The sequence below is a fragment of the Muntiacus reevesi genome, chromosome 7 (genome assembly GCF_963930625.1).
Source record: "Muntiacus reevesi chromosome 7, mMunRee1.1, whole genome shotgun sequence".
Classification (NCBI taxonomy): domain Eukaryota; kingdom Metazoa; phylum Chordata; class Mammalia; order Artiodactyla; family Cervidae; genus Muntiacus; species Muntiacus reevesi.
The window spans coordinates 35,600,194-35,671,715 of record NC_089255.1 but is presented as its reverse complement, the minus strand read 5'-3'; the positions used below and the strand labels follow the sequence as shown (position 1 = coordinate 35,671,715).

The window sequence follows — 71,522 nt, the reverse complement described above, 5'->3', positions numbered from 1 at the left end:
CCCTCTGCTTATTTAGCTCATGTATAGAGTACATCATGGGAAAATCAGGCTGGATGAAACCCAAGCTGGAATCAAGATTGCTGGGAGAAATATCAATAATCTCAGATATGCAGATGACACCAGCCTTATGGCAGAAAGTGAAGAGCAACTAAAGTGTCTCAATGAAAGTGAAAGAGGAGAAAGAAAAATCTGGTTTAAAACTCGACATTCAAAAAACCAAGATTGTGGCATCCAGTCCATCACTTCATGGCAGATAGATGAGGAATCAATGGAAACAGTGACAGACTTTATTTTCTTGGGCTCCAAAATCACTGAAGATGATGACTGCAGCCATGAAATTAAAAGGACACTTGCTGCTTGAAAGAAAAGCTGTGATAAACCTAGACATTACTTTGTCGACAAAGGTCTTTCTCGTCAAAACTATGGCTTTTCCAGTCATCATGTATGGATGTGAGAGTTAGACTATGAAGAATGCTTTGGGCCGAAGAATTGTTGCTTTTGAACTGTGGTGTTGGAGAAGACTCTTGAGAGTCCCTTGGACTGCAAGGATATCAAACCAGTCAATCCTAAAGGAAATCAGACCTGAATACTCATTGGAAGGACTGATGCTGAAATTGAAATTCCGATACTTTGGCCACCTGATGCAAAGAACTAACTCAATGGAAAAGACCCTGATGCTGGGAAGGATTGAAGGCAGGAGGAGAAGGGGATGACAGAGGATGAGATGGTTGGATGGCATCGCCGACTCGATGGACATGAGTTTGAGCAAGCTCCAGGAGTTGGTGATGTACAGGGAAGCCTGGTGTGCTGCAGTCCATGGGGTTGCAAAGAGTCAGACCTGACTGAGCGACTGAACTGAACTGGATCCAATATTACAATCTGGTGCCCTGATCAAGCATCCTCGGCTCCAGTCCCTTGCCTCTCTCCCAGTCCTGCCATTACATGCTTGGTTAGTTCTTGCAGCTCCTTTGGAGTATAGTCCCTTCTTTATCAGACCAAATATGTCCTGTACTGGATTATATATGGTGTTTCAACCATATTTATCAGCCTAGTATCCAGGAGGGAGATAGAGGCAGATTTTGAGGAGGGTACATGCAGTGTTTCAGGATACTGACTTCTGCACTGTCTACAAGCAAGAGGTGAGGGATGGTGGACCAGTTCTGTAGGTTCAGGGGGGTCAGAAGACTCTGGCAATTCAAGATCTTCAGGAACATCAATCAGATACCCTCATTCCATGTGTTGTGATCCCATTATTTCCTAACCAGGACCCTTAGCTCACCTGCATTGCTTGGAAGTTTAACCTTATTGAAGCTTAAACTAGTCTGATGATAATCCTGGACCTCACCTTTCCCTGCTGACCCACTGCAGGTATTTAAGCCCTTATTATGTACTATTAAGGAAGCCCTCTGGATTTCATAGACTTCCTGGTGTCTCTGTGGTAAAGAATACACCTGCAATGAGGAGATGCAGGTTCAATCCCTGGGCTGGGAAGAGCCCCTGGAGAAGGAAATGGCAACCCACTCCAGTATTCTTGCCTGGGAAATTCCATGGACAGATAAGCCTGGTGTGCTATAGTCCATGGGGTCACAAAAGAATCAGGAAGGGTTTAGTGACTAAGCAACAACTGGATTTCACATTTAGCTTTCAGTAACAGAACCCAATTTGAATATCCTTGTAGTTATTATGCCTCCAGTATATATTTTTTGAAATATCATTGATTGACAATGTTGTGTTAGTTTTTGATATACAGCAAAGTTACTGAGGTATTCTTTCCATTATGGTTTATTTATTACAAGATGTTGAATATAGTTCCCTGTGATATACATTTGTGTCTGCAGAATGTAAACTCCTAATTTATCCTTCCCCCATCCCCTTTCCTCTTTGATAACCATAAATTTGTCTCCTATGTCTGTGAGTCTGTTTCTGTTTTGTAAATAAGCTCAATTGTATCATATTTTAGATTGCACATATAAGTGTTATCATATGGTATTTGTCTTTCTCTTTCTGACTTACTCTACTTAGTGTGATAATCTCTAGGTCCATCCATGTTGCTGTGGCATTATTTCATTCTTTTTTCGTGGCCGAGTAGTATTCCATTGTGTGTACGTGTGTGTGTATATATATGTATACATATATATGTGTATATAAATACATATATGTGTGTATATATATGTGTATATATATACATATATATGTGTATATATGTATATATATACATATACATCATCTTTATCCATTTATCTGTCAATGGATGTTGCTTCTGTGTCTTGGCTATTGTAAATAGTGCTGCTATGAACATTGGGAGTGCATGTATCTTTTTTCTTTTTTCAAATGCTTATTTTATTTTTGGTTGCACCGTGAGGCATGTAGGATCTTAGTTCCCAGATCCGGGAGCACAGAGTCTTAACCACTGGACCACCAGGGAAGTCTTATCTTTTTAAAAATTTTTACTGAAATATAGTTGGTTTACAATGTTGTATTACTTTCAGATGTATAGCAAAGAGATTCATTTATATGTATATATAAATATATATTCTTTTTTTACATTCTCTTCCATTATAGATTATTACAAGATATTGAGTATAGTTTCCTATGCTATGCAGTAGGTCCTTGTTGATGATCTATTTTATATATAGTGCTGTGTATGTTTTAATCCCAAATTCCTAATTTATTCCTCCTCTCCTTTCCCCTTTGGTAACCCTAAGTTTGTTTTCTATATCTCTGAGTCTATTTCTACTTTGTAAGTAAGTTCCTTTATGTCATTTTTTTAATTCCACATATAAGCAATATCATATGGTATATGTCTTTCTCTTTCTGACTTACTTTGCTGAGTATGATAATCTCTGGATCCATCCATGCTGCTGCAAATGGCATTCTTTCCTTTTTTATGGCTGAGTAATATTCCATTGTATGCATAAACCACATTTTCGTTATCCACTCATCTCTTGTTGGACATTTAGGTTGTTTCCATGTCTTGGATACTGTGAATAGTGCTGCTATGAACAGAAAGGTGCATGTATCTTTTCAAATTAGAGTTTTGTCTGGAGGTATGCTTAGGAGTAGGATTGCTAGAGTATGTGGCAATATTTTTAGTTTGTTGAGAAACCTCCGTACTGTTCTCTATAGTGATTGCACCAACTTACAGTCTCACTAACAGTGTAGAAGGGTACCCTTTTCTCCATACCCTCTCTAGCATTTGTTATTTGTTATTTTATTTCATTATTATTATTTTGGTTGCACCCTGAGGCTTGTGGGATCTTAGTTCCCTGACCAGGGGTCAAACCTGGGGCCTGGCAGTGAGAGTGCCAAGTCCCAACCACTGGATCGTCAGGGAATTCCCTGGTATTTGTAGACTTTTGAATGATGGCCATTTTGAATGGTGGGTCTTTCTGGGTGTCTCATTGATAAAGAATCTGCCTGCTGATACTGGAGACACGGGTTCAGTCCCTACATTGGGAAGATCCCCTGGAGGAGGAAATGACAACCCATTCTAGTATTACTGCCTGGAGAATCCCATGGACAGAGAAACCTGGCAGAATACAGTCCATGGGGTCACGAAAGAGTCAGACACGACTGAGTGAGTGAGCATGTATGCACACAGGATTCTAACTGGTGTGAGGTGATAGCTTGATTTGCATTTCTGTAACGATTAGCAGTGGTGAGCATCTTTTCATGTGCCTATTGGCCATCTATATGTCTTCTTTGGAAAAATGTCTGTTGAGGTCTTCTGCCCATTTTTTGATTGGGTCATTTGGTTTTTGTTATCAAGTTTATGTGAGCTGTTTATATATTTTGGAAATTAAGCCCTTGTCAGTTGCATAATTTGCCAATATTTTCTCCCAGTCTGTAGGTTGTTTTTCACTTTGTCCGTGTTTCCTTTGCTCTACAATAGATTGTAAATTTGGGTCCTGTTTGTTTATTTATTTTTTTTGTTTGTTTCTGTTGCCTTGGGAGGCTGATCTAAGAAGACTTTGGTTAGATTTATTTCAGAGAATGTTTTGCCTATGTTCTCTTCTGGGAGTCTTAGGGTTTCATGTCTTATAGTTAAGTCTTTAAGCCATTTTGAGTTAATTTTTCCATATGGTATGAGGGAGTGTTATAACTTCACTGATTTTCATGAGGCTGTCCAGCTTCCCCAACACCACTTGCTGAAGAAACTCTTTTCTCTATTGTTGATTCTTGCCTCCTTTGTCAGAGATTAAATGACTATAGGTGTAACTAAGCTGTACGTGCTATACATGTTGAATGCTTATTAATGGGAAACCTGGGCTTCCTTGTATTTAATTGTTCCTTTCTGGTGAGTGAGAAATGGTCTTAGGATGCTAAAAATCAGCCCTCTCTCTGGCCTTGCTCAGTATAGCTGCATGGTTCATAACTTTTTCCTACCTCAGCATACATAACAGATGCTGTCTATGGTTGATACATACATACCCTGAACTGTCCTCTATACTCAAAAAAGCACTCAAGAAAAGCATGTCAAAATGCCAGGCAGTGAAAAAGATGTGACCATCAGGATAACTTTTGTCTTTAAAATTATTTTTAGAAGGGGCTTCCCTGGTGGTTCAGTGGTTGGGACTCCGAGCTTCCACTGCAGGGGGTGTGGGTTCAATGCCTTTCGGCACAGCCAGAAAAGTTATTTTTATAAGTTGATTTATTTGTCAACATTGACTTTTAGTATAATTAACTACTTGTTACTTGAGACCCCTATGACAGTGGATATAACACACAATGGAACCACTAATATAAGTAAATCTTATAGCTTAAAATATTTATCAAAAGTAAAACCTGTGGCTTATTTAGTAGCACAGGATTCCAAGATTTACACATTCACGTGTCACACTTTCAATTGAGGGACTTCCCGGGCATTTCAGTGGTTAGGACTGTGGGATTTCACTGCCAAAAGCTGGGGTTCAATCCCTTGTCAGGGAACTAAGACCCACAAGCCACCAAAAACAACATCAACAACGAAAACATTCAATTGAGCACATGAACCAGGTACTGAGGAAACAAAGGTGAACACGACGCCATCCCTGCTCCAATCTAGTATAGCAGTTCTTGAGTTAACTGAGAATCAACTAGAAGCTTATTAAAATGCAGAGTCTGATTCAGTAGGTGAGACCAAGGAATTTGCATTTTTAACACATCCTTGGGTGATTTCCTCAAGAGTATGGGATGGTCTCATTTTGAAAAACACTGGTCTCAACACAGAGAAGTCCTAAAATTACATCAGAGATTCAAGATCAGGGACTCTTTTCTATCCCTGATATTTCCTAAAATAAGTAGCACATGTATATTATCATGTACTAAAGTTAAGAGTGACCCTCTGACAGTGACTCAGAAAGACTGAAATGGAGAAGAATGAAGACTTCTTTAAACAATTTGTCTGTCAATATGTAGGAGTTTTCAGAAGATTTCAAATCATCACCCCCCCGTCACTTGATACATATTGAGTGCCTACTCTGTCCCAGGTATTGGTGGGCATTCCCTTCTGTCTAAATCTCCTCTTAAGGGGACTACCCTAGCGATCCAATGGCTAAGACTCCACCTTCCAGTGCAGGAGGCACAGGTTTGAACCCTGGTCAGGAAACCAAGACCCCACATGTCATGGGGTGTAGCCAAAAAGTAAAAAACAAAAATCATAAAAAACCAACCCCCCCACCACCACCAAAAAACAAACAAATGAAAAACCCTCCTCCGATGCTCTACATGCTGCTACTTCTATTTCTCTGAACCATTATTCTATTGATTATTGCCCTTTTCTGTGTCTTCAAGCTCTCTTTTTCTGCTGGATCCTTCCTTTTAACACATCTTTTTGTCTGAAAAGTAAAAAGTCTTTGACCTTGTGTCTCCTCTCTAATTTCTTCCTCACAACCTCATCAGTTAGGATGCTTTGGCTGCAAGTGACAGAAAACTCAACACACATTGGCCCTAGGCTTGACTCTGTGAATTTAATCCATGGAAATCGTCACCATTCAGCCAAGCAGAACTCTTCAGATATGTGATCTCTTTCATAATTCTGTGCTTTGGGACATTCATACTGCATCACTGGATTGTCTTTTCCCCTTTCATGTGTTAAATGCTTTATCCTTTAGTCTCATCTCAGTTTCCTCTAGGAGCTACTCCCTGACCCAGGTGAGCAGATAAGATACAGAGTAGTAGATAATGAGCTTGTAGCCTGGAGAAAGGCAACAGACATAGTTTGAATCCCAGATCCACCTCTTTACCAGCTATGACAAGCCTGTGACTAGCAAGTTACTTAACATCTGTAAAATTCAGTTTCCTTACCTGTGAAATAGGCATATTAGTACCTACTTCATAGGTACTTCATAGGTTGCAAAGATTAAAAGAAAATGCTGCAAAAGTGTTATGTTCAATGCCTGGCCCATCACACCTTTGGGCCACCCTGGACCTTGTATCTCCCTCTGTTATCATTCATTCCTCTCACACTGTGCTGGCATTTTTTATTTGGTGCCATGTCCTGCACTGGACTGTGGATTTGTTGAGCACTGTCCCAGAGTTCAACAATAATAGCTAGCTATTTTTGTGAAGACAAAAATTCCAAAAATTATGCTAACACTTTGCATATATTATCCCACTTAATGTTAACTGAAAACGACAGAAAGGCCATGCTGCCTGCTAAGGTTGGCCAGGACTGGACAATGTTTCTGTCTCTCTTTTCTCTTCATCGCAGGGGACTGCAGGGATCGCCTGGTTCAGGTCCCTTGCTCAGTGGCTTTAATGTCCTCTGGTCTCAGGCTTCCAAATGATGCTTCTAGTATTCAATTCATTTTGAGCAACAGGGCATTTCTTTGCAGTGGCCTGCTCTTAATCTGTCTCATTTTGTTCCTTTCATTGTTTTATCATTTCAGGACATTTGGCTGTCCAGTATCCACAAATGGACATACTGTCTCCATTTCTAATTTGGATGGGTTTCAGTTTTGTTATGAAGGATACAGTTAAGCTGTGGTGAAGCCTATTACCTGGGAACTCCTGAGAGGCCAAGGGAGAAGAAGATACAAAACTAACTGGATTAACCTAAATCCAGGGTCTTTTCCCCCACCCTTTGTTTTTATTTCCCCCACATACTGCTCCCACTCTCCTCTTCCTTCCTTTCCAAGCCCTTCCTTCTTTTTTAAAAACTATTTTTTCCGCCATGCCACACAGCATATGAGATCTTAGTTCCCCGCCCAGGGATGGAACCTTTGCTCCCTGCATTGAAGGCTCAGAGTCTTTAAATACTGGATGGCCAGGGAAGTCCCTCATGCCCTTCCTTCTTGATTTAAACAATTTCCCTCCTTTCAGCTTCCCTTTTTCCACTGCTAATAAATACACATAGGTTTTCCTTTTTTTTTTTTAATTTTTGCTGCATCACACAGCCTGTAATATCTCAGTTCCCCAACCAGAGATCAAACCCAAGCCACAGCAGTGAGAGCACCAAATTCTAACCACTAGACCACCAGGAAACTCCTGGGATTTCTCATACTTAAAAAAAGTCAAACAACTAATATATGAGAAAACACAAATCAAAACCATAATGAGATCTGCAGTAACTGATGGATCTAGAGATTATCATACTAAGTGAACCAAGTCAGAAATAGAAAGACAAATGCCATATGATATTATTTATATGTAGAATCTAAACTATTACACAGATTTCCCTGGTGGTGCAGTGGTGAATACTCTGTGCTTCCAATGCAGGGGGTGTGGGTTCAATCTCTGGACAGTGAACTAAGATCCTGCATGCTGTACAGGGTGGCCAAAAACCCCCCCACAAAATGACAAAAATGAACTTATTTACAAATAGAAATAGATTCACAGACATAGAAAACAAATTTATGGTTACCAAAATGGAAAGGAGGTAAGGGAGATATAAATATGAGTTTGGGATTAGCAGATACAAACTATTATGTATAAAGCAGATAAACAATAATATCCTACTGCATAACACAGGAAACTATATTCAATACTCTATAATAAACCATAACAGAAAATGAATACAAGAAGAATATATATGTATTTTTGCTGTATGTCAGAAACTAACAATGTAAATCAACTATACCTCCATTAAAACAAAATATAACTCAATAAGATATCAGTTCACAAAAAAAATATATCAGTTCACATGCATTGGGATGGGTGTTTTTAAAAAATAACACAGAAAATAACAAATGTTTATAAAAATGTGGAGAAATTGGAACTCTTGTGAGTTGCTTGTGGGAATATAAAATGGTGCAGCCACTATAGAAGATACAATGGTGCTTCCTCAAACTATTAACATAGAAGTACCATATGACCTAGCCAGTTGACTTTTGGGTTTTAATCCAAATAAGTGAAAGCAGAGACTTGAACAGATATTTGAATATCCATGTTAATAGTAGCATTTATGAATCATAGTCAAAAGGTGAAAATAACCCTAAGTATCCATAGATAATGAGTGGATAAACAAAATGTGATACATACATACAATGGACTATTTTTAAAAAAATTTTTATTGAAGGATAGTTGATTTGTAATGATTCAGGTGTACAGTGAATTGATTCTTTTACATAAACAATGGGCTAGTCAACCTTAAAAGGGAGGAAATTCTAACATGCTACAACATGGATAAATCTTGAAATTTTCATGAAAAGTGAAATCAGTCATACACAGAAGGGCAAATATTGTATGAGTCTTCATGAATGAAGTATCTAGATTAGTCAAATTTATAAAGACAGAAAATATTGAACAGAATGGTGGTTGCCTGGGGATTCAGGAGAGTGATGAATAGGAAGTTAGTGCTTAGTAGGTACAGAGTTTCAGTTTGGGAAGATGGAAAAGTTTTGGAAATAGATTGTGGTGAGGGTTATATAACAATGTGAATGCACTCAGTGCCACTGAACTGTATACTTTAAAAATGATTAAAATGATCCATTTTATGTTGTATGTGTTTTTATCGCAATAAAAAAAGCAAGCAAACAAACATTAGTGTAACCTGATTACTAATCTCCTTTTGAATAGTATGATTTTATGACTGATCAATCCTCCCAGTTCCAATCAGTTCTATTTCTGGAGCTTTTCTGAGCCTCAGTTCCCTCATCTGTTTAATGATCATGGCAGCTGCCTTGTGGCTTGTTTTGAATATTAGATGGGTTAGCACCTGTGCAACACTTAGAAAAGTGACCAGCACAAAGTATATGCTTAATAAATGTTAATTGGTATCACTCTCTTCTAATAAAATATTCAATGTTCTGTCTAAACTTGCAATTAAAAAAATCCCCCTATTTGCTCCTCACTGCTCTAAAATCAAGAGTCTTACTATGAATACAATAGATAGGGCTTTTCTGGTGGTCCAGTAGTTAAGAATCCGCTTTCCAATGCAGGGGACACTGTTCGATCCCTGCTTCAGGAAGATCCCACATGCCTGTGGCAACTAAGCCTGTGTACCACAAGTACTGAGCTCATATGTACCAACTACCGAAGCTCCTGCTCCCTAGAGCCTATGCTCCATAAGAAGAGAAGCTACTGCAATGAAAAGCCTGCCCACCCCATCTAGAGAGGAACCCCTGTTTGATGCAACTAGAGAAAGCCTGAGTGTAGCAATAAAGACCCAGGGAAGCCAATAAATAAATAAATAAATAAATATTTTAAATAGATGATCAGCAAGACCTACTGTAGGGCAGAGGGAAACTACTCAGTATTCTGTAATAACCCATAAGGGAAAAGAATCTGAAAAAGAATGGATAAATATATATATATAAATGAATCATTTTGCTGTACATGGGAAACTAGCACAACTTTGTAAGTAAACTATAATATAAATTTTTTTTAAAATGAAAAAAAAAAAGATTCTGTGCAAGCTGCTTATACTGGCCTCATAGAGACTATGACCAACATCAATGTATGGCCACATTTAACCTTTTTAAAAAAATTTATTTTATGTTTATTTGTTTGGCTATGCTTGGTCTTAGTTGCAGCAGCACATGGGATCTTTCGTTGTGGTCTATGGGAGCTAGATTCCGACCAGGGATTGAACCTGGACTCCCTGTACTGAGAGCACAGAATCCCAGCCACTGGACCACCAGGGAAGTCCCTAGCCTTTTTAATATTATGATCTTTGGACATTATTGTGCTGTATTTTATCTTGTACTGAATATACTCTTCTTATTCATTCATTAGTTGCATGAGGGGATATCTAAAAAGAATGCAGCAGGGTATACACTCTCATGACACAACCGAAGCAACTTAGCATGCATGCATGCATAGACTCCCATGGAGGCCTTTCTCAGGCCAGAGCCTTTTTTAACAGACCTTTAGAAATTTTTCTTCTTGCCCTGGGAACTGGTGTTCTACCCCCAAAGCCCTCCTCACTCAGCCTTTTCAAGACTCAGGGTTATGCTCCTTGGATGGAATACATTCTCATGTTCCAGTAGGTAACTGAATTCTGATGAGGGAAATTTGCTATTCTAATTTCAAGTCCTGCACACTGGGTGACCCTTATCATAACAGGTGATCCTCAGCATACTTGTGCTGCTTGGAAACAATTCCCTCCAGGTACTCTTACACAGGCCTGTGCACCCAGAAAGTCACCTCTCACATCGTTAGGAGGCAGGTGATGCTAAAACAGGTGGCTTTATTTAAAAATGAAAGAAGTAATCCTGTGTGGGAATATACAGCAAATTGTTTCATAAGGCTACAGTAAAGTAGTAGAAGTGGATGAGACCTCAAAGGGGGATAAAAGCTTTAAAACCTAAATCTTGAGGAAGGCCACATTTAGGGGATGAGGGAGAAAAAATGCAGAATAATGCTCTATTGGTTGAAACCATCTGAGTCAGTATTACCTGACTCTTCCGATGATTTTAATCTGTGGCAAAATCTATACTTAGTTATTTTCCATTTCATGCTTGTTAACCTCTGGCTTTCACATGCTGACAGATTCAGGAATGATTCAGAGTTCTTACACCATTATCTAGGACTATACGGTTCACTATGGTAGCCACTAGCCACGTGCGACTATTTAAGCTTAATTCAAAGAAATAAAACTAAAAATTAAATCCCTCATTTCAAGTGTTTAACAGCCACATCTGGTTAGGCTCTACCATATTGGAGAGTGCTGATAGAGGTCATTTCCAACATTGCAGAAGGTTCACTGAGTTTAGGAAGTTTCTTCCTATTTGTCTGTTTTTCCTGTTGGATATACCAGGATATGTATGTGTGTTTAAAAATTTTTATTGGGGTTTAATTGATTTACATTTTTCATTAGTTTCAGGTATACAGCAAAGTGAATCTGTTATACAAAAACACATGTCTACTCTTTTTTAGATTCTTTTCCCATTATAGGCCATTATAGAGTATTGAGTAGAGTTCCCCATGCTATACAGTAGGTCCTTATTAGTTATCTAGATTTTTACTAAGAAGGAAACGTGACCCAAAGCTGGTCAAGCTATACACTTAGAGATAGGGGTAAAAAATGGAATAGATTATTTAGGATTAGAATCACCTTGGGTGATAAGCTCTAAATAGCAGTTAAATAAGTGGGGGTAGGGGAAGCTTATTTTTCATGTTACAGTTCAAGTATAGGCAGTTCGAGGCTGTTTTGGCTACTCTGATTCACAAAGTCCTCGAGGTCCCAGGCTACTTCTGACTTCTGCAGGAGGTGGCCCTCACCCTCACGGTCCAGGGTAGGGTTCTGTCATGACAAGTTCTAAGCAGTAATATGAAAGCAAAGGGGAAGGAGGGAGAAGACACCTGTCTCACTTGTCAACTGTTTTATAAGGAAAGCTCTCAGCTGCTGTAACAACATTTTTACTTCCACTGGTAGCTGCAGAGGAGACTGGGAAATGTAAACTTTAACGAAATAGAGGAAGAACAAATATCAGGAAACAATGAGTAGTTTCCCCCTTAGGGCTCACCGCCAGGAAAGAGGACTAGTTAGGAAATGCCAGTCAGAAACGAAAGTTATTAAGTCTGTCCAAGTCTTACACCCTGGCAAGTGAAAAAAATCTGTTTTCTCCTCAGGTTGAGAAGATATATAATATTGTGGCCTGACAGAGCTGGTATTTCTCAAATCCAAATCAGGGAGGGACTGTGATAGAGCCACTTGAATTGTGAGTGCAATTGTAAAGGAGGATGAAATCACCTCAGTCTGAAGGGATTGTTGTTGCTTATATATTGGTGGAGGGTGGATTGGGGTTTACCTACCTGGAGTCAACTAAGACAAGAAACACAGTAAGAATTTGCCTTTCAACATAGGGGACAAAAGTTCTATCCCCAGTTGGGGAACTAAGATCCCACTTGCCATGGGGCAACTAAGCCTGTGTGCTGCAACTAAAGAGCCTGTGCTCCACAACAAGAGAAGCTCAAGTGCCACAACTAGAGAAAGCCCGTGGGTTGCAGTGAAGACCCAACACAGCAAAAAACAAAATTATAAAATTTTGAAAAGACAAGAGCTACTGAAAAAGAACTTGTCTGTGTTCATCTATTTATTAAAGTGGCATCATAAAAACATCTGGTCTTAGCACAGCAGATACAAATATCTCCAAAAGAAGATTAGACAATACATGTTTATTGAACAATCTGCTTGGACACTGCCTGTTCGTTCTAATTATGTGACCCTCCTCATGGCCTGGAAGTGGGCTTTCCCACTAGAAGGGAATCGCTTGGGTAGGTGATCTTGGGTTTCAAATCACGCCCATTTTCTGTTGTCAATTAACAGTCTGGTTTGTCATTTCTTCTTCCATGAAGTTGCTTCTCATGAAACAGATAAAATCAAGTTCCTGAATTAGCAAAGCCAAGAATGAACCCTGGATCTGTAGTAACACCATGACCTCAAACTCCCACAAGATAATCTTTTCTGAAATCATTATGTCCTGGATCCTCCTTAAACTCTGAAGGGACTCGCTCAAGAGGTGAAATTGCTGAATCATATTTGCCACTTGCTCTATTACAATATCCTTCTGCCTGTGTCATTATAACCCTTCTTAAAGGTTTTCATGAAATTTGTCTTTTGGCCTCTTAAGGCAGTGCCAGCTTAATCTAAATTTGTGCAGGTTACTGTAAAATATTTATATTTTAAAGTATGTGACAAAAGTCATTACCTTCCAGGGTTTTATCCTCTGTTGAAAAGTCTTGTATATATAAAACAATGAAAAAGCAGTTTAGTCATGTTTGTAATCTAAGTTTCACTTGAACACAAGTAAGTGCCAGTGTTACAGCAAAAAGAATAAATATTATAGGGTGTCAGAAGGAAAACAGTCATGAGATGGAGGCATTAGGGCAAATTTTTAAGGAGAAAATGGAATTTAAAGTGTGTTTTTTTAAGGTGTGTTCTTAGTAGGTAGATTCTATGTATCAATTAAGAGCTATTGGTTGCAAGAAATCCAACTCAGATAAATTTAGGTAAAAGAGTTTATACTTGGAAGTCAAGGAAAATCCATGCAGCCCAGCCTCAGCAACTAGAACTATCAGTATAAACGCTGACTGGATCTTCTTTTATCCTTCCATTTCTGTCTCTCTTAGCACCTTGATATTATTTTCTGTTTCCATAAACCAGTTTTCTTCACAGTACTGGAAGGTCACTCAGGAGCTCCTGCTGCAGCATCACCTGGGTTAGGTCTCTTTTCCAACGTTAGTTCAGAAAGTCCCTAGGACTAACTGATTGACCCAGTACTGGCCAGCCTTCTACCACTAGACCAGTCAGCTGAACTCAGGGGGTTGGGGGGAGGTGGGAATGGGGAAGTTGTGTGAATACTTGTGACCAAATGAATGGGATGCGGAAGAGAGGAATATCAAGCTGAGAAAATATGAACTCTCTTATGAGGAGAAATGAGTGTGGTTTAGGTAGATACCACCTGGGATGGTGTTGGGCCACATCCCACAGGCCCAACCTCCAAATGGATGAAAGAACCTGGAAATAGGGACAGAAACATCAAGGATTTATTGGCTAGGAGATCTGAAGCAAAAGGTCCTGGAACAACACCCTGCCGAGGGCCGCAGACAGAACATAGCAATCTTCCATAGTTGGTGGCGGGGAGGAAAAGGCTACCATTTATAAAACAGGGAGTTGATGTCAGGTGGCCTCCTCAGTTCTGAGGGACTAATTAATCTTATACTTTAGAGACTGGATAATCAAGTCAGTGAATCAAGGACTTGTGACCCATGGGGCTGTACAGAAAGCAAAACAGCCATCTTGAATATCCTGACCATACAGATAAGAAATTGAGGATAAGTATAAGTAGTATAGATGGAGTAGGAGATTATGGAGGGTTTAGGATTGATGAGTGGCGTGTTTGGAGGCCAAAGGAATTTTGTGTTTATCTCTGGGTGATTTTTAAATGAAATTAGACAAACCATTGTGTTCAGAATAAGGCAATCAGCATATTGAATGTAAATTTCATAGCGCAATAACTATTGGGGTTTCACTGGATTTGGAAAACAAGAGTGAAAGATCAAAAGAGAGCAACAAAATAAAGAGGTTTTAGGGTCAGTGAGAGGAGGTTTCAAGGAGAGAAGCCAAGGATAACCAAGAATTTCAGCTTAGAAGGATGTGGGCATTTACAGAAACAGGATGAGAGGAGGAGTTAAATGGGTAAGTGTGATATTTTCTGTTTTAAACAAATCACATTTGAGATGCTAGTGGTATATCCTACAGCTGAAACTGTTGTCAAGAAATTGGAACTATATGTTGGCGTTCAGGGGAAGAAATTATCCGATTGTCTGTAGATATATCTAAGCTAGAAAAGAGGAAGGAGAGAAAGAAAAAAAAAAGAAGAAAAAAAAAAGAGGAAGGCCGAAGGATAGGTTTTGGAGACAACCTGCATTTAAGGTTGTGGGAGGAGAAAGAAGAGTCAGTAAAGTAGGGTTCAAGAAGGTTGGCAAACCAGAATCAGGCAAGTGTAGAGGCTAGAGAAGACAAAGCAGAATTTAAAGAAGGAAGAGGTGATTGTGTGAGAAAAGAGATGGAGGAAACTTCAAAAAGGCAGTTGTACTTGGCGAGGTCTTGGCCCCCGGAGTATGTGTTTAAGCGCCCTACTTTTCATTCAAATTCTGGCAAGCTGAGTGCTTAATTCCTGCTAGCGTTTTGCTAGGTGCTGCGAACAGGAAGACCATCTTCTGGACCCGAGAGTTCACAGCGTGGCAGAGGAAGTGAGAAGTGAATGAATAATTATAATTAAGATACAGTGTTGGAAGTGCACAGGATACAATCGAAACTCTGCGGAGTGAGCGACCCCACGGGGCCAGATTGGGGAAGGGCGGGTAGGATGGTTTGCTGTCCAAGTTTGTGGTGGGTCTCCAAAGATTCCGCGGGGGCAATTCACAGAACCAGTCCTCGGAGGCCGTGGATCTTTCTTGGGCGGCTGTGGGGATGGAGCGCGAGTGAACCCGGGATCCTTAGTGCGAAGGATGTTGGCAATATTTGGGTCCCATTTTAAAGATACGGGATGGAGTTTGCAGCCTGAAGGTGGGACGCCGGAAGGAGAGGTGAATAGCTTCCCTAAATTCTCCCCACTTTCTCACACAGGGCAGAAAAAATCTGGCGGTTGGGGATCGGGGTGGGGAAGCCTTTGGGAATCTAGCCGACCAAAACCCTCAGTTCATAGAGCTCTGAGATTCTTGTTACTCTTCCCTCCCATTTGCACCCAACCGGAACTCTAGAGTCATAAGGCCTAGTTTTACTCCGGACTGGAAAAACAGATGGCCCCACACAGGAAAAGTGGAGTACCCGGTCTGGAAAAGCGGGGAGTCGAGCGGAAGTCACTCTGAGGCGCAGTCGGGGGAGGCAAGTGAGCGCCTTCCTGGAGTTGGCGTCTAGTAGGTGAAGGGTAAGGCTGTCGCACGGTCCCGATCGCTCCCCGACTTAAACACTCGGGTTAGTTTTGCCACTTACTCGTTGTATGACCTCCGGTGATTTAATTTTGGAACCTCCATGTGTTTATCTCTGTAATTGGAATAATAATAGTACCTTTCTCATCGTTGTTGTGAAAATATCAATGCACTCAGAACGGTTTCTGGCACATCGTAAGCTCTGGCTATACAAACTTCACTAATACTGCTCTCTTTTAGCCGCTTAGGTTACATTGCCAAGAAAACTCAGCAACCTCGGCTGGAGATCATCCAGTTAATGATTTTGATTTGATGTTTATCGGTAATAGAATGAAACAAAACACTTACAATTGAAGTTATATTATTAGAGAAGTAGTAACACTATTGATGAGTTGGAAAATAGTGAATAATATTACTTATAGTCACACTGTCCTACACACTATTTTAAGTCTTCTTCTACTTTTTTACCCCGAAACCTTTTTTGTCCATACTTGTAATGTTAATGTGTATGCATTTTTTGTATATACTTCTCATTTGCCACTCACTAGTGTTACCTAAGCATGGTATTCATGAGAATTCGTGTTTATGATTGTACAGATTCCATTTTAAAGGCTTATCATTTATTTACCAAATGTCTGTGTATGTAGAGGTAAAAAATCATGTAAAGAAGTCAGGGAAATTTAGATATTGCCTATGATTCCAGGACGTGAGATCAACTGTTGTTATTTCTCCTGGTTCCCTTCTATTTTTTGTCCATGTGAAAACATACCATTTACAAGTTGTTCATTTATTTTAGCAGACATTTGAGCATCAGTTATGTTCAAGCCATAGTCCAAGATTAAAGTCAGGCTACTTAGGTAGACAGATAAAAGCAAGATTCTAATAGTATGTAAGGGCTGTGAGATGTATGCACAGGTTTTCATGAGAATACGGAGGAAGAGCAATGTCAGTGCCCTCCATTCAGAAGCCACCAGGAACATGTTTATAGCTGAACAAGTTGGGCTTACTGTAGTGGAAGAGAATACATGCCCTGGAAAGCCATGGGGCATCTCATTTAAAGGGTGTTAGAAGGGATTTCCTGTTGGACTTAGGTTTCTGTTACATGATTTGGGGGAAAATAGTTGAGAGATGGAAGTAATTCTATGATTAGGAAAGAAGCTTATGTATCTAGAGTGAGGCTAATGCTATGACTGGTCAGGTATGGCAGTCACTTGTGTTAGCCAGGATAATAGAATGTTTGATCACTTTTGTCATTTTTGAGTGATGTGTTTTTTGTGTATCAGACATGATTGTAGTTAGGAGCTGAGGGTATTCCCCATGAAAGTGAGAAGTGAGACCAAGGAATTGGGTGCATTTTGAAGGGCCTTGTGTACCATTTTAGGAATTTTAATTTCTGGACAGAATTGCTGAATAAGGGGAGTGCCGTCACATTTAGAAAAATCCCCTTCGTTGCCAGTCAAAGGTTGGATTGGGAGAGAAGGAGGAGGTCAGAGTCAGAGAGATGAGTTAGGACTTTACTAAATCCTAAAGGGCATTCTCTGCACCAGCAATCACCTGGGGACTTGTTAGAAATACAGAATATCAGGCCCCATCCTGTGCCCACTAAATTAGGATCTGCATTTTAACAAAATTCTCATATGATTCAAGGCACTTTAAAGTTTGAGAAGCCTCTCCCCTCTTTTTCTGTGTTTTGGCTGTGGTGGGTCTTCATTGCTGTGTGTGGGCTTTCTCTAGTTGTGGCGAGCCAGGGCTACTCTTTGTTGTGGTGTGTGGGCTTCTCATTGTTGTGGCTTCTCTTGTTACAGAGTATGAGCTCCAGGCAAGGGGGCTTCAGTAGTTGCAGTACGTGGGCTCAGTAGTTGTGGCGTAGGGGCTTAGCTGCCTTGCTGCATGTGGGATCTTCCCGGACCAGGTATAGAACTGGTGTCCTTTGCATTGCAAGGCGAGTTCCTAACCACTGGAACACCAGGGAAGCCCAAGAAACCCTTTGTTAGGGGAATTAAAATAGTTTTGGGAAGAATCACTAAAACCATGAACCAAGACACTAGTGGTGGTGTTGGTGGATAAATATAGAGATATCATTTATTTGACAAATATTAGAACCCTCCCGCATGTCTGGCACCATCCTGGGAGTTGAAAGTACCGCAGTGAAGATGGTCTCTCCCTTTAAGACACTTCCAGTCTGGCAGGGAGACTGACAAGGGAACTGGCAATAAATGGTAGCAGGGAAAGCTTAAGCCTAGTATGCAGTGAGACCACATCAAAAGGCCTTGGAGGAGTTGAGTAATTAAGGGTTCTTTGAGGAGGTAATGGATGTCTGAGCTGAGTCTCAAGGGATAAATTAGTCAGCAGAAATCAGTAGAGGGCATTTCTGGCCTCGGAGCAGCAATCTGCTAAGACGTGATGCCCAGACAGGGAGTTCTCGGGGGCAGTTTCTGGAACACTGTGTTCTCTGTGATTAGAGCAGAGCAGGGTGTGATTGGAGGGAAGATTGGAGAGATGAGCGGAGGCTAGATCTGGAGGAGTCTCACAGACCCTGTGGAGAAAGTTGAGTTTTATTCTGAAGACCATGAGAGCCTCTGAAGAGTTTTAGTCCGAGAAGATAAAGAATCAGTTTTGTGTGTTAGGCCCTCTATAGATGCTGAGAGTAGTGGGGCAGATTGGAGGTAGAGGTGCACGTCTGAAATGCAGTGACTTAGGAGAGATGAGGTCATGAGCCAACTGATGTAGGGAGTGAGGGAGGAGGGAGGAGGGGCAGTCCAGAAAGATGACCAGTCCTGTGTAGTAGATAGAGTGGTCTGGGTGCCATTTTGATGTACTCTTAAGCAACTGAGGCAGGTGAGCTGAATTGTTGGATCTGGGGCATTTTTGAAGCGTTTAAAGTTCTCAGCATTCCATATTGTTTCTTAGTACTGTATTCTTACCAGTGGGTGATTTTTTGTTTTTGTTTCTTCTCTCTTCTCTCTGGTGAGAGAAAGATGGCGAAATTAGCATTGCATATTTTATTTCATTTTCATGGTAGCTGGAATAAGTAGGAGAGGGGATTGTTAGCCTTCCTAGTTCTTGCAGCACTCCTGCAAGAGTTAATGTTTTTGCATTAACTTAAGTTATTTTACATTAACTTAAGAGTTAAATGTTTTTGCAAGAGCAAAATTGTTACTTCAATAGAGACATAGAAGTTATATTACTAATGTTTTACATACAGAGAGCCAGCAGTGTCAAACGGGAACATTTAAGGCCGGGGTTCTTGTGCTTGCTTCCATACTGATTAGCATTGTAATCTTGGGCAGGTTACTTCTCCTTGTTGGTGTCTTATTTCCTTCTGAAAGGAAATATCTACCTGGCTGTTTTACAGGAGGCTTATGTGGATTAAATGAGATAATATTTGCCAGGGTGGTTTGAAAATATTAAGAATGGCATTTAAATGTAATGGTATTATTGCTACTATGGTTTAGGTTCTATCTTTGAGGACCTCAAATAGTGACTGATAGTTAAAACCTTGTTACTCAAAATATGGGCCTTGGACTAGTAGCTTATTAGACGTGAAGAATCTTGGGGATCTTGTCAGACTTAACTGGATCAGAGAACCCTTTTATAGCCATCAATCCATCTGATCAACAGAAGAATCCCTTAAGGTAGGTAGGGGAGGTGTTATCACAGCCTTTCCCCCAAGGAAATAAAGGCCTCAAAAGATCAACTGTTTTTGCTGTGAGGGTAAACAGTTCCAGCTGTGCGGTCTTCTGATTCCACATACAGACTGTAATCTGTTCTTTTTATAGAAGAAGTGCTAAAATGTCAAGTTAGCTCAATCCTGGAGTGAATTAGTTGAATATTTTATTTTAGGAACCAATTATTTCTTTTAAAATGTAGCATAAAAATTTGCTTTAAAGTTGATACTACCTTTTGAAGCTCATTCTTGAATTATTTTGGGGCTGATCATCAACTCCATGAAGGAGGTTGTGTTTCTGTTCATCTTGGCCTATTTTCACAAAGCAGTGGGATGTATTATATACAGTGTAAACTTTTTTCTCCTCATAGTAAATATTTATAGAATTAGAAAATAATGAATTTCACAGTACATGATCCATGTTGAATTTGAAATTATGATGTATTCGTTGGTACGGTAGTAACTCTTCACTGTCTCTTTTATTATAGGTGGATTGGACTATTTGCTGAAGCTTCTTTCCCTGGTAGCCCAGGGAAAAATTTACATTTTGATTTTTTTTTTGTCATGGCTTTGGTTCATAAATTGTTGAATGGCACTTATATTCTCAGAAAATGCCCAAAGCCAAGAGTTGTCTTCTGTCCATTTTGGCGTACTCACTTTGCAGACTATTGTTCCAGTAGTTTTCAGAAACCAGTGGCTGCTCCTGGCAAAGCCTCTTCTCAGAGGAAAACTAAAGGGAATTTGGAAGAACATCACCAGAGAGAAGTTGCTTTGGAAATAACTTCTCCTGAGGACAAGCCTGAAATTAGTTTTGATAAAGCAATTAAAGAAGAAATGAAGGGCCATTTTAGGCATTTGAAGGATGATATTGTGAATTATTGGATAGGGCCTGAAGGCCGCCCTCTGCATGAGGTCTTGATGGAACAAGCCAAGGTTGTCTGGCAATTCCGTAGCAAAGAAGATTTGGATAAGTGGACAGTAACTTCTGATAAAACGATTGGTGGCAGAAGTGAAGTGTTCCTGAAAATGGGCAGGAATAACCGAAGTGCACTGCTGTATGGAACTCTGAGCTCTGAGGCGCCCCAGGATGGGGAAAGTGGCCGAAGTGGGTACTGTGCAATGGTATCCAAGATTCTAAGGGTACGTGAAATTCAGGAGCTGCAATTTTCTGGTGAACTGAGGTGGACTTCATTGTAGCATGAGCTGTAGCAGACAGCTTTTATTTCTATAAATGAAAACATCTGGCATCTCATCTTGTGTATGGTTAAATAACTACTGGGCACAAGTGTAAAGTTTCATAAACACAAGGGGGAAGTGGTTCCTGAAGAGAGGCTACATGTTTCTGGACATCATTATCGGCCAGGATGAGGCATACTTATGTTTGAGGAGCCCTGAGGAGGGTAGACATTTAAATAATAATCTAGGGAGATTTGTATCTCCTCTGACATAGCCCACAGACCCTCTCATGGCTTGGTGTTCCTTAGAGTGGGAAGTAGGGCCAGCCTGTGGATTTTTTTTTCAAGTAAAGTATTTCTGTGACAGTTTCTTAGTCTTTCATTATTTTTCTTGAGGATTTGAGAAATACTGGTCAGGTATTTTGTAGAATGATCTTTAATTAGGGATATTCTGATTTTTTTTCCTCCTGGTTACACTGAGTTTCTAGGCTTTAGGAAGAATAGCATAGAGTTGAAGTACACTTCCCATCATATCAGGAGGATATGCTAGCAACCTGACTCATCACTGATGTGTTAATGTTGGTCACCTGGTCGGGGTAGTGTTTGCTAGATTACACCATTGTTAAGTATTTACCACCACCACCCCTCCCCCTTTTCATATTCTGTTCTTTGGAAACAAGTCACTGAGTGTACCCTGCGTTCAAGGCGTGGGGTAGGGTATGGGATTAAGTTCTATATCCTGGAAGGGGTTGTATTTTCATAAATTATTTGAGATTTCAATTCTTCACAAAGGGAGATTTTTTTCTTCTCCCACATTTATTTATTTATTCAGTCATTTAGAATGGACTTACACTTTGGGTTATGATCCAATACCATGTTATTTATTTTGTTGTTCAAATTGTTCCAGCTTTGGCCACTGGGAGCTCTTTCAGATTATACCTGTCCCTTTGACTTGCCATCATCCTTTTGTTTTTTGAGCACTTTTTGGCACTACAAGGTACCATAGCTCATTTTGTGTTTTTCTCTGTTCCAACCCTAGAATTAGCCGTTTCTCAAAGAAGCTCTCATTTTTGTTTTGTTTTTTTTTAAATGGTATTAGAACCAAGATCTGTATTGACACTATATTTAGGACCTCTCAGTGGACACAACTAGGAAATACATGTATGCATATCAACTTGTGGAAACATGTCTGTAATTATTTATATATAGTAAGCTAAGTATGAGTTCATACTGATGCTTTGACTCTAATCCAGTACCACATGATTTACCCTTGCCTCCTCCCTCTTTTGTGTTGATAACGTCAGTCTGTAATGGTGTGAAACCTGTCTCCCACCATTTATTAATTTAACCCTACATGAAAAGCCATTTCAAAATTTATAACCCAGATCCCTATGAGAATCATCTTTACCAACTAGCATACAATGCTTATGTATAGTTTTCTTTGTCTAGCCTTCTGGTTTCCAGTCAGAACTCCATTTTCCAAAGCTGCTTAGGTCAGCTCCTTTGTCTTGCCACCAGTCTGTTGCTTTTTGCAAATTTGCTGATCAGCTGTTGTTTCAGGGCTGCTCTGGACAGGCTCCTGTGCCTGGTAGTGGCCACAACCATTGTGTGTTTGCTTGGTTATGGTGCTTTAAGGAGAAAAGCAAATGGTGGGAATAGTATTAGGCCCCCTCTCTCAAGATAATCATGAAAAAGAAAGGAGAGCGTTCTTTCAGCAGTAACAAACTTGCACAGAAGATTTTATTTCAGGCCTTGAAAATCCACAGAATGGATTTGGTCAGTCCACAGTAGAAAATAATTCTGTGATAACCTGTGGAATAATGAAAATAGTTGATAACATTGATAAGTATACCCTGCCAGTTCTTGTGCTAATTACTTGATATACATTATCCCTTTTATTCCCCACATCAATTTTGTAAGGTATAACCATCTCACTTTTACAGATGAGGAAACAGGCTTGGGGAGATTCTGTAGTTTGTCCAGAATTGTATGACTAGTAAGTAAGAGTTCATATCTAAGCACTGGTATTCTTGAAATCAGATGAGCTCTGAAGTAACAGACACCTTTGGAAACTAATACTACATTCTGCTTTCAAAGAGAGACCATTTAGGCAGTGTTTAAGAACATAGATTTTGAAGTTAAACAGCACTGGACCTACCAGTTATGAGTTGAGTGCTCAGTTTCTTCATCTATAAGATGGAAAACAATGATATTACCTATCTCATAGGGCTATTGTGAAGATTAAATTATGCATGCCTAGTGATTAATGTATATTTTCAATGGATGATAGCTGTTAAAATAATATTGGTTTTAAAAATTGAGGTCTAGAATTCCCTGGCAATCCAGTGATAAGGACTCTGTGCTTCTACTGCAGGGGGCACAGGTTTGATCCCTAGTCAGTGAACTGATCCCTCATGCTACGTGGCCAAAAACAAAAACACAACTTGAGGTGTTTCGTAGTTTTCTGATTTAAGGGAAGGCAGTTTCAGTAAAATGGCCCACTCAGAAGCCATTGCTCTCTAGGCCCAGGGAAAGAAAATACATGGAATAGTTCATTTCTGTTCAGTGACACAAGTGTCTATCTCATGTAAACATTGTCCTGTGCAAATCATGCTTTGAACATTAACTTAGAAACATTTAACTAGGTCAGTATTTTGTGCTAAAATAAGAATCACCAGATTTATCTGCCTTCTTAAAGTGGTAGAAAGCAGAAAAAGGCAGAAAAATGGCTTATTGATCCGTTTGATGCTGTAAAAGGTGATGGTGACTCACGTTTTGCTAGTAGTGGGAAATGAGGTGAAATTAACATTCTTTTCTGTGCCTTAGGGCCCTTTTGAGATGAAGAGATCTTATGATTGGTCCCACTTCAACACTCTGTATCTCCGTGTCCGTGGAGATGGTCGACCTTGGATGGTGAATATCAGGGAGGACACGGATATAGTCCAGAGGAAGGATCAGATGTACAGTTACTTCATGTTCACCCGTGGGGGGCCCTACTGGCAGGAGGTCAAGGTAACAACAGCACCAGTCTTTTCTTGTATGAAAATGAGGTCTTTTGGTCATGGTTACACTGTAGTTTTCTTATTAATTCCTCTTGGGCTGTGAGAAGGGAAAGAAGGAAGAGGACCTAAAGGCAATATTTACATAATTGATTTTTTTCTTTCATTAATATAAATGTTAGCTTACTAATCAGTAAATACTTTAAAAAAAATTTATTTATTTTTGATTGCACTGGGTCTTCGTTGCTGTGTGGGCTTTCCCTAGCTGTGGTGAGCAAGGACTACTTTTCATTGTAGTGCATGGACTTCTCATTGCAGTGGCTTCTCTTGTTGTGGAACATATGCCTTAGAGTGTGCGGGTTCAGTACTTGGAGCTCTTGGGTTTAGTAGTTGTGATGCATGGGCTTAGTTGTTCCACAGCATGTGGAATCTTCCCAGACCAGGGATCAAACCCACGTCTCCTGCATTGGCAGATGATTCCTATCCACCATACCACCAGGGAAGTCCTCCAGTAAATACTTTTGATAAGGGTATGGCCAGGTCCATGCAGAGTCAGAAGTACATCTCTGCCCTGTGCACAAGTACTGTAGGTGATTCTTTTTAAGTTCCTGCCATATCATCTCTTCCAGGCAACTGTACCTAGCTAGTGTCCCTAGTTGAGTAGAAAGGCTCCCTTAAGAGGAATAAATACTTCATACTTTATGTTACCAACATTTTTATTCTATTTGTTTCTTGGTACTATAATGCAGTCATATTTTGTAGGGAGAAGAAACTTTTAGAAGGTAAAAAATGTTAACCCGAAGGAAAATAAATGGAGATTCAGGGAATGAGGGCAAAACCAAGTGTGCATTCATTTCTTCTGTCTATTGAAGGTTTTTAATCTATAAATTTAAATAAAAGTCTCCATTTTGCTCATACTTAAACCTAAGAGTCATCCTGGATTCCTTTCACCCCAACCCACATCTAGTCTGTTAATGAATTCTTTCACGTCTCCTTCCAAAATACTTGTCTATCTATTTCTAGCTATCTCTTCGACTCTTACCCTAGCTCAGTCCTTGGGATTACTGCAAGAGCTTCTTTTGTCCTCTTACCTCCTAAAGTTCACTGTGCACACAACAGCCAGAGTGATCTTTCTAAAGCATAGTTCCGATTACATCACTCACATGCTTAAAACCCTCCAGCGATCTCTCCTTATTAGAATACAGTCCAAAAAGAAAAAAAAAAGAAAAAAAATAGAATACAGTCCAAACTCTTTAACATGACCATGGGGCCTGTAGTAGCAGACCCCGTCTTCGTCTTCGTCTTCAGTCTCTCCTCCTTCTCCTGCTCTCTTCCATATGGCCTCTTTTTTGTGTGTCAAACTCAGATTTACTTCTGTCAAAACCTTTGTGTTTCATGCTGTATCCTATGGGCATTCTTTTCATGTGCTTTCTCTTTCTTATTCACTTCTCAGCTCAAAAGTCACCTCAGAGAGGCCCTTCCTGATCCCTCTAGCTCGAGTTGCATCCTCTCACACAATAATAATATCCTGTTTAATTTTTTTCTTAGAGCTTACCATTAAGTACAAGTATTTGTTCATTCAGTTGTCTGTTTATTGTCACTGTCTACTCTGCTCCTCTGGAACATAAATTCTGAGAGCAGGGACTTTGAGTTGTTCGTAGCTGTTTCCCTTGTACCTAGAGCAGCGCAGTGCCTAGCATATAATAGGCATTAGATACATATCTGAGCTTCGCAGGGCTCAGTGGTAAAGAATCCACCTGCCATTGCAGGAGACGCAGGAGACGGGTTTGATCCTGGGTTGCGAGGATCCCCTGGAGGAAGTGGCAATCTACTCCAGTATTCCTGCCTGGGAAAACCCATGGACAGAGGAGCCTGGTGGGCTACAGTCCATGGGATCAAAAAGAGTTGGAGGCTGACTGAGCAACTGAGTATGCATACACATAGATATGTATAATATAGATATGTAACTGAAAATTACTACATATGTAACACTTGTATGCAAGTAATGCATATAACAAGTTATTAAATAAAACAAGTATTTCATTATAGAAATTCTAGAAAATGCAGAAAAGGAAAATAATCTTGTGTTACTATTACCTAGAAATAAAATACTATTTTTATTTTAGTATGTACCTTCAGACTTTTCTATTTACACTTTTTTTTACAAAAATAATATTGTGCCAATGCTATTTTATAACATACATTTTTCACTGAACTGAATTTTATGAACAACTTTCTGTTGAAATATATTTCTACATCAGTTTTAATATCTGCATAAATATAAATAGACACAATTTATTTAATCCATCCTCTATTGTTGTGCATTTAGATTGTGTTCAGCATTTTTCACTGTTACATCAAACCCTGAGGTAACATCCTGAGTTATTTTCTTAGATGTTTTCCTGGAAATAAAATACCTAGAAAAAAATGATGCATACATTTTTAAGAGCTTTGATGCACATCGTCAAATTATTCTCTAGTATCATTACCATTTAATCATTAGCAATTACTTATTACTTTCTTTCCTGAAGTTACATGTTCTGATCTTTGGCTGGAAATAATAGTTGTTTGCAACACCTTTCTTTAATTTATTAAGGGAAGTATTGGGGAAGATATTTTTTAAAATTAAATGTCATTAATTGCTGTTTACTTCTTCATGTATAATTCTCCCTTAGTAAATAGAAGCGAGATGCTCAAATATTTACACTGATTATAGAAAGAAAACAGAGGAAAGTAATGGAAAAATTATGCATGCTAGTGTCATTTGTAGAGAGAAAACAATTCTTTATCCTTTTCTCTTTTTTCCTTTTCTTTTTTTTAAGCAAATCGTACAGATTTAATTCTTCTTAGCTTCATTTTTTTCCAGGCTAAAAAATTCCCTTGGTGTGGACAGTGATCTTATCAAATTATGTGACAAAAAGACAAAAGGTTGGGGGAGGGGGGTGGGTGACACATACTCCTTGAATACATTTTGAATAATGAGGTAGTTGAAGTGCCAAACCAGGATGCAAAATGAGAAACTGGGGTGGGGATGGGGGTGTCCCTTCCAGGTTTGTTTAACAGAAATGAAGGGAGCAGGTGAAATGAGGATGTGACTGCACTTGAATTTGCTTTCTGAATAACATGATCTTAGGCAATGGTGGTTTATTAAATGAACTTTGAATTGAGTTTGTTTGCTTCCCTCATAGCTCAGTTGGTAAAGAATCCGCCTGCAATGCAGGAGACTCTGGTTTGATTCCTGGGTCAGGAAGATCTGCTGGAGAAGGGATAGGCTACCCACTCCAGTATTCTTGGGCTTCCCTTGTAGCTCAGCTGGTAAAGAATCCACCTGCAACGTGGGAGACCTGGGTTCAATCCCTGGGTTGGGAAGATCTGGAGAAGGGAAAAGCTACCCACTCCAGCATTTTGGCCTGGAGAATTCCATGGACTGTAATAGTCCATGGGGTCACAAAGAGTTGGACGCGACTGAGCGACCTTCGCTTTCACTTTATGTCAACAAGTGTTTCGAGTGATAAATAATCTGAACGTTTTGTTTTTTAATTCACTTCTTTTGGTTAAAAAATCAAAATAATATAGATATATGTACAAAGAATTCTCACTCCCATTCAGTTGCCTTCTACCCTTCCCCCTTACCCTCTATAGGTAACCATGTTTATTAGTTTCTTGCATAGGTTTACAGTTTTTTTAAATAAGCAAATATATATGCACATATACTTCTTCTTCTTTTTTTTTTTTTTTTACTAAAAATAGTAGTATGCTTTATGCACCTTCTGTACAGGTTTATATTTTTAAAATTTAGATCCTGGAAAGATTCCATATCACTATATATAATTATTCTTCATTTTTTGTTATTTTGTTTGGTATTTCCTATTATGTGGGTACCCAATAGTTGATTGAAATAGTCCTTTATTGATAGACACTAGGGTTGTTCCCAGTTGCTACAGTAAATTTATTAGTTTTTTGGAGGCATTTCAAAAATTTCTTTTTAGGGAAACTCTCTGGCAGTGCAGTAACTTTCACTACCAGGGCTCGGGTTCAGTCCCTGTTCAGAGAGCTAAGATCCGACAAGTTGCACGGCATAGCCAAAAAAAATTTTGTTTTTTATAATACAGATGATGTTTACACTGTAGATTTGGTCTATATCTTCCTTCTTACTAATAATATATTGCAGACATCTTCCCACAGCATCAGGTATAGATCTGTTAATACTGCATTTTTTATATTAGCTGTATAGTATTTAGTTATATGATTGCACCATAATTTATTCAACTATTCCTCTCTTTTTCCTTTTTCTGTCGTCGTTATTAGAAAAAGCAGCATCTTTATGTGTTTGTCAGAGTTTATCTATAATATAAATTTCTAAAAGTGAAATTGACAGGTCAGATTAAAGCATTTCAAATTTTGTGAGGTATTGCTTTAGTTTCCTATTGCTGTATTAAAAATACCACAGACTTCTCAGCTTCAAACAACATATTTGTTAGCTCACATTCTGTAAGTCACAGATTAGATAGCCTATGGCTGGGTTCAGTGCTCAGGGCCTTCTAAGGATGATATCACAAGGTGTCAGCTGAGCTGTATTCTTTTTGGAGGCTCTGGGGAAGAATCCATTTCCAAGCTCATTCTGATTATTGGCCTGATTGAGTTCCTGTGGTTGTAATGATATCCTTGTTTCTTTACTGGTTGTCAGCCGGAAGCCACTCTCAGGTCCTGTAAGCAGCCCACACTCTTTGCCATTGAGCTCCTCCATCTTCAAAGCCAGCAATGGAGAATCTCCCTCACTTCCCCCTTTGAGTCCCTCTGATGCTTCTAACCTCCTTCACCAGGCATTTTTATGAGTTCAAGTGATTGTCACACCTACAGAGGATCATCTTCCCTATGTTAAGGTCAGCTGATTTGGGACCCAACTTCTGTGGAGTCCCTTCACAGTAGCACTGAGATTAGTGTCTGAATGTCTGGAAGAAGGTGTATGTGCACTGAAAGGTGGAAATCTTGGGGGTCATCTTAGAATCCTGCATGCCACAACTCTCAGCTATTCTCTAAGAGTTGGACTAATTTGCCATCCTCCTAACAGTATACAGATGTGTCTGTTTCTCCCATCTCCATTTTTCTTTTGGGTTGTATGATCTTTTTCTTAGTTATCTGTAAAAGTTTTGTGTTTAGGATACCTTTTTTTTTTTTTTTTTTTCCCATCAGAAAGTTGTAATTGTACCCCTTTATTTTCTCCTTTGGGACTTTTGGCTTGCAAAGGTTTACAGTTGTTCTCTTGCAATACTTAGATTATTTCATTAAAATTTTTTTCCATCTGTGATCCAAACGACTAAGCCACTTGTTATATAATGTTAGATAATTTTAGAATTAAATTTAAAGCATTATTATTTTATCATTGCAGTGCTATACAGATGCTTCAGTTGCTTACATTTCAGCTTTGAAGTCAATGGTTTTTTCTTTCAGATTCCTTTCTCCAAATTTTTCTTCTCTAATCAAGGAAGAATCCGGGATGCCCAGTACCAGCTTCCACTCGACAAGGTGACATTTTCCTGTATTTTCACTCAGAACTGTATTGCACATGTGCTTAGTTGTGTCTGACTGTTTGGGACCCCATGGTCTGTAGCCCACCAGGCTCCTCTGTCCATGGGATTTCCCAGGCAAGAATGCTGGAGAGGGTTGCCATTCCCTTCTCCAGGGGATCTTCCCAGTGCAGGGTTGAAATCTGAGTCTGTTGTGTCACCTGCATTGGCAGGTGAATTCCTCACCACTAGCGCCACCTGGGAAGACCATATATATTCAATTCAGTTCAGTCGCTCAGTCCTGTCTGACTCTTTGCGACCGTATGAACTGCAGCATGCCAGGCTTCCCTGTCCATCACCAGTTCCTGGAGCTTGCTCAAACTCATGTCTGTTGAGTTGGTGATGCCATCCAACCATCTCATCCTCTGTCGTCCCCTTCTCCTCCTGCCTTCAATCTCTCAGCATCAGGGAAAGACCGTATATTACCTTTAGTGAAATAGAACTGTGAGGATTAGTTTAGTTCAACTTTGAAGGCTGGCATATGAAAGATGAAAATTCCTATTTAAGTATACTCCTGTTATACCTAGACAGATGCTGACTCAAAACTGTCCTGTGAACCAAACCCCTTGCTTGGAGGAATTTCAGTGTGGTCATCTTTTCAGCATGCCTATATTTTACTTTAGCTTTAAAATAGAGTTCAGGGGAGCTTCAAGGAACCTCCATTAGACATCCATTTTTACTTATTAGTTTTAAGTGGCACTGTTTTAAAGAGAGAAGTAGAATATGGAAAGAAAAGCAGTCATGTACTTCTTTTTATAATTTGCCACAGCACTTGAGTACTATGGTATAACATGTTAAGGGCTGATAGTATGTACACGAAGCTATAGTAATTATGGAATTTTAAAACTCCAGGGACAACATCAGCATATAAGATTTTGATCAATTTCTCTGTTTTAAATTTAGATCTCATCTATTGGATTCACCCTGGCTGATAAAGTGGATGGTCCATTCTTCTTGGAAATAGACTTTATTGGAGTATTTACAGATCCAGCCCACACAGAAGAATTTGCCTATGAAAATTCTCCAGAGCTTAATCCAAGACTTTTTAAATAGTGGTCATGTGGTATTTCTCTATTGCTGAGGGTAGTAGAATCCACAGTGACACAAAAATAAAGTATTTTTTTAAATGGTATCCAAACAGTGGCTGGTATGTCTTAAGACATAGCAAAATGCTCCTGTTGAGAGGAACCAGGATTTAAGTGATACCTTAACTTAAAGAATGCAACTAATGATGCAGAGGTACTGTGTAAACAACTGTTTTGGGTTAGAATGACTCCTGTTAGGAACAGTTCCTATACTAGTAAGTGGTTCCCAAAACAGGGAGGCTCTGAAATGATGGTTGATGGCCTTCTACCATTCTACTCCCTATGTGTTTCTTTTGTTTTCTAATCTAGTTATCGGGAGAGGAGACTGCTGAAGAAGACATTAAGATAAAGATGCTATAGAAGTCGCTGGGAAAAAAATACCTGTTTTTTTCTGCCTGGGCTGCTGTAATCAATTACCATAGACTAGGTGGTTTAAACGAAACACATGTGTATTTATTCCAGTTCTGGAGGCGGGGAAGTCCAGTATCAAGGTACCTGCCTACCTGGTGTCTGGTGAGTGCTTCTTGGCTTGTAGACAGCTGCTTTCTTACTGTATCCTTACATGGAGAGAGCAAGTCCTAGTCTTTTCTCTTCATATAATAGCATTAATCCTATCATGAGGGCTCCACCCATGTGACCTGATTACCTCCCAAAGGCCTCCAAGTGCACCTCCAAGTACCATGTCACATTGGGAATTAGGACTTTCAACATATGAAGTGGGAGGGAGTGGTGGACACAAACTTGCAGTCCATAACATCTACATTGCTGGTGCTCCAAAGATGCATGATCCTTGGCTGCTTCCCCAGTCATTTTAAGTATTAGAGATTGCGTGTGCCAGAAACAAGACCCTGATTAAATTTAAACTGATCAGTTCTTGTCCTGTTAGAGGAGATAGGAAACTATATGATATAGCCAGAATATCCTATGAAAGCCAAGTTTCAGATAAGAATACACAAGGCTGACAGCTTTTCCATCATGTTGGCCTAAAATATTTTCATGTAATTATTTGTCTTTATCAGCTTTATTGAGATATAATTTACATAACAAAGTTCATCTGTTTTAAGTATATAAATTCAATGATTTGGGGGGGGGGGGGGCCATACTGTACAGCTCGCAGGATCTTAGTTCCCCAAACAGGGATTGAAGCTGGGGCCGCAGCAGTGAAAGCACAATGTCTTCACCACTGGACCTCCAGAATTGTGCAGTCTTTATGCAGCTAATTTTAGGAAATTTCTGTCAGCTTCCTTGGTGGTTCAGATGGTAAAGAATCTGCCTGCAACATAGGAGACCTGGGTTCAATCCCTGGGTCACGAAGATCCCCTGGAGATGGAAATGGCAACCTGCTCCAGTATTCTTGCTTGGGAAATCCCATGGACAGAGGAGCCTGGCAGGCTATACTTCATGGGATCTCAAGAGTCAGCCATGACTTAGTGACTAAAACACCTAAAACTAAAACTCTTTATTCCCATCTCAGCCCCATAAACACGGATCTACTTTCTGTGTAAGTTTGTGTCTGACTTCTTTTCACTTTGCATAATGTCCTTGATGTTCATCCACGTTGCAGTGTTTATCAGGATTTCATTTTTTAGTGCTTTTTTTTAATCCATCCATTGATAGACAGTTGGATTTTTCTCTACTTTTTGGCTACTGTGAATAAAAGTGCTATAAATATTTGCACGTTTTGGTGTTGACATATGTTTTCATTTCTTAGGAGAATTTCTGAGTCATCTGATAGATGTATATTTAAATTTTTAAAGAAACTACAAAGCTGTTTTCCAAAATAGTTGTATCATTTTCCCTTCACAGTAGCAGGGTAGTTGACAGATATTTCTTGACTGATTTGGTCTCTGCCTCTTGATAGCAAAATTTGAGTTTATCGAGCACCCAGGAGTATGCCATATTCTGTGCCTTGTTCTCTGGGCTCATATGTGTATAAAAATAAGTATAATAGAATCTGACAGGTGTTGTGAAAATACACAAGAAAGACATAATTATTTCTTCTAGGAGTAGAAGGTCAAGAAAGGATGCACAAAGAGTACAAGTCTCCCATCCAAGTACTAACCAGGCCCGACCCTGCTTAGCTTCCGAGATCAGACGAGATCGGGCACGTTCAGGTGGTATGGCCGTAGACCAAAGAGCACAAGTCAACTCTTATTAGTCTTGGCCAGTCAAGTAAATTTTGGAAACCAATTACATTTACAAAGAATGAATCTTATCACCATGGGAAAAAATTTTATTCATGAAAATCTCAAGCCGTACAAAACGCAGACACTCCACTCAGGTGCAACAAACATGAATATGATACTAAGCAACTCTAGTCTTTTCCATAAATCGAGTAAGATATCAGTTTGACAGAGCACAGTAATCCTTAAAGCCACAATCCTCAACTTTCAGTATGATATTTCTAAATAAGCCAGGCTAGAATGAGCTATAGTTTTGTTTTTAAGAATACAGAGATATGTAATTGACAATTACATGAAGTACACAAAAGCTTAAATGAAACATTTCACATAGGTAAAATACTGATGTCTTACCAACCCAAATGGCCTACAGTTTCAGTAAGATTACTAGATTCTCTAGAGGATGAAGAGGTGGCCTTTCACAGCTTACCCTATCTATAACTTGTTATTGTTCAATTTCTACTAAAGTATGTGTTATAATTGGCTACCATCAGGAAAATGCTTTTGCCTAGAAGAGGACTGAAGTTCTGTTACTAGAGCCAGCAGAGGGCACTTGACTTTAAAAATCTAGGTCAAGAATCTATGATGGGTCTTTTGTAGAAAACTGAGCTAGTTGTACAGGGGCTTAGGTAAAAAGTATTTCAGAAGAGTATGTGAGTTTTAAAGGTAATGTCTTTTCAGGGATATAACATGTGAAGAAGCCACAGGCACAAATATATGTATATGAACAAAGTTAAGAGCAGAAAAAGGTCTTTTGACTAAAGTAAGAGGACAGTATAAAAATATTTACAAAAAAGGGTTCAGAGGAAAGAAATATTTACAGGATGTTAAACTATGAACTTTCAGCTATAATGAGGCCCCTTCGAACTCCCAGGACCTTTTCTTTCTTCTCCTTTCGCTCCTGCTCATGTTTCTTTCGTTGCTCCTCCCTACAAAAGGACAGGTTATATGTTAGGCTCTAGTGACGCTCCAAACAGACCACTTTCAAAGCACATGTGGTTAGCATAATGTCCAGATGTAAAATGACATCCAGTGTAAAATACACTTTTACAGGACACTGTGCTCTGACCAGTGGTCTATTCGATGGAAACCATACCTGTAAGTCACTTATGTTAAAAGGCTAGAAATTTTTTCTTCCTTATGTTAAGGCAGCATTCTAAAACCAAGCATGAAAGAATCAGAAGACACCTTGGAGAGTGAATCCAACCCCTGTAGATTTTTTTAGTTTGTTCTAAGTGAGAAAGTTCTAAGAAAGTTCTATCTGTGAAAGTCAGAATTCAAGCTCAAAATCACATTGTCTAATGAAAGTGAACCAGGATCTATTGACTTAAGTGAACTATGATTTTTTTTTTTTGGTCAACTATGATTTTTGAGGGAAGGAATTAAGAGGGGAAAAAAAAGGCCCAGAATCATGATAATGATTTTAATAGCAAATAATAAGGTCTTGGTGGTAGCTGTCTAGTCAAATGATAGGTAAATCTGTGTCCGGAGGGTGTCTCATAGGGAATCGACCAAACCAGGACCAGCTGCAGCCCAAGACAGCCTCTGGCATTAACTTGGTTTTCATGAAGAAAGAAGCCTCTAAAGATCGTACTGGGGTTTCCCTCTGTGTAGGGCCTTGAAGCCTAGTAAGCCTGGTTTCCCTGGGTGTGAGAATTTACATCTGTGTGCATACTTTAGGTGCCCTGGGCACATGACTGATATTTGGAGGGACATCCAGGTGCACTGTTTGGGTAGATAGGTCATGTAAGAGCAGTGCTTTGAATCCGGGTCTTCTGAATCACCTGCAGAGCTTCAGAAACAATGCAGATGTGTGGGTGCCATCTCACGCCTACTGAATTAGAACCCACTGTGGTATTGCCTAGGCACATGTACTGTATATGTATATGATTCCACTTCTACCTTCTGTTTAAATCCCATTATTTCTGTGACTCTATCCCAAAGACTCTGCTTTTATATAGTTTTCCAAATTAAAAGAATTATAGAACTGAATAGTTAGGTTCTTACCTGGTCTGGAGACGAGGCTGTTTATAAGTTTTCTTGTGGAAGCTAACTCTGCTGACATGCTCATGTAGAGAATTGTTTTCTTTAGACTGTCCCCATGGTTTCAGTTTTCCTAGTTTAGGACAGAGACAAACAAATGTAAGAAGATTCTTGTATTTATAATTTTAATTTTCTCTTATCCGTGGCTACCTGCTTGCTATCAACATTTATACTTTGTTTTTAGACATTTGCTAGTATAATTCTATTAATTTCAGTTTAATATTCCACAGATAACATTACTTTCTTTTCCTCTAAAAACAAGTGTCTTCTACTTTAAAAAGATTTTCTTTTGGCCACACAGCATGGCTTGTGGGATCCTAGGTTCCTCAACTGGGATTGAACTCAGGCCCCTGCAGTGGAAGCACAGGGTTTTAACCACTGGACCGCCAGGGAATTCCCTCTTTGACTTTTTAATCCTTGGAAAGTCACAAAAAAATCTTAATACAAAAAAAACCCAACAACCTCATAATACTGAATCCAATTATATGGAACATCAAAGAAGCCATAACAACTAGGTAGTTTAATCCCAAGATTGCATAGGTATGTTTAATTTTAATTAAAGTAGTATTTCATCTATGCAGTTTATTATTATTGATACCTATTGACATGTATTTTGTACAGAACAAGTAGGACTATTTTATTGGCTTTAGAATTGTGACCGAATTTCCAAATGTTTATGTATTACTTTTCTGGCATAGTTTGACCTGTTTCTGAGTACCAGTGATTGTCATTTGCAGTGTTTCCCATTTTATAAAAAGGACTATCACACCTGCTGCATCATTTGACCCTCTTAGTAGCCACCGAAATAGTACTTATTTATTTTCCCTTTCATAAAGGAATTAAGTGACTTGTCTAGGATATAAAATAGCAAGCACAAGTGAAGCTCTAAACCAGGTTTTCTACCATCAGTAGAAGTTAGGATGATCAGTCATTCCCATGACAAATACTTTTTGAGAACCTGGTATGTGCAAAGGACACTTCTAGGTGCTAAGGACATAGCAGTGAACCAAGAAGTCAAAAGTTCTTGCTGTCTTCCAATGGTAGAGGTAGATAATTGTCAAGTAAGGTAACATCAGGCAGTGCTATGAAGAAATATAAGACAAAGGAATGGAACTATGAGCCATGTTGTGTAGGGCCACCTGAGACGGACGGGTCATGGTGGAGAGTTCTGACACAACATGGTCCACTGGAGAAGGCAACGGCAAACCACTTCAGTAGTCTTGCCTTGAGAACCCCATGAACAGTATGAAAAGGCAAAAAGATACGACACTGAAAGATGAACCCCCTAGGTAGGTAGGTGCCCAATATACTACTGGAGATCAGTGGAGAAATAACTGAAGAGACAAAGCCAAAGCAAAAACAACACTCAGTTGTGGATATGATTGGTGATGGAAGTAAAGTCCAATACTGTAAAGAACAATATTGCATAGGAACCTGGAATGTCAGGTCCATGAATCAAGGCAAATTGAAAGTGGTCAAACAGGAGATGGCAAGAGTGAATATCAACATTTTAGGAATCAGTGAACTATAATGGACGGAAATGGGTGAATTTAATTCAGATGACCATTATATCTACTACTGTGGGCAAGAATCCCTTAGAAGAAATGGAGTAGCCCTCATAGTCAACAGAAGAGTAGGAAATGTAATACTTGGATGCAATCTCAAAAACGACAGAATGATCTCTGTTCGTTTCCAAGGCAAGTCATTCAATATCACAGTAATCCAAGTCTATGCTCCAACCAGTTATGCTGAAGAAGCTGAAACTGAACAGTTCTATGAAGACCTACAAGACCTTCTAGAACTAACACCCAAAAAAGATGTCCTTTTCATTACAGGGGACTAGAATGCAAAAGTAGGAAGTCAAGAGATACCTGGAGTAACAGGCAAATTTGGTCTTGGAGCACAAAATGAAGCAGGGCAAAGGTTAAAAGTTTTGCCAAGAGAACACACTGGTCATAGCAAACACCCTCTTCCAACAACACAAGAGAAGACTCTACACTTGGACATCACCAGATGGTCAGTACTGAAATCAGATTGATTATATTCTTTGCAGCAGAAGATGGAGAAGCTCTATAGAGTCAGCAAAAAAACAAGACCGGGAGCTGACGGTTGCTCCAATCATGAACTCCTTATTGCCAAATTCAGACATACATTGAAGAAAGTAGGGAAAACCACTAGACCATTCAGGTATGACCTAAATCAAATCTCTTATGATTGTACAAATGGACGTGACAAATACATTCAAGAGATTAGATCTGTAGAGTGCCTGAAGAACTATGGACAGAGGTTCGTGATATTGTACAGGAAGCAGTGATCAGGACCACCCCTAAGAAAACGAAATGCAAAAAGGCAAAATTGCTGTCTGAAGAGGCCTTACAAATAGCTGAGAAAAGAAGAGAAGCGAAAGGCAAAGGAGAAAAGGAAAGATATACCCATCTGAATGCAGAGTTCCAAAGAATGGCAAGGAGAGATAAGACAGCCTTCCTCACTGATCAATACAAAGAAATACAGGAAAACAATAGAATGCAAAAGACTAGAAATCTCTTCAAGAAAATTAGAGATACCAAGGGAACATTTCATGCAAAGATGGGCACAATAAAGGACAAAAATGGTATGGATCTAACAAAAGCAGAAATATTAAGAAGAGGTGGCAAGAATACACAGAAGAACTGTACAAAAAAGATCTTCACAACCCAGATGATCACAATGGTGTGATCACTCACCTAGAGCCAGACATCCTGGAATGTGAAGTCAAGTGGGCCTTAGGAAGCATCACCATGAACAAAGCTAGTGGAGGTGATAGAATTCCAGTTGAGCTATTCAAATCCTGAAAGATGACGCTGTGAAAGTGCTGCATTCAATATGCCAGCTAATTTGGATAACTCAGCAGTGGTCACAGAACTGGAAAGGGTCAGTTTTCATTCAAATCCCAAAGAAGGGCAATGCCAAAGAATGTTCAAACTACCACACAATTGCACTCGTCTCACACGCTAGCAAAATAATGCTCAAAATTCTCCAAGCCAGGCTTCAACAGTACATGAACCATGAACTTCCAGATGTTCAAGGTAGATTTAGAAAAGGCAGAGGAACCAGAGATCAAATTGCCAACACCCATTGGAAAATTCCAGAAAACCATCTACTTCTGCTTTATTGATTACGCCTTTGACTCTGTAGATCACAACAAACTGGAAAATTCTTCAAGAGATGGGAATACTAGACCATCTTACCTGCCTCCCAAGAAATCTGTATGCAGGTCAAGAAGCAATAGTTAGAACCAGACATGGAAAAACAGAGTGGTTCCAAATTGGGAAAGGAGTATGTCAAGGCTGTATATTGTCACCCTGCTTATTTAACTTACAGGCAGAGTACATCATGTGAAATGCTGGGGTGGATGAAGCACAAGCTGGAATCAAGATTACCAGGAGAAACATCAATAACCTCAGACATGCAGATGACACCACCCTCATGGCAGAAAGTGAAGAGGAACTAAAGAGTCTCTTGATGAAAGTGAAAGAGGAGAGTGAAGAAGCTGGCTTAAAACTCAACATTCAGAAAACTAAGATTATGGCATCCGGTCCCATCACTTCATGGCAAATAGATGAGTTAACAATGGAAACAGTGACAGACTTCATTTTCTTGGGCTCCAAAATCACTGCAGATGGTGATTGCAGCCATGAAATTAAAAGATGTTTGCTCCTTGGAAATTAAAAGATGTTTACTCCTTGGAAGAAAAGCTATGACCTATTTAGCAATATTAAAAAGCAGAGACATTACTTTGCTGACAAAGGTCCATCTAGTCAAAGCTATGATTTTTCCAATAGTCGTGTATGGGTGTTAGAGTTGGACTATAAAGAAAGCTGAGCACTGAAGAATTGATGCTTTTGAACTGTTGTGTTGGAGAAGACTCTTGAGAGTCCCTTGGACTGCAAGGAGATCCAACCAGTCCATCCTAAAGGAAATCAGTCCTGAATATTCATTGGAAGAATTGAAGCTGAAGCTCCAATACTTTGGTCACCTGATGCGAAGAATTGACTCACTAGAAAAGACCCTGACGCTGGGAAAGATTGAAGGCAGGAGGAGAAGGGGATGACAGAGGATGAGATGGTTGGATGGCATTACCTACTTGATGGACATGAGTTTGAGCAAGCTCTGGGAGTTGTTGATGGACAGGGAAGCCTGGTGTGCTGTATCCATGGCATCATAGAGTCAGACATGACTGAGTGATTGAACTGCACTGAAGGAGTAAAGAGTGTGAGTGTGAGTGTGTGAGTGTGTGTGTGTGGTGGCTGGCGGGGGGTGGACAGAGAAGACCTTCCTAGATTGGTGACAGTCAAGTGGATGCCCCATTAAAAAACGGGAGCAAGCTGTGCAAAAGATCAATGGGAATAGTGTTCTTGGTGGAGCAGAGGGATAACAAATTCAAAGACCTAAAGGAGGGAATGAGATGAGTGTGTCTGAGGAGCTGAAACACCAGTGTGATTGGCACAGAGTCAGAGAAGGGAGGAGACAACGAAATGAGGGTGGAAGAGAGATGGGAAACCTTAGGAGGTTCAGAGCAAGGCACTGATGTGCTCTGATTCATTTTTAAGGTTGTAGTGGGGCCAAGAGGCTATTCTAGAAATTCAATAGGATGATGTGACTAGGACTAAAGGCAGTAGCCATAAAGGGGTGAAAAGTGGTCAAATTACAGATCAGTTTCAAAGATGGAGTTGAAAGGCCTGCATATGGCGTCAAGAAGAGTGGATGGCCAAAGATCACGCCCAGATGTCTGTCTGCCCTGACACTTGGTAGAGAAGTGCCATTGCCACAGATGGGAAAACTTGGGGAGGAAAAATACAGTGAGAGAAGTTTTTTTAAATCATGGTTCAGTTTGACTCTTACCTCTAAATGAGACTTAGTTTTTATTATATTTGTTGCATTAAGATTAGTAATTTAAAAAAATTAGTAATTTAAACACTTATATAAACATGATTTTTATAGGAAGTTTGTTTTAAAATAATTCCAGAAGCACTGACATATAGATTACATTAATTGCTGATGTTTTAAGTGGATGTGAAGATACTTTAATATATGCCCAAGAGAGACATCTGGCCAATAAATGTCCCAGGTGGTTTGACCAGTGGTTCTCAGCCTGGGATCCTTTAAAAACTATAAAGAAAACATTCATGTACCCATAGAAATATTCAAGTTTCTTGATTTTGGCTCAAGTTTTATTAATGCTTTTTAGCAACACTGATTAGAAACTGTCTTTGATTAACAAAAATATAAGTGAATTATTTAGTATTTGTTCAATGGACAGTTTTTAATTTATGGGTCACGTGGACACAGGGCAGAGGCAGGAATTCTAGGCCAAGTATGGCTTCCACTGAGTCACTAGGATTTTTCACATCTTCAGATGCATAACTGTTTAATCTTAACTCTTGTACCTGAAAACATTCCCACATACCTTTGTGTGGCTCATAGTTGAGAGGACGAGACAAACTTGCTTTGAGATCGAACACTGGTTTTTTATGGGAGATTGGAGTCTGCGCTGCCTCAGTTGTCAACTTGAACGGGGTAATAACTAAAATAACAAAATCCAAGGGTTTAATTAGAATAAAAGACCTGCTAAAGTTTTTATTTTATTAAAGTATCATTGCTCAATCTTAAATAGAATTTAATATTAACAGACTGAAACAGAAGTTGGGTTAAAAAGGAGAAATGGGGAGAAAAGAGTTACTGAGAACTAACCCCTGAGATTTGTCTCCCTGTCAGCAGCTCCCCAGAGTCTAAATATTGTGACATTTCCTAGGATCAACAGTTTAGAATTCTGTTTTAAGAATTAATTGGGTGGGAAGGATAAATCAGGACTTTGGGATTAACATAAACATGCTACTACATATAAAATAGATAACCTAAAAAAGGTCCTACTATATAGCACAGGGAACTATATTCAGTATTTTGTAATAACCTATAAGGGAAAGGAATCTGAAAAAGATTATATGTTTATATGTATAACTGATTCACTTTGCTGTATACCTGAAAATAACATAACACTGTGAATCAACTATTTTTCAAATAAAAAAAATTAACTGGGTAAATTTATAAGCTGCTTCCCTGATATTATTTACCCCTTTTTTTTGGCAGCACTGCATAGCATGCTGGATCTTAGTTCCCTAACCAAGGATAGAACCTGCATTCTCTGCAGTGGAAGTCTGGCGTCCCAACCACTGGACCACCAGGGAATTCCCTACCCTTTAAAAAGATTATATATTATTAATAGTGACATTTTCATTAACACAGACAGAGATAAAGCCTGCAAGGAACATAATCACATAGAGATGAGAAGATCCATGGCTCTGGTTTTCACTAATGAAGGCTATTACAGAAAGTGAATGTGAATTTTTGTAATATAAAGTTAAAAATATACCAGAATGGTATAATTTAGTAAGCCACATTTTTGCTACAGTTGGGCAGCATATATCTGACACATTTTATAATCCTTTCCCCTCACAGGTTGCATTCAGGCCATTGTCAAATGTTGGTACTTGCCTGAATATGTGAACGAGTAACCAGGATCTAGGAACACCCAGTGAAACAACACAGAAAAGCACAAAGCCCCTGTGCTGAAGCCATTCCATTGTGTTGCTATCAGGTGTTGGTAAGGAGGGGAACAGCGGGGCGGTCACACACTGCTGATGAGAGGACATACTGGTACAATTCAACCAGTAATGTAAATGTCTGCATACCTTACCGGCCAGCGCCCCCAGTCCTAGTTCTGAGAAACCCTTGTGCATGGACAGGAGATGTGCTCCACAGTGGTCACAGTTACACTGTGTAAAGTAATAAAAATCGCTCACGGGGGACACAGCCTTGATCCCTGGTCGGGGAACTGAGATGCCACATGCTGCAGGGCACCTAAGCCAGCTCACCGCATCTACTGTCTGCCACAGCTACGGACCATGTGCTCTGGAGCCCATGTGCCACAACTAGAGAGCCCACGTGCTACAATGAAGACCCAACACAGCCAAAAATAAATAAGTAAATAAATATTAAAAAGATAAAAGTCAGAAATACCCATTGGTCCATGAGAGTAAAATGGATAAGTTGAAATATATCCATACCATTGAAAAACACAGTGAAAATGAATGAACTTTAGCTCATTTATCAATATGGCTCTTGAAACATACAGAGTGAATGAAGCAAATCATTAGAAACAAATCAGTTTGATTTCATCTACATAAAATTCATATTTGATAACTAGGGAAAGAAAACTATCCCACCCCAGCTGGACACACTCCTGAGTAACTTAGAGGAGAAAACTCAGGATATGTCATAGAGGTAGATTCTTCCTCATGTCCTTATCTGTGGGCATTTGTGGGTCCTTGCTCAGTATTAGGCAGGTGGCTGCTGCTCAGTGGCTCATGTCCCATGTAAAATAACAAGAGTCCTATCTTAAGGAAGTTTATTCATTTTTTTAGCCCTGCTTTCTGCCCAAACTTTCTTCCCCTTTTACAGAATGATTTAGAATGTTATATGGAATGTTTGCTTGCTGGTATAGAAAAGATTAAGGGTAAATGGGAATGAGAGAGGTCATATAGAGGAAGAATCATACATTTTCTGTTCCTACCTCTGCACTCTCTCTTGAAATATAGTTATCAGTTTCACTATTTGATCTTTAATTTAGGTGTGAAAGGCATGAAAAAATCCAGTCTCCACACTGATTATTACCAATGACAACAATATTCTCCTAAAGTCTGAACTCCTGCTGGATTACTCTGGTCTCAGGGAACCAAGGCTCCTCTTGCCTGACATTCAGCAGAACTCTCAAGGGAATTTTGATACACTCAGTTCTAATACAGGCCTTGACCTGTTGATGATACTGTCTTAAACCCTCACACTGCTATTGCAGTGTTCTTTTGAATACCACCTGGTCTTTGTAGGCGATGATTAAGTAGACAGGGTGTAGAAGATTGTCTATATGGCTCATTCTGGCTTATACACCCTGCTACCAGTCAATAGCATGGCATTTATTCCATAAACTCTGGGTCCTGTTAGTTTCAGGGTCTGGCAGAACCACTCAGAGGCTATAATGAGTGCTGTGATCCTCCTCCTAATCTCTGAGGAGGGGCCAAATGTTCTCCAGGGAGGGTCACCATCTTGGGGCTTGTCTTGGACAGGATGGAGACCTTGGGCAGAGGTATCAGGCTTCTGTCTGTGTCTCTGGAATTTCCCTCACAAGTATAAATGCTTTAGAGAAATTTTTGCTTTTGATTCTATAGATATGGAAAGGCTTTAAGGAAATAATCCTATTAGGATGTTACATGGCTTAAAAATGCAGCAGAAGTGTGGGGAGGGGGGTTTGTCTCTTTACCAGCAACAGATTCACCCCTTGTGGTCTTTAACTTGTGTGTCCCAAGCAGAGCCTGGCCTTTTGGGGTATTCCCAGACGTGGTCACATGTGGAGACTTTCTGGCTGGAGTCTTGGTCAGTGAGCGCTTATGCTCATTATCTTTAGTAGCAGCTGAAAACCTAAAAAGGACCGTGGAGAATAAGACATGAGTACTTGGGCTGAGCTTATAAACACCACCACCTACCCATCACCAGGCACTGAAAGGGCCTCAATATAACTTGTTATACACATGAACGTCTTTCACAGAATGTGAATGTTTTTAAACAATGATGCTACAGCAAATCATTTATCAACTTCTGTTACTTGTAAAATATGGTCTTGTACTCTCTACTCTCCCTGCCTTGGCCAATGACAGCATAAAGCAGAATTCAAAGGAGACACCTAAGGGGCTCAAGTTTCAGGTGTACTTGAAGAAGCTCCCTTTCTTCTCCTGATGAGGGCAAGTCAGAGGGATTGGGAGACCACTAAGACTCTACAACAGAATTAAAAAAATAGATGTGTAGGAATGGTTCTGCTACCATGTCCAGGCTGTTCTGTACCCTGCAGGAAGCAAGGACTAGCCCCTGACCATGGTGTTCTTAAATATTAATAAATACAATCAGAATTGCCAAGTATAAGTACCTCATATTCCAAGCTAACTCAATAAATAGAATTCCAAACTCAAGGGCATTTTTCAGCTTTTGAAAACTATGTCTGATATTGCACATGTTGGGGAAGTATTACCATGCACCACTTCTATTAAATGTAGCAATGCCCTTAATAAAGAAAAAAGGAGCCTGAAGATCTTCCTCTGTGGTGACGGTCACAGTTAGGGGCCACCTGGACGCCAGGAAAGGCACAAGCAAAGAAAACAGGGATTCACAGGGCATGAGACAGCTGTGCTACTGCACTACCTACTGGGCTACGACGTTCACACTGTAGGATGAGTCAGTTCTGAGACATTTTCAGCTTCGACTTTAAGTCAATGGAAAAGTTTCTATAGACATCTTTGCAGACATACATTAAATTAATAAAGTAAAATATCCATATTATCTTTTCTATCTTATGAATGAAGTGTTAGGAAAGTTGGATAAAACAAGAAAACACAAATATAAAGGAAAAAAAGATTAACTTAAATGTTTGCTGATCTTTCTATTCCAATCCTTTTTTCCTTTTTCATCCACTCTAAAACATTTGATGTAGTCCAGCTGAAATGTATCAAAAGCAATAAAGCCTTAGAGACCTCACCCTGGATTCCAGTTTGGAGCTCTTCTTTACCTGACATTCATCTTAGCTGCCGAGAGAGCAGAGCGCTTGGCTGACCCCTTCACACACAAGGTGCTCCGGCCTGCGTGGGCCCGGCCTTGCGAGCGCTGCTGGCTGCTAGGGGTACAAGCCACGGAGAGTCTTCCTCGGGCAGGAACTGGAGTTGCCGGCACTCCCTTAGTGACAGGCTGCCTCTGGAGAACCCGAAATGCAGAACATTACAGCCTGGCCTCTTAGACAGTATTGTCTTCTGGGCAAAGTGCAGGAGGGTGCCCCGTTTATCCCATTTCATCCTCACTTTTAGCCCTATCACCCTTCCTTGTCTACTACCTCACCCCATCCTATCTGCCTGGCAGGCTGGGCTGTGCTGCTCAGATGGCTCTGATTTAACAGAAACTTCTAGTTGTGCTGTATTACAGAAAGCCCTTCGCAGCTCCCATGTCCCAGGTATTTTCTCACTAGAGAGAGCAGGTGGCTAAACAGTCCCCCACATGGCCAGAGGCGGGGGATAAATGGTTCTCTTGGAAAAATGGTTTCTTTGACAGCATGATATGCAGTTTATTAAATATAAACTCAAAGAAGAAACTACTGTGTAAAAAGCTTATGAAATTTACAAATAATTACTCCCCAACCCAACCCTAGATCCCCAATAGCTTCCCCCCTCCCCCCCAGCCAATAGCTTTTTAAAGTTCTTTTTTAAAAACCTAAAGAAAAAGAAGAGAGGAAGGGGAATCCTCTCTATGAAACAGCAGGGAAGGGTTTCACTTATGTAATCTTTCTTAGATACAGTCAGAGCACAAAGAGTGATGGAATGTTTTACTATCATTAGTCTTAGTTCTGCTGCAGGCAGAAGAAATCTAACTTCACTAACTGACAACAGAAATAGGACTACTGGAATTGACAATGTAGAGCCAAAAGAAACATTCTGATTATAGCCTATGAAATAATACAAGGAAGCAGAGAATTACATTAAGTTCTCATTTCAACATACAAGCAGAAGAGATTCATGTTGTGAGACAAATTTAAAAATAAAATATTTAGTAAATATGTATCTTTACCATAAGCTAAGAACTCAGGTTAGGTGTATATTAAGTATACTGTTATATGTAATCACACCATTTATGTTTTCTTCTTTCTCCTAAAATTCCCACTTTCTATACTGTCTTCTCACAATTCACTTCGTGCCAGAACCATCAACTCTGCATCTTTGCCTGAGCAACTTAAAATGTTTAAGTGATTCTACTCACACTGAGTACCAATCTTTCTGGCTTTTCAGGTAGAATATTATGCTGACTCTAGTAGCTCTATTTTGTTTGCAATGTATCTAATAAATTTCTCCCTTTCTTTTAGCAAAAAAATCCTGTTCTAACAAAGCGAGGAGCTCAATCATAACATACATGAAAGTACAAATGTGGGTTAAAGATTAATATAGGGAAAATAATAAAAGCAGTAAAAATAAAAGCATATTTTTATGATCTTGGGACAGGAAGGGCAACACAAAACCCTTAGTTTTAAAAGGAAAAGTTGTAAAGTTTAGTAAAACAATAAAACCTTCCACAAGGTAAGATACCATTAATACAGTTAAAAAGATAAACTGTGGGAAAGTATTTAGAACACATAATATATAATGTTCATCATTCATATAGGTAAGTGGTTCATAAATTGGCAAAAATTAAGAAAAAGAAATTCACAGAAAACCCGCCAATTATATCATACAAAGATTTGTAACATGAACATGTAACATCTGATGATCAGAGAAATGCAAATTCAACTGGGTTTTTGTTTTTCATATATTCTCAAAGATTAAAAATTTGATCATTCTCACTGTTAGCAAAGTAAACAAGCATCTTGGGGCACAAAGTTTGGGATCCCATTATAAAGGAGCCATCAGGCAACTAATCATGGAGACAGTCATTGGTCACAGCCAAGATGATTCTCTCCAGACCTCTGCTCACTTCTTACTGTCCATCACTCTCCAAAGGACCAGCCCCCAAACATATCAACTGTTAAGAAAACCACATTAGCTATGGTGAAATCACTATCATTGTTTTTTATTTAGTCTCCAAATAGATCATACCAAATAGCCCATCTCATCAGCTAATTCCTGATTAAACAGTGACACTGGTGTGGGATTTGTAGAACTAAACTCATTCAGATGGGACTGTCAGCTAAGTAACAAGATAAGCTACTCGTTTATTCAATACATCTTCAAGGCTACACTCAAGTTTATGGTTAAAGCAGTTGTTCTGCCCTTAACTTTTACCTAGAAAAGTAATTCATCCATATCATGTGTACAGAAAGCTTGACTTTTAATAAAGTTTTTAAGTAGACTCAGCTTCATGGTAAGGAAAATGAGTGGCTCTCTTTCCAGGCGTATTTGCAGCTAGCTGATGCCTGTGCAGAGAAAGAAGCTATCTACTTTCTGTAAAGCATCAGCAGGCCACTCCCCTTCTCCCTGTCTCCCAGGATGGGCCTTTTGTCCCAGTATTCAGTAATGAATGCTGTGATACTTAGTGATGAATGCTGTGAAACTTAGCCCTTGTTAAAATTTAAAAGTCTTCTTATGGACATACTGAGTATCTCTTCTCTGGATTGTCCACCCATGTTGTTAGATCAGTATGAAGGGATAGAGATGTTTAATGCCTTGACTTGGGATGCTGCTGCTTGCTAGAAGGTTGACAACACTGTCTTCAACTGTGGTAACAGTTGTTTTATAAACACTGTTCAAGTGAACATTTATTATCCAAGATTAAGTCTCTAAGAACCACATGTATTTTTTTGTTTGTTTTTTTAATTATCTAGAGCTTATTATCCAGTGCATTTCCCCACTGCCATGGGTATCAGAAAGCTTAAAACTCAACTCAATAATTGATATAGCAGACACTGTACCTGCTAACAATGCTCATTTTCTGCCTTTTTAAAAACAGCTTTATACTGTTCTGTGCTGTAATACCACAAACTGGCTCAAATTCTTTGAGAAATAGGCAGGTTATTATGTATTATTAAATTAAAAAATGTTTCCCATCCAAATGTGAGGCACCCCTTTAACAACAGATCCCATGTAAGACAGTATCATCAACTTCCTATGATGTTATTAACTCACTATTCTGCTAACTCAACCTCAGGGTTGACTTCACCTTCTCTTACTCAAAGGAGTTCAAGTCCAGCACTACCTGGTCTGAGGGCCCCCAGTCCAGGGAGCTCAGTTATGACGGTAAGCCTTCAAGCTAGCCACTGTTAGTCACCACTTTTCCCTTTGAGTTACAGACAGGAAAAGAAGGTGGTTTCAGCCATAAATCAGTTTTTCCCCATCAAAAGTGATAGGCACAATGTCTGATTGTGGAAAACAGAGTAACTTATTGCTATTTTGGAATTCTTCCTTTCTTTAGTTTTTTTTTTTTTTACTGTTTACTTGAAATATTTTTCTATTTTAAAAATTTTAAGAAGTTATACTTTCTTAATGTTTTTTCTTTCTTTTTAACTATTTTTTATAGTGAAGATTCACTGCTTTATCTGGAGGGTTTTGAAAATTCTCAAAAACAAATTTAAAATAATAAAGATACATTAAACTCAAATCTATTCCAGTAACAGAATAATAGAAAACTAGTTGTATTAACCATGCTATGTAATACACAGTATCAACATTAAAATCAAACAGTACCACTAAGAACATAATTTTATCAGCATACCTTCAGTTCATTAAATGAATTGTGCTCTTCAAAATATTTCTTTTTTCTCTCAACATATTGATCAATGGACTCCATTTCCTTAAAACGAGCCTCGTGAAGCTTCTTAAAGTCTAGAGTATTTTCCCAAATATGAAAATTAATAACAAGACAAAATCCATTTATTCACCTTCCTTATGTTTTTCTGTTAACATTTATTCTCATCTCAGTATTCCTAATATTCAACTTCAAACATAATTTTTGCTAAAATTTTAATTTCAAAACATTTAGTTTTTGGAAACTCAGGAGAAAAGCATATTCATCTTATAAACTATCAAACACTGACAATCTCTCCATTTCACTGCCTACTGACATCTTGATTTAGTCCAGAGGATAAGAAAAGATTAACAGATTTGTCCTCCACCTCACCAATTAATTAATGGCCTTTACTTAAATTTGACATTTTATAATGCTAAGAAGAGAAGGGAATGCTAAGAAGAGAAGGGAATTTATAATGCTAAGAAGAGAGGGAATGGCAACCCACTCCAGTATTCTTGTCTGGAGAACCCCAGGGACAGAGGAGCCTGGTGGGCTACAGTCCATGGGGTCAAAAAGAGTCGGACATGACTGAGTGACTAAGCACAATGCTAAGAAAGTTCTATGCCAAGGGTTGGCAAATTTTGTCTGTAAAGGGGCAGACAATAAATATTTTATGCTTGACAGCCACACACAATGTGGTCTCTGAGTTATGTTCCTTCTTTTATACAAAGCTTTACAACTGTAAAAGACATTCTTAGCTCAAGGACTGTAAGACAGGTCAAGATGGGCAATAGTTTACCTCTGCTCTGTGCTATTCTAATTAATTATATTGTCACTAAGCATAATAAGTAACAGAATTTCTAATTCATGCTGAGCAGCATTTTAAGTATTCTAAACATACCCACAATCAACATTCTATGTGCCAGGCAACAGAGTAACTTACTTGGAGTAGTGCTTGCAGTTTTTTTGTTTTCTCCAGGTTTGGAAAACCCATCTGCATAGAGAGACTTCTTTCTTTTTGAAGGTACCCTTGGATCTTCATCATCTGAATCCAAAGATACAGAATTAATGAAAGATTTCTAAAAATTATTCCCATGAAGAAATGTAACAGAAACTAACACTGTAAAGCAATTATACTTCAATTTTAAAAAATGTACGTTAACATGAAGCATTTTCATGTGCTAATCTCTGCCAAGGTTGTGGGAGAAATAGTATGTAAGGAGCACAAAGAGTTATAGCATCACCACAATTAGCAGACAGAAATTTTGTGCTTCCTGTATAGCTTTATAAGCCTATCAGAAATTTAAAAACACTTTTCCAGAACTTTTGCTATGAACATGTCTAGTTGCTTTAACGAGAACGATAAAAATCACACAATCCCACCAGCCTGAGAAACACTATTATCATTCTGGCATATTTTCTCAGGTTCTTTACTTCTATGCTTGTTTTGCTTTTGTTCTTTAAATATAGTTAAGATCATGATGTGTATAACTGTTGCTATTTCCCTCTACTTATCTTCCACATTCTAACATCATTTTTAGCTTGAGGTAATCTACGAAATACTGTGTAAGTGACTTTTCAAGAAATGCTACTTATGAAGTCTTACATCCTTAACGTTTCCCAATGCATCTAAAAAACAAGACAAAAGAATGAATAGATAGAGCTGGAGGGGCTGCAGTGGCTTTTGCTTGGACTTTGGCCATGAAATAGGATATGTAAAGAATCAGAGCCACTCTTCACAGCATGATTATAAATGAAAATACAATAACTACAACAAAGGAACAACCTAGCAGACACCTCCATAACTAAGTGATGCATGTTACCAAGACTAGGCATAGGACAAACCAATACCTGAGCCCTCTGGGGTGCTGACTGTGAAGGACGCCATGTCCTAGTTGGTGGGATTCCTGCCAACAGGGCATGATCTGACTCTAATCATCAACAACATTAGACAAACTATGTCAGAGGACCCAAGAAACTGTCTGTATTTTAAAAACGTCAACACACTGGGAGACAAAGGAAGGCTGAGGAACTGTTCCAAATTAAAGTAGTTTAAAGAGGCATGGCAACGAAATGCCAAGGATGAGTCTGCCTTTGTTTGAAGGGACGTTGCTGGGATGAAATCTAAATAAGGTCTGTCTAAATAAGGTTAGTTATCAAGTTTCATACTTTCTAGCCTCAGGATCCCTCTGTACTCTCAAAAATTAAGGACCCCAAAGAATTTTTGTTCATGTATCAATATGTACCATACTAGACTTAAAACTAAGACATTTAAAGATATTTGATTCACTAAAAATAGACCCAACTATACCTTAACATAATTAAAAATGACTAAAGTTTCTAAATTAAAAAAATGAGTTGAGTGGTTATTTTCTCTTTTCTTTTACAATTTCTTTAATAATTAAAAGGCAGCTAGATTCTCTCATCTGCTTCTGCATACACTATGTTGTGATATATTGTTCTGGTTGAAGTAATATATGAAAACAAATTTTGCCATATACAGCTATGTGGTTGAAAGTGAAGACTATTTAATGGCCTTTTAAGATAACTGTGGATATTCTTCTTTGATACTATAACAAACCTTGATAAGTGGTTGTTTGTTAGAGGTTAACTATCATGTGGAATATGAACTGCACTCTGTACATTTGTGAGAAAAAGTCCTTATATTTTAAGAAACACACAGAAATATTTAGGGGTAAAAAGGCACATATCTGAAACTTACTCTCAAGAAGTTTATGAAAAAATGTATATAACACATATAAGTATGTATATATGTATATAAGTAGAAGAATAAAGCAAATGTGGCAAAATATTAATATTTGGGAAATCTAGGTGAAACATATATAGGAACTCTTGTTACTGTTCTTACAACTTCATGCCTTGAATTATGTCTAAATAAAATTTAAAAAATTCCTCTCACCAGAAACTACATGATCCGATTTTTCTCCTTTAAACAGCCTGCACTTCAGTGGGCAAACCTGACTTACAGGATCTACCCTCATTTTTCCCATGCCTTCAAAACTGGGTCCTAGAGGTAAGTCTTCTCGACAACATGATTGGTGGAATACCAGACATTTGTAATTCTATACCCGCCTCTGACTCTGTCATATTTCTTTACATTCCCCTCATTTCAAGATTTCGAAGTGGGTTTATGAGGCATATGCATCATAATTACCTGGAGATGCTTATTAAATCTGCAGAATTTCAAGCTCACCTCAGACCTACTGAATGAGAACCTCTACTCCTTTAATTTTCTAAATTTAGTAACACATTCAAAATGCTGGGGAAGATGGGAAGGCTCAGCATTAGAAATTCTGCATTAGACTGCCTGGTGGACATGAGTGGATCATTTCTCTCTCAGTCCCCTCAGGCAAAGATCAGGTCCCAGACAGACTGTTGGGATGAAGCAAACACTGAGACAACTGATGCAACTGGCAGGCTTCCTGAGGGATGAAATCAGAAAGCACCAAGTCTTATTAGGTAAAAGGGAACTGAAGATTTCTGGCTGGTTTTTTTTTTTTTTTTTTTTGGTGGCCACACCATGAACAATGCAGGATCTTAATTCCCTGACCAGGGATAGAACCCACGCCCCACTCAGTGGAATCAAGGAGTCTTAATCACTGAACTGCCAGGGGTGTCTTCTGGCTTTACTGAAACAAACATTTAGTTGAGAAAGTTTAGAGAAGAAGTTTTTAGGTTACAGACTAAGTAAAATATACATTTATCATAATAAAACACTCACACTGCTGGGAAAGTAGACCATGAAGATCCCTTTTAATTGTCCTACCTGAGGGAGCTAACAGGCCTTTGAACCTGTCTCTGGAGCAGGCCAGAAGGAGCTAATCGGCAGAATGTGGGCTCCCCTCATCCCGCCTAGAGATTAACTGCCTGAAACTTTCCAGCTATCACTCTTACTCTGGTTTCTACCAGTTGTTAAAGGTGACCTGATGGCCTGCTATACTTGGTTCTAACTTTTGCTCTCACTGCAAAACCCTCGGAAATTCTATATAATGGTATATTGGGTGGAAAGGTTTTCCCAAAAGAGATATGCTGTAACTGTGAAATGACCTTATTTTCAAAGGGTCTTTGTAGATATAATCAACTTAAGCTGAGGTCACTGGGATAGACCTGGGCTTCCCAGGTGGTGCAGTGGTAAAGAATCTGCCTGCCAATGCAGGAGATGCAAGAGACGCAGGGTTCGATCCCTGGGTCAGGAAGATCCCCTGGAGAAGGAAATGGCAACCTGCTCCAATATTCTTGCCTGGAGAATCCCATAGACAGAGGAGCCTGGTGGGCTACAGTCCATGGGATTGCAAAGAGTCGGACATGACTGAGCGCACAGACACATACAAGCCAATATAACTGGTGTCCTTTTAAGACAATATAAAGAAAACGACACACAGAGAGAATACCACATGACGAAGAGGCAGAGATTTAGCTGCAAGTCAAGGTCTATAACCATCACCAGAGGTACAAAGCTGCCAGGAAGGATTCTCCCCAGTGTGGAAGAGAATGGCCCTACTGACACCTTAATTTTAGACTCTAGCCTCCAGAACTGTGAGAGAATAAATTTCTAAGTTGGCCAGTTTGTGGCACTTTGTTATGGCAGTCCTAGTGAACTAAAGCACAGTCACCCTAGCAATTTTAGATTTTTAAAAAATGACTTGCATACCATCCAGTCCACGTTTTCCCGAGGACACTGCATTCCCATTTCCTTGATTCTCTTTCGGTGGAGAAGTAATTTCTACAGCAGTTCTGAGAACCTGGCTTTCATGCTTTTCTTCATTCTGGGATTCAGTAGGGCCACATATTTTTATCTCTGAATGATTCTGCTACAAATTTTAGAAAGAAATAAATGATTTAAATGACAAGTAATCACATTTGAAAACTGCCATGAGTAAATCTGAAAAGGTCTCATCACAAGAAAAATCTAACCATGTGAGGAGATGGATGTTAACTAGACACTGTATATACTGTGAAATGATCACCCCAAATATTGAATCATTACATTGTACACCCAAAACTGATAATGTGTTATGTGTCAATTATACCTCAATTAAAAAAAAATATCATTAGGGACTTCTCTGTTAGTCCAGTGGTTAAGAATTCGCCTTCCAGTCCAGGAGACATGGGTTCGGTCCCTGGTGGGGGAACGAAGATCCCATATGCTGCAGGGAAACTAAGTCAGTGAACTGCAACTGAAGAGCCTGCAAGTCACAACAAAGATCCAGCAGAGCCAAAAGAAAAATATTATATCATTTAAAAAAAAAATCCAAAAAAATTAAAAAAAAAAATTATATCATTAAAAACACCATTATAGTCAGACATTAAAAAAAGGAAAGGAAAAAGTAATCACTGTCTTCCAAAGATAGGTACCAAATTGAGGGGGAAAAGGAGTTAAAGGAAGAAAAGGAAGAGACTAAGCTTTTTTTGAATGGCAGATCAGGTTCTTTGCCTCACCACGTGTTGTGAGCATGTGCATTTGGGCACAGGAGAGACTAGGGACAACTGGAAGGCATACACGGCAGAGGAGGCTCTCCGAGGGAGGAGAAACTAACAGTGAAAGACCTGGACAGGCCAACAAGTCAGGTCTTACACAAAGCTAGAACATAAAAGTTAGGGCCATCTTGTAAAAGTTACATTTGAATGAAAGGATAATGGAACCAGAATCCTCTCAAAGCCGGTGGGGAAAGTGCCTGGAATCTCATGACGACACTGCTCAAAGACCAAGCTGATCACCAGGCCCAGGATAAGTTAGGAAGGAGGAAAAAAAAAATTGTATTTGATACTGGTATCTCTTTTCCTCTTATTTACTATACACCTTACTTAAGTAAACACTTAATGAATATTCCTATTTATTTAACAAACATTTAATTTGAACTTAATACTTCTATTTTGGCTGCACCCCACAGCTAGTGGGATCTTAGTTCCCCAACCAGGGATTGAACCTGGGCCCTCGGCAGTGAAAGCATGGAGTCCTAGCCATTGGACCACCAGAGAAGCCCCTGTGCTTAGTACTTAATAAGTACTTCCTGAGTGCCAGTCCCTGAGGTGTGATGATAAAGCCAGACTTGGGTCTGAGCTCAGAGCAGTGTTTACCATCCCCTGATCTCATAAGTGAATAAGAGAAAGCTCCCTAATAATATACCAGATTGGGCACAGGTGGTAGCTTCTTTTCAGTTTGCACATTTCCATTTGCCTGCGAGTCAGGGCTCCTGTGGACAGTCTTACGCCTTCCTCTGGTTTTGGTGACATGGTCATCCGGCTCCCTCTCAGCGTGTTCCTGGCTGCTGGTCTGTATCTCAGTCTCATCACAAGAGAATGCAGAAATCTGAATTTCATCCTGGAAAAAAGACATTAATCTGTCACGTCCCATGTATACAGTTACAATGCTCAGGAAGAATCAGAATTTAAACTGAATAAAAAACATATCACATATGCAAGAGATAATTTTAAAACTCTCCAACATGAAATTATAGGCACAGTCAAGAATTACAAAGTATTCAAAAAGAAATAATCACACTTAACCCAAGCTAAAAAACCAGGCTAGCAAAGCATTCAAAGGTATATTAATGTATATAAACAAGCAAATTATTATTACTAGTTTTTTGGCCACACTGCTCACCTTGCAGGATCTCAGTTCCCCACCCAGGGATCGAACCCAGGCCCATGGCAGTGAAAGTGCTAAGTCCCAAACACTGGACCACCAGGGAATGCCCACAAATTATTAAAAGTGGATGAATTAATTTATGCTATAACTAGTAACAACAACGGCTAATATCATTGACCCCTTTAGGTGTCAAGCCTTGTCAAAACTCTTTGGTGTGGGTCTGCAGCAGCCATGACAATCACTCCCAGCAGCAGTGGTTCATAGACTACCACAGGTCACTCTCATAGTCTCCACTGCATTTGACTCTCATAACACTAAATTCAGCAGAGAAGATTTTATTTCCATTTCAAAGAACAGGAAACTAAGGATCAATAATATGAGTTTTCCAAGGTTACATACACACAAAAGACAGAGCTCCTACTTGGTTTCTCTGACTTCAAATCCAGTTCCCTCCCCATTCATACAATTTGGCATACATTTAGCAACTAGTAATTAACCTTTGCATTTATTTGAAAGATCTTGCTTAACAGACTACAGAGGCAGTTTTGCCATTTATAAGAATAATAAAAGGATTTACAACTACTTTGGTAACAAATACCATGTCTTAAGTCATCACCAACTGTGTTTCTCACTCATTAACTGATTGTTTTGCTATTTAATAGGGGATGAAAATGTTACTTACCTGATTTTCATTTTCTTTTCTTGCTTCATTTTTAAGGTGAGCTTTTAAGGCCCTTAAGAGCTTGTCTGCCTGCAGAAAAGTGAAAGACCTTATCAGTAGAGTCAAAAATCAAATAAGCAAGAAAGATTCATTGAACATTTCCTGTTCTTGTATTCATCAAACGTCCTCTAGACAGGCTGGAGTAGATGACCAAGATAGACTTGGTTCCTGTCCCCACAGATTTCATAGCACAATGGGGAAGTCAGAGAGGAAAGTGGCAATTACAGTGCAGTGGGGTAAATGCCAGCATAAGGAAGCTTAGATGTTGTGTGAGAACACAGGTAGGTGCTGCACTAGGGTTGACTTCAGTAGGTAAACGTACATTCCAGTTCTAAGATAAAGGCATGAGGTCACTAGATGCTGAGGCAGAAGAACAAATAGGAGAGTGGGAAGTAGGGAATTGCATGGGAAGGCAAGAATGAGTGCAGTTTGAAGAACTAAAGTTCAGTGTGGGCTGAGCAGGGAGCTGTTTAGATGGGCTGGTGAGAGAGATTATTGGGAAAGTGGGCCTGATCCTACCAGGCCTTGTAAGACTCTTTAAGAGGATGACCTTTAAAGGCAGTCTGCAGAGTTTGTTGCAGGGCAGTTGGTTCTGTATTTTTTGGGATGATGACTCTGTCTGTACAATGTGCATGATACATTTGATGAGGGCAGGATGAAAGACAGGGAACCTGCAAGGAGGCTGTTGTAGGAAACCAGAAGACAACTGTGGCCTGAGTTAGAACAGGGCTGAGGCTACATGGATGAATTAATAACCTTCCTAGTACGTAAAATCAATGTGAATGTGGGGGCTGAGGAAAAGGGAAATTTTATTACACCCAGGTTTCTGGCTTGGGTACCTGGTGAAGCACATGTGTGTGTGGTGGTAGTGGGGGGAGGTATGTGGGCAGTCCCTAAAATGTGTGCATGTGTTAGTCGCTCAGTCGTGTCTCTTTGTGACCGCATGGACTGCAGCCCGCCAGGGTTCCTCTGTTCATGGGATTCTGCAGGCAAGAATAGTGGAGTGGGTAACCATTCCCTTCTCCAGGGGACATTCCTGACTTCAGGGATCCAATCCAGGTCCTCTCCATTACAGGCAGCTTCTTTACAGTCTGAGCCACCAGCACCACCTGGCAAGCTCAGACCCAAAGATGGAGAACTCCAAATACAGAGTCTTAGGAGGATGGTTACAGGTCTCTGGGGAAAGGGAACTTCTAGTTCCTCCTTCCACCAAGGGAACCTTTCTTCCAGGTCTTTCCTGAAAGAGGAATACCAATCTGATGGGTTATGTTTTCCTGTGCTTTAGAAGCTCAAGCACATGGCTGGGCTCCCTCTTTCTACCAGCCATGCAGATTTCCTTCTCAAGGGGCGCCCAGCTACTAGTCTCTGTTCTCTGCTTGTACCGTTTACAACTGGCCACGTGTCCAGGCAAGAATGGGTTTCCCTGGTGGCTCAGTGGATGAGATGCAGGAGACATTCGATCCTGGGGCTGAGAAGATCCCCGGAGAAGGAAATGGCAGTCCACTCCAGTATTCTTGCCTGGGAAATCCCATGGACAGAGGATCTGGCAGGCTACAGTCCAGGGGGTCACAAAGAGTCAGACACGACTTAACAACTGAACAATAACAACAGCCAGGCAAGAAAGGCAGATATCCCAGTTTAATTTGAGCTTCTGGGCACAGGATAGGCTGTGCTTAGGCTGTGAGTTTTACTCAAAGGCTCTGCATCAAGGTATCAAGCACCATGTCAGCTAGTAGTAATAAAGGAACATACTCTTTTTAGTTTGTTGTTGTTTCTTGAAACTCTCTTGGGAAGTGGGTAAATTGGTAGGACAGAATTAGGCACTCTTGGTTCTTCTGACTTATTTTCCCCTCAATCACTTTACTGAGGTATGACTGATATTGTTGATATTTAATGTATACAAATTGATATGTTTGTGTGATAAGTTGCTCCGTCGTGTCCAACTCTTTGTGACTCATGGCCTATAGCCAGCCAGGTTCCTCTGTCCATGGTATTCTCCAGGCAAGAATATTAGAGTGGGCTGCCATGCCCTCCTCCAGATCTTCCCAAGCCAGGGTTCAAACCCGCATCTCTTACATCTCCTGCATTGGCAGATGGGTTCTTTACCACTTGTGAACCCATCTTCACTACCATACCATTATCATCTCTGGGTTTCCTACTGTTCTGTTTGGATTCTGTGGGTTTTGGTTTTTTTGGAGGTAAGAGCATTTAACATAAGATCTATTCTCTTGGGACTTCCCTGGCAGTCCAGTGGTTAAGATTCCACATTACACTGCAAGGGGCACAGGTTCAATTCCTGGTCAGGGAAGTAAGATCCTCATGTCGTGTGGTTCTGCAGGAAAAAAAAAAAAAACTATCCTCTTAGCAAATTTTAAAGTATTGTTAAATCTGTATGCTGCACAGATTTCTAGAACATCTTAAAATGCTGTGAAAGGACTTCCTTGGTGGTACAGTGGTTAAGAATCTGCCTTGCAATGCAGGGGACTCAGGTTCAATCCCTCGTCCAGGAACTGAGATCCCACATGCCACAGGGCAACTACTGAGCTTTCAGGCCACAACTAGAGAGTCCATGTGCAGTAACGGAAGATCCCACATGACACAATGAGGATTCTGATAGAGCTAAATAAAGAAAGAAATTAAAAAAAAAAAAATGCTGAGAACACCTCAAACATGAAACAATGATGAAATGAGGTGCCTGTGGCAGAGGCAGGTGCTCTAGCAGCTGCAAGCCACAACTGCTGAGTCTCTGCTACAACTACTAAAGCCTGTGTGCCCTAGAGCTCATGCTCCACAATGAGAAGCCACTGCAATGGGAAGTTCACGCATCGCCACTATAGAGAGTAGCCCCTGTTCACCACAACTAGAGAAAGTTGTTGAGTAGCAATGAAGACCCCAGCACAGACAAAAGTAAAAATAAATAAAAATTAACATAAAATGTGATTGTGCACATTATGGGAATGAGCCAGCAGACTAAGAGAAACTGACGTAGCAGAGAGGAATAATTGCAGGAGTTGTAGCCCCAGAGAGGTCAATGGGATCTCTAGCACAAACGGCCAGGCTTCCCTTAGGCACAGCCTTTTACTATAACATATAACAGGCGGGTCTGGGGATGGAAAAACGAGGTAATTCTCAGCTTGACTGCATCTGTTTTTCCATGACCTAAGAGGAGAAGTCATCAAGTGTTGGAAGGGAGCCAATTTGAGATAAGAAGATTGGAAATAATAATCCTTAATAACGGGAAAATTAATGGCTACCAAAGACATGTAGGAGAATCAAATAAATCATACGTTAAATTCATGGTCACATTTAAATTAAGCACAGTGAACAAAGTTAGATGATCTTCTCCAGCAAGGGTCAGTTGGTTAGTACAAGTAAGGATTAAGTGTATAGCTGGGTTTAACCAGTTGTGGAGTTTTGCCAGGAGAAGGAAGGGAGCTACAATAAAGTGGAAAGAGCAGAAGTCTTTATAATCTAAGCTTGTAATAGTGAGAAAAGGACCAGTGGCTGTACAATAAATCTTAGTAACTGTCCCTTCCTTTTCCCTTACTATTAAAAGTAGTATCTCACTATTACACACAGAATGTATATACAACAAGGTGGTACTGTATAGCACAGGAAAGCATATTCAATATCCTGTGGTAAACTATAATGAAAAAAATATATATATATATGTACAACTGAGTCACTTTGCTGTAGAGCAGAAATTAACACAACATTGTAAATCAACTCTACTTGAATAAAATAAATTTATAAAAAGAAAAGAACACTGTTGACTGTGGAAGTTAGATTTTAAAAGGAGAAACTGGCTGCATTTGGTTATGAGAAAAACATAGGTGAGACTTTCAGAAAAAGTGAAAAATTGAACCTGAGTCCCCACTTTCGAACTTGCAATAGCTCTTCAGAGATCCAAAAAGTTATGGGGCCTTAATGTTAGCCAGACCTCCAAACTCAAGTAGGAAACCTCAGCAATAACTCTTGTCAAAACAACTACTCTCTGGTGCATTACTCTAGCACTGCCAAGAAGTGATTGTAAATCGTAGTTCTGAATAACAATCCAACATATCCCAAATAAAACGTACTGCACTTAGTGCTATAAAGACTTCCAAGGTGGACATGTGAGATCTCTGTTCAAGGCACTTAACATTCAGTAGAGAAGAGAACATAGCGATACAAATAACTAGAGTGCATGGTGGAAGCCTGCAAGAGTTCAGAAAAAGTACTTGGAATTACACTGCCTTAAAGGTGTGGAGGGTCCCTGGGATTACTGAGACGGTGGACCTGTGACCAAGGGAAGGAAGAAGAGGCGAAAAGAAAACGTGCCAGGTCAGTGATGACATTTCAGTTGGACTGTGAAGAGTAATTGGAAATTATTCATGCAGATAAAGGAGAGAGAAAGGGATCTGAGGCCAAAGGATCAGAATAGCAAAGGCAGAAAGATGGACAAAGATGCCAAGTGTTCACGCAGCAGTCTGGATGCTGCTGCCTTGGATAAAAGATTCCAGCCAGACTGCAAAAAAAATTAAGGGACTTAAACTAAGGAATTAAGACTTTGTTCAGTTTAAATACTACAGCTTGCAGAATAAATCTCCAGAGTATACGTCAATATTATGTGGGAAAACTCCACTAAATATACAGAACAATATATACATCCAATCCCGAATTGAACATTTTGCCCCAAACGTTTGGCAGTATCAGAGTCAAAGACCTCACCGGTTTTGAATAGAACACTACCACAACAATGACCAATAGACGAACGATCCTACTCAATCAGAGCTGAGTTATAAAAACTTATCCATGGGGGAGGTTCCCTAAAAATCATCCTTTCTTCCAGGTCTTCCATTCAAGCAGCAGGAAATTTTGGGACCTCTTAACAATTTACAAAACTGTTAACTGTTTGGAGTTTTTCGCGACTGCCTATTAATTGGCGTTTAGATGCGTTTAGAAGCAGCATTCCTTTAGTTTTCTAAAGGGCCTGCGTTTCCTAACCGATGGCCTGATAAATATCACAGTACTCCCAATAAAACCAAAGCAAACAATTTTGGAGGCGGGGATCTTTCTGAATCCCTGTAAGAGTCAGCCTCAACAAAGGTGAAAACTTTGACACCGTCTCGGTTTTGCAGTTATTTGGACCCTTGGGTGAACCAAAATCTACCGCCCCAGGGCCGGGACAGTCATCTCAGCCCTCGAAATTCCCGCTCGGTCCCCTCCCACAGCGTCTCAAAGAAGCCGCATATCCTAACCCCCCCGTCACCGGCCCCGTACCCTCAGGTTAGCCCGGAGGCCCAGGCTCTTGGCCAAGTTCTGCAGGTCACTGTACTTGAAGGAGTTCAGCTCCTCCAGGGAGGGAACGATCATGGCGAACTGCAATCCAGGCAACCACGCAGAGGTCCCGTACTTAACTTGCTAAAGCGCCGCTCAACGCTCTGGCGCCACTCTAAGCGTTGACCAAACCGATATTTATAGAGAGTTTAAACTACGTAAGCTGCACTTCCATTGGTTAAAAATGCGTTAAAGGCGGGGTCTTCTGGTGCTGACCAATAGAATGGTTGACTTCCCTTCCACCTGACCCACGATCTCCTCCACACCTTCCCAAAATCTAGGCGCCAAACGGCGTGTCCAGGCAACAAAGTGCGCGGCAGAGCCCCCGGTTCACGTTGTCCAATGAGGACGCAGGAACCGAACTTGGGGCGGGGCCTGAATAGTCTGAAACGTTGGCGCCGGCTGCGGGAAGATGGCTGCTCGGCCGCGGAGGCCTATCTCTGGAATTGCAAAGCAGCCACGGGGTGACTTCTGTGATAGGGCTAAGAAGGCGATTGATGAACCTTCTTTTACGACTTCCATGGAGTGGGACACGCAAGTGGTGAAAGGGTCTTCGCCGGTCGGCCCCGCAGGGCTGGGACTAGAGGAGCGGCCGTCCCGCCCGCGGCTGCCGCGATGGCTGCAGCCCGAGCGGTGCGCGGTGTTCCAGTGCGCGCAGTGCCACGCCGTGCTCGCTGACTCTGTGCACCTCGCCTGGGACCTGTCGCGGTCCCTCGGGGCCGTGGTCTTCTCCAGTGAGTGAGCGCGGCGGCTTCTCACTGGGTGACTGAGAGCCGGCTGGGAGGAAAGCGGGATGAAAATTTGGAAGGAAATTAACTCCTTTGCCAGGAGCGGGGGGCGAATAACTTTTTATGATATTCGTGGCCATGATGAGCCTTTCTGGCTGGCAGAGGCTTTCCCTTTCAGTGCCTCACATATAGCCATTCTGACCTGTGTTTGTCTTCTAGGAGTCACAAATAATGTAGTTTTGGAGGCTCCGTTCCTAGTTGGGATTGAAGGCTCGCTCAGAGGCAGGTGCGTACTGAAAATTCCAGAACTGTCTCTAGTTATTCCCTGACTTATTGAGGTTGAAGAGCGTGGAACCGACTTGGACGAGAAGTTTTCTCCTATCTCCCACTGGGAGAAAAGTCTGTACCGTCATACAGTGTATTTAAAGGATGCTTCGTTTACTGATTGTCTCGTACAAGCTTGATGTTTTAATTAAACGGAAAAGATATTTGTGTAAAGGTTTTAAGATCTTCTGAGGGCCACATTTCCCTCGTGGGTTGTGCAAGTGAAGTGAATTTAAGAAAATTATGTCTAGGAGGGGAAAAAAGGAGAAAATGATCTTTAAGTGTATAGTGAAAATCATTTTTTATAAACTATAATCATTTGACATAACTAGGACTTATACACTTGCATTAAACCAGGAATTTGTAATAAACTACAGCAGGACTAATTCTGCTGTAACCTAGGAACCTGGAGAAAAACACAGGTTGAAAGTTATGTCCTTGAATACTGCCTGGTGAACTTTGTATCATGTCTGTACTGTGATTTAGAAGTGACAACAAAGTACTTAGTGAATTCAGTACAGTTCAGTTCAGTTCAGTTTAGTTGCTCAGTCGTGTCCGACCCTTTGCGACCCCATGAATCGCAGTACGCCAGGCCTCCCTGTCCATCACCAACTCCCGGAGTTTACTCAAACTCATGCCCATCGAGTCGGTGATGCCATCTAGCCATCTCCTCTGTCATCCCCTTCTCCTCCTGCCCTCAATCCCTCCTAGCATCAGGGCCTTCTCCAATGAATCAACTCTTCGAATGAGGTGGCCAAAGTATTAGCTTCAGCATCAGTCAGTCCTTCCAATGAACACCTAGGACTGATCTCCTTTAGGATGGACTGGTTGGATCTCCTTGCAGTCCAAGGGACTCTCAAGAGTCTTCTCCAACACCACAGTTCAAAAGCATCAACCCTTCGGCTCTCAACTTTCTTCATAGTCTAACTCTCACATCCATACATGACCACTGGAAAAACCATAGCCTTGACTAGACGGACCTTTGTTGGCAAATTAATGTCTCTGCTTTTTAATATGCTGTCTAGGTTGATCATAACTTTCCTTCCAAGGAGTAAGCGTCTTTTAATTTCATGGCTGCAATCACCATCTGCAGTGATTTTGGAGCCCCCAAAATAAAGTCTGACACTGTTTCCACTGTCTTCCCATCTATTTCCCATGAAGTGATGGGACCAGATGCCATGATCTTAGTTTTCTGAATGTTGAGCTTTAAGCCAACTTTTTCACTCTCCTCTTTCGCTTTCTTCAAGAGGCGTTTTGTCTTATATACTAGCAGATAAGGTAAATTAGTTACTCAAATGGTTTAAATAGAACTAAAACCACATTTCCTGATTCCTTATCTTTTAGAGGATAAAGGAAAATACAGTAGATGACTTGCTAGGATCATACAATTTCTTTTTCATTTTGTCTGGGTAATTTTTTTGTTGTTACATCTGCAAAAAAATCCTGATTTGCATTCTATTAATAAATTGCTTAATAAGCCCTAGTCAACTTGACTGTTTTACTTCAACTGAAAATTGACTTGATGGTGGCTAATTTATATAGTTATGTATAGTTTTATATGTTTAAATGTTAATCTGATTAGTTAGCTCTTTTTCTGCTTTTCAGATATAAATTACTTTAGTGAAGTGACAGTTGTGTATCCATGATTGCTTTTGTAGCCAGAATTCACAAAGTTATCTGTCATCTGAGGTGTAATTAACCTTTCTTGAATGAGACATTTCTTCAGTCTCATTCCTATTATAGTCTAGCTTTTAGGAATGAGTCCAGAGATGTTATTTTGTTATTTGTTCTCTGATTTTTTTTTGTTACTCATATCCTGTTTTTTTTTTTTTTCCTCCAGCACTTACAACCTTTTATTCTGTAGTTCCTGTGAGAATCCCATTGGTTTCCACCTATATTCTACCCATGCTGCCCTGGCTGCCTTGAGAGGCCACTTCTGCCTTTCCAGTGACAAAATGGTGTGGTAAGTAGACTTACATTTTCTTCAGCAATTAAATTTTAAAACAATTTCTAGAAAAGGCAGAATGTTTGTATTAGAGAAGATGCTAAAGCCAGGTGGCTATACTGCTCTTACAAAAAAAAGATGGCAATGGGACCAAAATATAGTCTCATAATATATGACTATTATAAATGTCTCATAATACTACCATGTGTTGATAATCATACTGTGAAGATATTCTTTCATTCCAGGACCTTTTGGAAGGGAAGTTTTTGCAAAATAACGCTGTGATAAACACTTTTCAAGTTCGTACCCAGCCTCTGTTTGCCTCCCACAGTGTAGGACCTTGTGGGCATATCTGTATCCTGTGTGATACTACTCCCAGGTGATGGGATAAGGAACAGACCTGACCTAAGTAAAAAATAATTATCATGCGGCCTTATAAAGTCAGAAAAAGTTCCCTGTTGGTTGTTCCTTCTTATGAATTACTTTAGATATTTCTTATATTTCTAATTATAAATTCTACTTTTTGTTAAGCTTTTCTGTTATTTCAACAAATTGAAACATCCATCAAAGTTTTTTCATTATCATCAGAAACAAAAACAGCCATTGATGACCAGGTGCTTTGCTTCCTTCAATGTGTTTTTAAGAAAATGGGATTGGAGATGTGGAGGAGCTGAAATTTGAGTCCATGTCTTAACTCCAAAGCCTGTTTTTCCATTCATAAAACAGAACTTTCCTTCTCTTTTTAATGCACTTTGATAAACCCCTTTATCATGAGGTTCTTCAGTGCAGATTTTTAACAGGAAATATGTTCTTGAGATGGATTGGGATTTCTTTCATTATCTAGATCATTCTTAAATAATTTTATTTATTTAGAATTAGGTTTAAAGATATGAGGAAAAGTATCTCTAAATGTATGCTATTAATAACCTCAAATCTTTTTTAGAAACAGTTACAAGGAATTACTTTAGCACAGTTGTAATTGAGTTTTTGCTTAGGGAAGTAAGCTTTTAGTAACAAAAAATTTTAATATAAATTTGAAAGAACTATTGATTTTAAGTAATGTCTTAAGTCTTTAAAATGAGGAACTGGACTCAAAGGTCAATACATTCTTTTTGATTAAATAGAAATCAGGAAGACTAGATAGATGTATAACTAAATCACTTTGCTGTACCCCAATACAACATTGTTAATCAACTATAGTCCAATATAACATAAAAATAATAAACATTTAAAAAAAAGAAATTAGGAAAGTATAGTAGCCTGAGTCTGGGACTATGATACATCTATGTTTGTGGGTATTGGAATGAATTTGGTTGATAGTAACAGAAAACCTAAGAGTGACTTTAAGAACAGGGTGGGACAGTCGGCTACTCCAGGATTGTCCTAGCAGCTCAGCTGTGACAGAGCTGTGGGTTAGCATCGCTGGTTCTCATGGCCTTTTTCTCTGGGATGCTGGAGGTGTTAAGGATCACATCCATAGATAGTAGCATCCAGAACTGGAAGGAAAAGGATATGCAAAGTGTGGGAATGCAGGGAATAGGTCCCTTAAGCTGGGAAAGCAGCTATGTGACAGTAGGGAATAAGATTTTCAGAGTTAACTTCGAACAGGTATGATTCATCTCTTAGGACTGGGCACACTGCTGCCCTAAGCAAAATCTGGGTTCTGTTAGCAAGAAAGCCTTGAGGAATGGCTGTTGGGTGGGCAACCAAGTGTTTGTCACAGTGTGATTACTTTCCTTCTAACTGTGCTACACAGTCTACTGGTGGTGTGTGAGGTCTACAGTCATTACAGTTATTCATGTGACCCTGGTTTTCTGGCTTTAGTTTGTCCTGGGATAATTTTGACTAGTGGATTCTGGGCTGGAAAGGGGTGAGATGAGGCATAGGGTCTCTCTGATGACTTGGTAATTGAGAATGCTTTTCCTGCGAAATACATTATGAATCTAGAAATGGGTATCAGGAAGAAGGCAATCTTTGCTTGACAGGTATTGCAAGTTTGTTTCTTTGATCACCATAACTGTGGTATGGTATTAATGTTTTCTCTTTATGCTTTCTATCTAGCTACCTCTTAAAAACAAAAGCCATCATAAATGCATCTGAGATGGATATCCACATTGTCCCTCTAGCAGAAAAGGTTGCAGAGGTAAATTTTCATCATGGTTGTGTGTTTTCTTTAATATAGACAGTTCCTGATAATCTGTACCCATGAACTTAGGGATAATGAAATGGTGGATACTCTAATAATTCTTTATACTTGGTTTGGCATTCCTTATTGAATCTGTGATAGAAAGCAAAATAGTGAAGCTGTATTGTCAGGTTTCGTTCAGGAGGAGATGGAGAGCTGCTGAGCTCCACATTCCTATTCTTCCTTTCTGTGCTGGGTATGGACTGTCATCCTTCATAAATCCGACCTCCTTACAAGCACCTTACGCTTGGATATCTCAGAGGAAAGTGTTGAAAAGCGTCACTAAGGGTTCTTATTTAAATGGGTTTTACTAGTGTTTGATGGCTTTGAGTTGAAGAAAGCAGGTTTGTTTTGGTAGCTTGCTGACTCATTCTAAATAGAAATTTGGCTATTACTTTACTACCCTCAGAACAACCTTAGAATTTACTGTTGGTTTTGTTTTTAGCACTCTTAATAGTTTATTCCTTGGTAATTATACATTTAGTAACCAGGGCATTTATTTTTCAGAGTTTAAGTACTTTCTAGGATAGAACAGTGTTTTATTTTTCTTTTTTGTACAGTTAACTAAGCTTATGAAACCATGTTCTAAGCCAGGAATTGGCAAACTTTTTCTGTAAAGGATCAGATGACAAATATCTTAAGCTCAACCACTGCTTTTCAGTTCTGCTATTGTAGTACAAAAGCAGCCATAGACGATATATAAAATATGGATATAGTTTTCTTGAAATAAAACTTATTAAAACAGATGGGCAGCAGGTTATCCTGCTGTCCATAGTTTGCCAAACCTTGTTCTGAGCAACTAAGTTGGTGAGCAGGATCAGTAAATACTGTGATTAGAAATAATTTGTATGGGAGATAACTTCTGAAATGGCCTGAGTAACTCCACGGACCCCCCTGTCCAACAAAACTGCCATAATTGAAGAAAATGACAAAGAAAATAGCTACCTTAAGTCTGGAAATTTTCTTCAAGGAATAAAGCAAATGAAGAGATATTCAAGAAAGTCTACGAAACCTTGTACGAGCAGTGAAAGCCTGTGGCATTAGAGCCACAACCTGCTCCCTCTCTCCCTCCCCTGCATCTCCAGCTCAGAGGGAGGGAGACTTCACCTGGGCAGATATAGCCAAGAACACGGGGGTCCTTTTCCCCTAGCTCTCAGCTTCGGGCTGTGGTATCTTCCCAGGAGGGGCAGGCTAAATGTCAGCCTTTCTCATTAGAAGCTCTATTCTAGGCAAGAACGGGCATTTGTAGTCTGCAAGTTTTGCCAAAGCCACAGTAGGGTAAAAGTGCTAACCTACTGAGTCCTTTGCCCCAGCATACTTGTAAGGCAGACACTTCATGCTGACAGAGGCAAGCAGAAAAGACCAGAAGCTACCTCTGTCCAGGACCCTGCTGGTAAAACAGAGGTGTTATTCTGAGAGACACTATCTCCACCCCAGCTTGACAGCCCATAAAAAAGGCAGATTATTAAAAAAAAAAAAAAAAAAGTAGCTGTGACTCTCTTCCAGAGATTTAACTTTATTTGGAAGAGTATGGGCATATTCAGATCTAAGGATGCTGCCCAAAACAATTGTTGGTGAGCAACTAAGAAGACTGGTAGTCTATGTGAACAAAAAGCTAAACCTTAGACAAGTTAGAAATTTATGAGAGACTCAGGGAAACAGACAGGTAAAAAGAGCCCTCTGGGGTTAGAACAAAAGGAGACTGGCCTTAAAGACTACCCATACAAATGGGTTTGATTTTAATTGGATTAGCTATGGAGCAATTTATGTCCCAGGGCACTGTCAAAATAGATCAGTCTTGTCCGGCTCCACTGTCCATGAGATTCTCCAGGCAAGAATACTGGAGTGGGTTGCCATTCCCTTCTCCAGGGGATCTTCCCAACCAAGGGATCAAACCCACATCTGCATCTCAAGCGAATTCTTTACCCACTGAGCCATCTGGATGGAGGTAGGCAGGTGTTTAATAACCCAAGCTGCTAACAATATATTATCTGAAATGTTTGTTTTTCGGGACTTCCCTGTGGTGTAATGGTTAAGAATCTGCCTGCCAATGCAGGGGACGTGGGTTAGATCCCTGGTTTGGGAAGATCCCACATGCTGCAAGGCAGCTAAGCCCATGTGCCACAGCTACTGAAGCTCAAGCACTCTAGAGCCTCTGCACTACTGAAATCTGCATGCTCTAGAGCTGGAGCTCTGCAACAAGAGACGCCACAGCAATGAGAAGCCCGTGCACCACAACTGGCACTGCAACTAGAGAAAGCTTCCCTGCGCAACAAAGACCCAGAACAGCCAAAAATAAAAATGTCTGGTTGTCAATAAAAGATTGATATCAAAAACTGTTTGAAAAGGCCCAGGTGTTGAGACTTCGCAAACGAAAGCTTCAAAGCAGCAGTTAAAAATGTTGTTTTTAGTTGCTAAGTTGTGTCCCACTCTTGTGTGGCCCCATGGATTCTAGCCTACCAGGTTCCTCTGTCCAGGAGATTTCCCCAGCAAGAATACTGGAGTGGGTCACCATTTCTTTCTCCAGGGGATCGTATTGGCAGGTGGATTCTTTGCCACTGAGCCAGGGAAGCCCTAAAAATATGTGCAAAAGGCTAAAGGAAACCATGCTTAAAGAAGTAAAGGTAGGTATGGGGCTTCCCTGGTGTCTCAGTGGTGAAGAATCTGCCTGCCAATGCAGGAGACGCAGGTTCAGTCCCTGGCCTGGGAAGATTTCACATGCTGTGGAGCAACTTAGCCTGTGCGCCACAACTACTGAGCCTATATGTGCCGCAACTGCTGAAGCCTGTGCACCCTAGAGCCCATACTCTGCAATAAAAGAAGCCACCGCAACGAGAAACGTGTGTGCCGCAACTAGAGGAAAGCCCGTGCAGCCAGAAGACCCTGCACAGCCAAAAATAAATAAATGATTTTTTTTAAAGACTTAAAAAGAAGTAAAGGAAGGTCTGATGAGTGTCTCATTAAATAGAGAATGTTCCTAAAGAGAGAAAAGAAAGAAAAAAGAAAACCTAAATGGAAATCCTGGAATTGTAAAGTGCAATCAATAAATGAAAATTTCAGTAGAGTGGCTCAACAACACATTTGAGCTGATTGGAGAATCAGCAGACTTGTAGACAGATTGATGAGATCTGCAGTGTGAAGAGGAGAGAAAGAAAGAAAGAAGGAAAATAAAGTAGCATAAGAGATTTGTTGGATACCATAAGCATGCCTAAATATGCTTCGGTAATGGGAGCACAAAAGGGAGAGGAAAAAGAGAAAATGTTCAAGGAAATAATGGTTAAAAACTACCTGAATTTGATGAAAAACAATTTACATGTCTAAGACCTCGATAAACCTCATTTATCAGGTAAGATAGATGCAGAGAACTATACCCAATATGGCAATGGCAACCCACTCCAGCATTCTTGCCTGGAGAAGCCCAGGGATGGGGGAGCCTGGTGGGCTGCCATCTATGAGGTCGCACAGAGTCGGACATGACTGAAGCGACTTAGTAGTAGTAGTATACCCAATACACAGCAAAAATGTTGAACATTAAAGACTGAAAAAAAAATCTTGAAAGTAACAAAAATGATTCATTATGTCCAAGGGCACCCAAATAAGATTAATGGGCTCTACAGTGACCTGCTTAAGCAAAACTTCCCGATGTATTTTGAGTATTCTTGTATCTTAAATCATAAAAAGTAGATTTGTGCTATGTCAGAAATAAGTTGGGTGTTTTCTTTTTCTTTTTTTTTTTTAACTAAGACTTATCCATGGTAACTTTATGCAACTGGGTAACACCATTAAGTTTGGTTTTAGATATGGCTATTCTGAGCTGGGAAAAAAAAGAGGGAAAGACTTCTGTCTCCACAAGCTTTCTGATCACACTTTATTCTTGTCTTCCCAAGTTTCGGAGTTAACACTTACCTGGTGATAAGGGCTAGGAAGGAAGGATACTAGAAGTAGCAATGCTCAGCATCAGTGACTGGTCTTTTTTCAGAGGAAACTTTGTATCTGTCACCTTACTGTGCTCTAGGTTTGTTGTATAAAGTCCTTTCATAATAAAACAAATGTACTTATGAAATGTGTTGTAATATTACCGGCTCCTAATCAGTAGTTTTAATCTGAAGTGGCTTCTAGAATCAGATTGAAAGTTAAATTTAAGATGTTCTGATATCTATATTTCTCTTCCCAGCTGAAAGAGAAGATAATGTTAACACATACCCGCTTAAATTCACTCATGAAAATTCTGAAGGAAGTGCCTCCTGACCAGTCCAAGCTAACAAACTAATTCAGAATCAGAGGTTGAGTATCAGAGGCAGGCCTTATTGCTGTCTTCAACAACAGGTGCTGTTTGATCACTTCTCAAGAAACATCAAGAATGGATAGGAAATGTTTATTATGTTTACCTCTAGACTGATTTTCCAAGTGATTTGTGAAGCTGTTTCTAGAAGATGAGAAACAGGAGACTTCTGTCCAGGTTTCATAGCTATTTGTCTTAATTTATTTTGGCTTCTTATCAATTTCATAATATTTATTTTTGAAAACATTCTGAGTGCAAATTTAAGAATTAAGAGCCAATGTCCCATGAATGCTCTGATCTAAAGATGCATGACTGGCCTGAAAATAGAGTTGTAGTTATGTTAATTAACTATTATTCCTACATGGAGCAATTGTCATATGAATACTGAGAAATCATTTTTCTGTTACATGAAATACAAGTACATACATACTTCTGTAGGTAACGTTCAACAAGTTAACTCCATAATATATATTTATCTTGACCTTTTCAGTTTACAACTGAAAAGGAATAGTAATAACAGGATAGTAATGAAAGGAATGATAAAACACCAAATATTCACCAAATGCTATTTTCTCATTATTTTGCTTTATGTAGCACTGTGATTCAGTAGCTTATCATGTTATTCATTTAGTAGCTATAAAATATTACGCTAGCTGCTAGAAATAAGCAAAAACCACTATTCTGTATCTTTGGAGCTTATAATCGAGTTAGAGATGGCCATTCAAATAACCACATGAAGGCATTTAAAATTACAACTGTAGTAAGGGTTTTGAAGAAAAGGAACTTAAGAGAAATAAACACATAGAGCAAGTAACTGACCTGGTTTGGGGGTCAGGGAAGGTCTTTCTGTTGAAGTGTTTCAGCAGTGGTCTGAAAGATTAGTAGGAGTTAATAAGCTTATAGAGGGAACAGCTTATATGAAGGCCCTGTGAGGCCCTTAAAAAGACATGTAGGAGTTGTAATAAGTGTCCAGAAACCAGAGGCTGCAAAGCCTTATTGGCCTCCTGAAGGATATTTGTTTTTATCCCAACAACAATGAAAAGCTCTTGGAAGAATTTTAAAGGAGGAAGCCTATGACAGGATCAAATTTTCTTTTTCAGAATCTCATTATGGTTGTCCTGTGAAGAACCTAGAGGGAGGCAAGCAGAACTAGAGGGGCTGGTGCTAGTAGAGTCAAGAGATGATACAGCCAAGGGGTGGTGTGCAGACAGGGTAACATGGTTCAGACATGGCAAGTAGATTTAATAGCAAGTTCTTTCCCTTTTTGACTACATAAAGGGTATTTTCCTTTAAAAATATTTGAGGGAAAATTCCGACTTGCTTTATGCTCTATAGTTTGCAAAATTTGGTTAAGTAAGGAGGAAGCCTCTGGCAACAAACAGTACCAGAAAAGCTCTATTCCTGAAGAATGAGACCCAGTAATAGTCTCTATTGAATCATCCTGGGGTTTGTACTGTGTATGGGTATGTCTGCCTCAACATATTTAATCTAAATTAAGCTCATCTTATGTAGATGTTTTCCTTAACTTTGGATTTGCTGTTTTGGTAAACTTT

The 71,522-nt window shown here is 39.7% G+C and overlaps 3 protein-coding genes across 4 annotated transcripts; 2 read left to right on the top strand and 1 right to left on the bottom strand.

Moving 5' to 3' along the window:
- Window positions 1-15,722: 15,722 nt before the first annotated feature.
- On the top strand, window positions 15,723-30,338 carry NDUFAF1 (NADH:ubiquinone oxidoreductase complex assembly factor 1). Of its 2 annotated transcripts, none has more exons than XM_065940416.1 (5): window positions 15,723-15,844; window positions 19,954-20,605; window positions 23,467-23,652; window positions 29,091-29,165; window positions 30,110-30,338. In XM_065940416.1, the coding sequence occupies exons 2-5, from the start codon at window positions 20,030-20,032 to the stop codon at window positions 30,257-30,259; spliced, it is 987 nt and encodes a 328-aa protein (XP_065796488.1). In that variant the 5' UTR covers window positions 15,723-15,844; window positions 19,954-20,029; the 3' UTR covers window positions 30,260-30,338. The 2 variants fall into 2 exon arrangements, with proteins under 2 accessions (XP_065796488.1, XP_065796489.1); XM_065940417.1 differs by having other exon boundaries at window positions 15,783-15,797.
- Window positions 30,339-32,503: 2,165 nt separating this feature from the next.
- On the bottom strand, window positions 32,504-60,650 carry NUSAP1 (nucleolar and spindle associated protein 1). Its single transcript, XM_065940414.1, has 11 exons — window positions 60,449-60,650; window positions 55,148-55,216; window positions 54,004-54,198; window positions 52,528-52,687; window positions 48,799-48,900; window positions 47,841-47,950; window positions 44,164-44,345; window positions 42,868-43,025; window positions 39,961-40,077; window positions 34,479-34,587; window positions 32,504-33,400 (listed from the first exon to the last, which is right to left on the bottom strand). Exons 1-11 carry the CDS (start codon window positions 60,539-60,541, stop codon window positions 33,304-33,306), a joined length of 1,392 nt encoding a protein of 463 aa, XP_065796486.1. The 5' UTR covers window positions 60,542-60,650; the 3' UTR covers window positions 32,504-33,303.
- A 126-nt stretch (window positions 60,651-60,776) lies between these two features.
- Window positions 60,777-70,284, top strand: OIP5 (Opa interacting protein 5). Its single transcript, XM_065940418.1, has 5 exons — window positions 60,777-61,239; window positions 61,453-61,519; window positions 63,398-63,520; window positions 65,564-65,645; window positions 69,862-70,284. The coding sequence occupies exons 1-5, from the start codon at window positions 60,918-60,920 to the stop codon at window positions 69,955-69,957; spliced, it is 690 nt and encodes a 229-aa protein (XP_065796490.1). The 5' UTR covers window positions 60,777-60,917; the 3' UTR covers window positions 69,958-70,284.
- Window positions 70,285-71,522: the final 1,238 nt, after the last annotated feature.

Bases quoted from the DNA above. Each gene is read 5' to 3' on its own strand.
- NDUFAF1 (XM_065940416.1), top strand. From the start codon at position 20,030: ATGGCTTTGGTTCATAAATTGTTGAATGGCACTTATATTCTCAGAAAA. The intron at 20,606-23,466 runs GTACGTGAAATT...TCTGTGCCTTAG, and splicing joins TGGTATCCAAGATTCTAAGG to GGCCCTTTTGAGATGAAGAG. The intron at 29,166-30,109 runs GTGACATTTTCC...TTTTAAATTTAG, and splicing joins ACCAGCTTCCACTCGACAAG to ATCTCATCTATTGGATTCAC.
- NUSAP1 (XM_065940414.1), bottom strand. From the start codon at position 60,541: ATGATCGTTCCCTCCCTGGAGGAGCTGAACTCCTTCAAGTACAGTGAC. The intron at 48,901-52,527 runs GTATGCAAGTCA...CTTTGGATTCAG, and splicing joins GGGAAAACGTGGACTGGATG to ATGATGAAGATCCAAGGGTA. The intron at 40,078-42,867 runs GTAAAGAGACAA...TTGTTATTTTAG, and splicing joins AAGGGGTGAATCTGTTGCTG to TTATTACCCCGTTCAAGTTG.
- OIP5 (XM_065940418.1), top strand. From the start codon at position 60,918: ATGGCTGCTCGGCCGCGGAGGCCTATCTCTGGAATTGCAAAGCAGCCA. The intron at 61,240-61,452 runs GTGAGTGAGCGC...TTTGTCTTCTAG, and splicing joins CGGGGCCGTGGTCTTCTCCA to GAGTCACAAATAATGTAGTT. The intron at 61,520-63,397 runs GTGCGTACTGAA...TTTTTCCTCCAG, and splicing joins GAAGGCTCGCTCAGAGGCAG to CACTTACAACCTTTTATTCT.